This window comes from Lampetra fluviatilis, chromosome 8 (assembly GCF_964198595.1).
Source record: "Lampetra fluviatilis chromosome 8, kcLamFluv1.1, whole genome shotgun sequence".
Lineage (NCBI taxonomy): Eukaryota > Metazoa > Chordata > Hyperoartia > Petromyzontiformes > Petromyzontidae > Lampetra > Lampetra fluviatilis.
Genome location: NC_136282.1, coordinates 3,208,157 through 3,280,245, shown reverse-complemented (window position 1 = coordinate 3,280,245; position 72,089 = coordinate 3,208,157). Strand labels below are relative to the sequence as shown.

The 72,089-nt window shown below is 46.6% G+C and overlaps 1 protein-coding gene across 1 annotated transcript; it reads right to left on the bottom strand.

The window, feature by feature from the left end:
• Positions 1 to 34,269: 34,269 nt before the first annotated feature.
• RAB21 (RAB21, member RAS oncogene family) lies at positions 34,270 to 71,770 on the bottom strand. Its single transcript, XM_078858884.1, has 7 exons — positions 71,415 to 71,770; positions 54,073 to 54,132; positions 43,871 to 43,978; positions 42,277 to 42,340; positions 40,788 to 40,842; positions 38,951 to 39,039; positions 34,270 to 37,745 (listed from the first exon to the last, which is right to left on the bottom strand). Exons 1-7 carry the CDS (start codon positions 71,550 to 71,552, stop codon positions 37,609 to 37,611), a joined length of 651 nt encoding a protein of 216 aa, XP_078715010.1. The 5' UTR covers positions 71,553 to 71,770; the 3' UTR covers positions 34,270 to 37,608.
• Positions 71,771 to 72,089: the final 319 nt, after the last annotated feature.

Below are 72,089 nucleotides of genomic sequence, written 5' to 3'. Positions count from 1 at the left end.
ACGTGGCTCGAAACTGAAAAAGACTGATATTGCAATTGCACAGATAGCATAAGCCTAACTTGTGAATTCATGAAGACATAAACTCAGCATTGCCGAGCATAATGCACCAATTAGATATAACTTAGGACATTTGGATAACAGCTAGAGGAGATTTTGTGAATAAAACACGTCTGAACTTACTTCTTTGTGGGAAGGGTGTCACTATTATATGATCCTTATGGCGGTACCCCGGGGTGCCAAATAATACAAAATGGACGAGGCAATTAAATATTTTTTATCTGGAACATTTTTTTTCCAGGGGTGTACTTAACTCCGCGACTGGGTTACCAATCAATCCGAAATCAGTGCTACTCCACGATATCGAAACGCAGCGAGGACGATTGCGCTGAATGAAACCCTGATACGCTCGTATGCACCATAGTGCATCGTGTACAGCTTGTCGAGATGAGTTGATCGCCGTATCGCCGACCAACAACAGACTAAATATGACTGCACCACGGACATTATGCGAGAGCCTGGGTACTATGATACCCCGGGGAACCGCCATAAGGTTCATATGGTTAACGGTCTGTTGAGGATCATGACTAAGCGGAGTTGCTTGCCAGTGAATGACTACTTTCCATCTCGTAGCAAAGTAAACTGCAATGTTATCCCTGAGACGACTGTACATCTGATGTCGACCTCCAGTTTGGAGCAGCAACAAGAAAAAAGGAATGAAACCAATTGATAACCACACCATTTATCAAGCAACCATGTCGATCACCAACTAAAACACTCAACTCTACACACCAATCACTACAATCGATATGAAACTTTTTTTTTCGGATGTAAAAAACATGACGAACAGAAAAGGTACAAACGTGAGGACATTTAATCAATAAGCAATACTATTAACATTGGAAAATCTTAAAAATGGCCAATTGAGGTCTGATCGAGTACTGATCGAGCACCGATCGAGCACTGATCGAGCGATTACATTTTGAATACCTGTCTGTGTTCGAGCAGTAAGCAAGCAGTGATCGAGCTATGAAATTTGTAATACTTGTCGAGGGGATTGAGCCGTAATTGAGCTACATATCTTTCTTCTTCTTATATATTAAAGTCTCTGCGCGCTCGTGCTTGCGGGGGATTTGGCTCTCGGACGGTGGGCTATATGTAGAAAGCCCTAAACTTTAAAGTAGTTTAATTAACACGTTTGTACCGTTTTTATTATTATTTATTTACTTATTGCGCGACGTCGACCGTACCAACTGACGCCAATTGCGTGGGAGGGGGGCGGACCCTGCCAAGTGATGCGCGTTCGCTCGAGCTCACGGGGGACATTTCCTTTAACGCGTTTTACAGCCAACACATACACACATAACGCTGCGGATATTTCTTCACAGTGTCATGTCCTCTTCGCCCCCCCCCCCCCCCAACACGATGTGTCCAGTTTATAGTACAGACTCCATAGATAATAAGATTTCACTGCTTACATACCATTATTCTTGCATGGGTGGGGGATGCTGGGGGGGGTAGCGGCCCAGCCCCTAGCCTGGCAACGTGCCAACTCTGCCGCCTCGCCAATATAGGCAAGGAGGGGGGCTACGCATGGCACAAGGCCTCAACACGCCTATGGTAAGTACAAATTTCCAAGCTTCTTACACTAACAAATCAGGTCCAATGTTTTCTATTATTAAACACATTAGTTGACAAACATTACTATAATAATGTTTGTGTGCAGATAAGAACTCACGTTGATTGCTTACTTTTATCAAACAAATACGTTGGGAGACATTACAATAATAATGTTTGTGTGCCCAAAACTATATTTTTAGGTTGTTAAATTTTCCCTTTTTTTGCTGCGCTTTTATGACGCTGCGACGATCTGCCAGTCTGATGTGGCAATGTACGTCCATGTGTATGTGTATGTCAGTCCATATGTGTGTGTGTTAGTCTACATGTGTATGTAAGTCTATACATGTGTGTGTCACTCGATGTGTGTGTGTAAGTCAATGCGTTTGTGTGAGTCCATATGTGTGTGTTCAGCCATGTTTGTGTATCTCAAGTAGATGTCTGTGTGTCACATGTGAAGTATTGGAAAATGACGGCAGGAAACTCCTTGACGGGAACACACTTCTTTTATTAAATCTTGACTTGTAACAATACAACGCGTGGCCTCTCTTCTTCACAATGCGCTTCTCTTGACTCTGGATTCTGTGCTGCTGGCTCTCTGTGCCTCGTGTAGACTCCGCGCCTCGGCTACACTCCTCTCTCGCCTCGTGTAGACTCTGCGCCTCTGCTACACTCTCCACTCGCCTCGTGTAGACTTTGCATCTCTCTCTCTGGCTACACCGTATGCATACTCGGCTCGTGTAGACCTTCCTCTCTCTCTGGCTACACCGTATGCATACTCGGCTCGTGTAGACCGTTCTCTCTCGCTGGCTACACACTATACATCACTCAGCTCGTGTAGACCGTTCTCTCTCGCTGGCTACACACTATACATCACTCAGCTCGTGTAGACCGTTCTCTCTCGCTGGCTACACACTATACATTACTCAGCTCGTGTAGACCGTTCTCTCTCGCTGGCTACACACTATACATTACTCAGCTCGTGTAGACCGTTCTCTCTCGCTGGCTACACACTTATACCTTACTCTCCTCTACTCTCCATTACTCTCCTCTACTCTCCATTACTCTCCTCTACTCTCCATTACTCTCCTCTCCGGGCTCTATCTCTGCACCTTCGTCTTCATTCTTAGATGGTTCCACTTCTCCCCCTGCTCCTCTGTGCATCACCTTATATACCCCTTCTTCCCGGGAGACGGAGCGGATGCGGACCTCAACGTCGGCACCGCTCCTCAGTTACCCAATCCCCACGCGCTATCCCTACGATCCGGTTCCGCTCAGCGCGTGTTTCCACTCCCCGACCAATCACACCGCGCTGCTACCCGATCACTCCCTCTGGGCGCGTCACCGGCACACAGCCAATCAGCAGCACTACCCCCACCCGCGCACTGACGCCTGCTCCTCCCCGTCAGCGCGCGTCACCACACACACGCCCGTACATACGCGCTGGCACACGACATATACACCCAGCGCGTATCACCACTACATCACCCCCTCCCACATAGCTCGCAGCCGGCCCGGCTGCTAACAACAACCAACCGCGACGATAAAACGACAACCAACAAAAAAAAACCCCGTAGCCCCCCGAGTGTGCCCCGTAACATAACACAACAACAACAACAAGAATAACTATGTACAGATTGACAATGAACCCGAAAAGTCAACAATAACACGATACGAGCAAATTCGAAACGAACGCGCCCCACGTCCCTGCGACTACACGCAGTGACGAGGCGCTCCAACTGCCCCGACTCCTCACGAGGCAGGTCATGCAAAGTAGCACGACCTGGCGCGAGTCCGTCTGGCTGGTCCATCGTATGGGGCGGGACACTGACGACCGTCCGGCGGTTCCGGCTGCTCCAGACGGCGCGGAACGGGCCTGAAAGGGCCGGCCCCGCCGCGGAGATCCGGCCGCCGGTGATCGGCAGCTGTCAGTTCCGAGACACCTGGGAGCAGATCAGGCGAAAATACGTGTGGATCAGGCAGAGACATTTCCCCCTTTGGGTCGCCGGTCACGTCACACGCCCGGCCATCACGACACAAGGGGAGGTCATATGGAGGCGAGAACGGTTTCAGTCGGGAGGGGTGAACGTACCACCGGCGCTTTCCCCACTTTATCTGAACGCACTGGGGCCGTGCAACGCGCACGACCTCCACGGGTCCCCTCCACGGTCTCAACAATTTAGGCGACGTAGCCAAGGGTGCCTGAGGGCAATGCAGCCAGGCCCTGTCACCTGGTTTCCATTCGTGCATGGACACCTTCCGTGCCCGCAACCGTTCATTAGCAATTTGGCGAGCCCGCGAATTAAGCCGCGCGGCCTCCCTCGCCTCTGTCAGCTTGTGAATATTAAACTTAATATGTTCTGCCAAATTAGAATTAGTTCGTGGAGCGGACAGGCCAAGTTGCGTTTCTATTGGCGGGTCAGCTTCCCGACCGTACATCAAATAGAATGGGGAAAACCCCGTAGCTGCATGGGGGGCCATTCTATACGCGGCAAGGACTCCCGGGACCTGCAGGTCCCAATCTACATGTGCCTCGCACACCTGCTGGCACAGCATGGAAGTCAAGGTTTTGTGGAGTCTCTCCACCATCCCGTCAGTCTGCGGGTGGTACGGGGAGGTACGCACCTTCTTGGTACCCAACAGATCGCACACCTCTTGCAACAATTTACTCGAAAAATTTTTACCTTGGTCGGTCAGCAGGCGTTCGGGAGCCCCCTTGTCCAGGACATAGCCCTGGACGAAGGCATCCGTCACAGCCGCTGCCGACTGGTTAGCGAGAGGCCACGCCATAGGCCATCGGGTAAAGTATTCGACCCCCACTAACAAATATTTATTCCCTCTCGGCGTGACTGGGAAGGGCCCCAAAATATCGAGTGCAACGAGCTCGTTGGTACGCGAGACCTGAATAGATTGCAGCGGTGGATTAGCTGCCACGGCCGGTGGTTTACGCCTGGCGCACTCAACGCACCCCTTCAGAATATGCACCACATCACTTCCCATTCCCGGCCAGTAATAGTCACGCTGAAGCAGGGCAAGCGTCTTGTTAACTCCCAAGTGCAAGAGGCGTTCGTGTGCCGCCAAGACAACCCTCCCCCTCACAGCGGAAGGCACCACGAGTGCGTTCTGCCGGGACAAACTGTCCCATTTCAATAACACGCCCCGCTCAAGTACATAGGAGCCGGTACGCTCCTGGTCCCCCTCGGGACCCCCAACCTTGCGGCGCAATGCTAGCAGCGAGCTGTCCGCCATCTGGAGGCGGCCCCATTCGCTGAGCGACAGCGAGAGCAGCGAGTCCCGACCCTGAGAGGCAGTGGAATCATCCCCGATCGGTGCGCCCGCTGTCGCAGCCAGTGCCCCCATCTCCCCCGCAAGCGTCGGTTTACAGCGCGCCGATCCCGACAAACACGCGCATTCATCACAAGGCAACAACCGCGACAAGCAATCGGCATTCGTGTGTCGCAACCCCTTACGGTACGTAGTCGTAAACTGATAGTCCTGGAGGACTTCCAACCAACGCGACAACTGGCCCGAGGGCTGGGCGACCCTCAATGAATACTGTAGCGCCGCGTGGTCCGTTCGGACTGTAAAGTGACGACCATAAAGATATGGCCTAAACTGCTGCACAAAAAAAACAATGGCAAGCAGCTCGCGACGGGTGACACAGTAGCGCTGCTCCGCCGGAGACAACACCCTACTACCGTAGGCGACAACTCTTTCAACACCCCCAACGACTTGGGATAGCACCCCCCCAATGCCCGTGTTGCTAGCATCCGTGTCCAGCAAAAAGGGACTGGCAAAATCGGGATAACACAAGGGTGGGGCACCCACCAAGGCGTCCCGGAGGGAGCGAAACGCGGCCTCCTCCTCCGGTCCCCATTTGAACTTCACTCCCTTCGCCGTTAGAGCGTGCAAGGGTTTTGCAATAGTGGCGAAGTGCTCAACGAACCGCCGATAATAAGAAGCAAACCCGATGAAACTACGCACGTCGGAAACGGACGTAGGTGTCGGCCACGAACCGACACAATCCGTCTTCGCGGGATCGGTGGAGATCCCCGAAGAATCGACAATGTGACCCAAGTATCTAACGGACCTACGAAGGAGGTGACATTTGGCCGGTTTAAATTTCAACTTAGCCGATCGCATTCGCAAGAACACCCCTCTCAATCGCCGGAGGTGTTCCTCAAACGTTTTACTGAAAACAATGACATCGTCCATATAAATCAAGCATGTATCCCACTGCAAGCCCGACAAAACCAGCTCCATAAGTCGCTGAAACGTCGCTGGAGAGGAGTGAAGTCCCATGGGTAACCGGTTAAACTGGAACAGCCCCCCTGGAGTCCGAAATGCTGTCTTAGGTTTCGACTCTTCGTCGAGCGGCAACTGCCAAAACCCCGATAACAAATCAAGAGTCGAAAAATATCGCGCACCAGACAATGCATCGAGGGACTCATCCATCCTGGGGAGCGGATACGCGTCAGCCACAGAGATCTTATTCAGGCGACGGAAATCAACGCAGAATCGCAGGGACCCGTCCTGCTTCTTAACCAGCACAATAGGCGCTCCCCACGGGCTAGAGGAGGGCGAAATAATATCGGCTTCTAGCATATCGTTAACAGCCGACTGAACATGTTCCTTCTCCACGGGACTCAGTCGGAAGGGATTTAGCCTGACCGGCGCCGCATCGCCCGTTTCAATGTGATGGTGCAACAAATCCGTGCACCCAATGTCATACTTATGTTTACTGAATACATCAGAGAATTCAATGAGCAACTCGCGCAGCGCACCCAACTGCGCCGCCGACAAATCGTCCGAGGCGGCACATAACGAATGGACCCACTCAAGGTCTTCCCTTGGCTCAACGTTCCGCGCGGGGCTCGAGCCCACCTGCGCAACCAACCCATCATCCCCAGGGACCTGCGCCGCATGAGCCAGCACGGTGCCCTGCGGAATGACAGCTGGTCGCGACCCCGCGTTCAAAACCATCACAAACGGATCCCTGTCAGCCCGCACCAAAGTGTGAGCCACCGATAAATCAAGACCCCCGACAGCCTTGTTAGAAGGACCCAAAAGCATACTCTGTCCCGAAGCCTCCCTCACCCATGGTTTCCGCAACCGGAGGGGAATCAACATCTGTGAACCCGGGGGCACTTGCACTGTCTGCGTCGCCACCGCTTGTATCGTAGCGCACGCCGTCCGAATGTCAGTAGGGCCCGTCAAAAATGAAATCCGGCGACCCGATGGCAGTTCAATGCATCGTTGATCGATAAGAATTTTAATGGGCATTTTAGCCAAAAAGTCAGTGCCCAAAAGACACGGAACTGCCAAAGAAGACGAAACGAAAACGGGTCCCGACAATTTGATATCTCCAATGCAAATGGACGCCCTAACCTGACCGATAATGCCCAACGATCCCCCATTAGCGGCGTAAAATGGCACATCCACTGGAAGCAGCGGACGACATTGGACCGGAAGAATATTATAAATGAGGTCCGATATAATAGTTGCCGATGCCCCCGTGTCCACTAACACCCTAATCTCAACCCCATCAATAGATCCCGTAACAACGGACGAACCCGCCGAAGCAGCCACAATTCTATGCCCCAATTCCGCCCATTCAATGTCTCCCTGGTCCCGGCCGAACCCCCCTCGCCGAACCGAATCCCCGAACCTTAACCGGCCCTCCTCCGCCGCAACGCGGCGTCCCATGTGTGCCGAATAAACAGGCCGAGCGTGTGAGGTGCCGCGACTTGCCGGGGATTGTAGAGATGACTTGGGCTCTCGGTCGTCGTCCAGCCGAGCTCCCATGGCGCGCTGCCGCGGAACGCGGCACCCGGACGCCACGTGGCCCCGGAGGCCGCAGTTATAGCACGTGACGAGGGTCGGAGTAGATCTTGGTTGCTCCGACTTTCGGCCCGATCGCAGAGGCGACCGGGCCCCCGGCCTCCAGTCCCCTGGTCGTCCCGTGGCGAACGCCTCCTCTCGTGGGCTGACGACTTGGGGTTCGGCGACCACCAAACCCGGGGCTGCGACGACAGCAGCGTTGCAACCAACGCCTTGCTTCCGTTGTAGGGCCTCGTGCGCTTGAATACTCGTGGCGACTCTCAAAGAAGAAATATCAATCTCGTCAGCCGTGTTGATAGGGACCCCCAGGTCCTGCGCCAACTTGAGCAGCTGCTCCAAAACCATCGCGTCTTGGCCCTCCTCGTCCATCCGAGGGAACGCAGCATCAGCAAGAGCCAGCAACGCCGTGCGATAGGCCAGCGCGGTCTCCGTGGCCGCTTTCCGTCTTGCGTAGAACTGATGGCGGCACGTAGAGGGAGGCCCGTAGACCCTGGCCAACAAACCCAGCGCATCCTTCAGCGTGGAGCGGTCCGACTTCCGTGCAGCCCTGAAGGCCGCGAGCGCATCGTCGTCCAGCATGGCGGGCAATGCCCGCAGCGCCGTAGCATCGGACCACGCTGACATCTCTTGATGCGCCAAAAACCTTCGCTGAAATTGGCCCCAGTCTCCGCCTTCCGCCTTGAAGGCTGACAACGTGGGCAGGCGCTGCTGAAAAATGAAGTCATCCGCCTCGTGGTTCCTCTCCGCCTGTCCGTCGGTGTCTAAGATGGCGGCTCCAGCAGCAGACGTAAGATGGCGGACCCCCTCGCGCGCTGATGACGTCGATGCGCGCGCTTGGGAACCCACCACCACGTGGCGCTCGCCGTTCCCGCCAAAAGTAGGCCCAGGCGCAATGGCGGGAATCCCCCATTCGTTTTGGCGGGAATCTGCGGGGCGACCTTGTAAAATGTCCCCCACCGTCCCCGCTCCTCCCGACGAGCTGATCTCCGCCAAGATGGACGCGGCGGCGAGCAGCAGCTCCGCCAGTCGGGAGTGCGCCTCACGAAGCCCGGCGTCTGTCCCCGGTCGCTCGGCCGGCGCCGTCGACGGACCCTGCAGCGTGGGCAAGTCCTCTTCCTCACCCCCCGCCACCAGCGGCCCCGAGTCGTCCAGGTCTTCCTCGCGGTCAATCCCGTGGGTCCTATGGGTCTTCCTCGTCTCCATACTTGGAAGCCCGTTTCACTTCTGACGCCAGATGAAGTATTGGAAAATGACGGCAGGAAACTCCTTGACGGGAACACACTTCTTTTATTAAATCTTGACTTGTAACAATACAACGCGTGGCCTCTCTTCTTCACAATGCGCTTCTCTTGACTCTGGATTCTGTGCTGCTGGCTCTCTGTGCCTCGTGTAGACTCCGCGCCTCGGCTACACTCCTCTCTCGCCTCGTGTAGACTCTGCGCCTCTGCTACACTCTCCACTCGCCTCGTGTAGACTTTGCATCTCTCTCTCTGGCTACACCGTATGCATACTCGGCTCGTGTAGACCTTCCTCTCTCTCTGGCTACACCGTATGCATACTCGGCTCGTGTAGACCGTTCTCTCTCGCTGGCTACACACTATACATCACTCAGCTCGTGTAGACCGTTCTCTCTCGCTGGCTACACACTATACATCACTCAGCTCGTGTAGACCGTTCTCTCTCGCTGGCTACACACTATACATTACTCAGCTCGTGTAGACCGTTCTCTCTCGCTGGCTACACACTATACATTACTCAGCTCGTGTAGACCGTTCTCTCTCGCTGGCTACACACTTATACCTTACTCTCCTCTACTCTCCATTACTCTCCTCTACTCTCCATTACTCTCCTCTACTCTCCATTACTCTCCTCTCCGGGCTCTATCTCTGCACCTTCGTCTTCATTCTTAGATGGTTCCACTTCTCCCCCTGCTCCTCTGTGCATCACCTTATATACCCCTTCTTCCCGGGAGACGGAGCGGATGCGGACCTCAACGTCGGCACCGCTCCTCAGTTACCCAATCCCCACGCGCTATCCCTACGATCCGGTTCCGCTCAGCGCGTGTTTCCACTCTCCGACCAATCACACCGCGCTGCTACCCGATCACTCCCTCTGGGCGCGTCACCGGCACACAGCCAATCAGCAGCACTACCCCCACCCGCGCACTGACGCCTGCTCCTCCCCGTCAGCGCGCGTCACCACACACACGCCCGTACATACGCGCTGGCACACGACATATACACCCAGCGCGTATCACCACTACACATGTATATGTGGGTAGGGCTGTGTGTGTGTCAGTCTATGTGTGTCTAAGTCCATGTGTGTGTGTCTTACTCCATATGTGTGTGAGTAAGTACATATGTGTGTTTACGTCAATGTGTGTGTGAGTCCACGTATGTCTGTGTGTGAGTCGCTGTATGTGTGTACGTCCATATATGTGTTTGTAACTCCATGTGTGTATATCTCAAGTGGATGTCTATGTGTGACAGTCTGTATGTGTGTGTACGGCAATATGTGTGTCACTATGTATGTATGTGTGTGAGTCGCTGTATGTGTGCACGTCCATATGTGTGTGTAACGCCATGTGTGTGTATCTCAAGTGGATGTCTATGTGTGTGTCAATCCATATGTGTGTGTAAGTCGATGTGTTTGTGTGTGTCAGTCGATATGTGTGTGTGTCTCAGTCCATGTGCGTGTGTGTTCGTCGCTTGGTGTGCATACCTCCATGTTAGTCAGTGTAACTCCATTTCTTTGCGTGTCTGTAGGTCCATGTGTGCATCTTAGTCCATGCGTGTGCTTTATTGACCTACTCAAGGCCTATGATACCATCAGTAGGCCTGGCCTCTGGGTTGCTCTTCGTTCTTTCCGAGTCCCTGACCCACTCATCACCATCTTTAAGGACCTTCGTGATGGTGAGCGGCCCCGCGTCTAACTACGTGGGCGTGAGTCAGAGCCATTCCCTTTACACCTTGGGGTGCAACAGGGATGTCCTCTGGCTCCCACATTATTTTACATATATTTGGACCACGTGGTTCATCAAGCCTTCAATGCCTGTACCGGAAGAATTCCCATCTGCTACAGATACAATAGGAGGCTGATCGATGCCCGGGTGCGGTCAAGGGATGGCTCCCTATTGCTCAACCACGTTATGTATGCCGATGATCTGTAATTGCTGCTCACTCGGACGAGGAGTTCGAGGTGCTGCTGCTGAACCTGGAGCTTGCCACCAACAGGTGGGGCCTTACCATCAGCCCCACCAAAACTAAGCACCTGCCTGGCTAATTTGTACCATCGGACACTCCACCCCCACAACTCCCAATTGGTGATGGGGCAGTTGTGGAGACAGTGGAGAGTTTCCCATACCTTGCCAGTGTGCTAATAACCGGCTCCGGTTTAACAGCAAAAGTCTCACTCCGAATCAGTCGAGCTGCAGTATATTTTCATTGGCTGCGTAACGTTGTGTGGAAGCTACCTGGTTCATATTCTTAGGTTTTTTCGGTAAAGTCACGTAGGTAAAACATCAAAATTAATGAAAATAAAATAAAAATCACGACGTTTCGGATTTTTATTTTATTTTATTTTCATTAATTTTGATGTTTTACCTACGTGACTTTACCGAAAAAACCTAAGAATATGAATCCTTGCAGTCACGAAAGCTTCAAATCTAGAATTACGCTACCTGGTCTATCACTCTGTACGAAGCTTCAGGTCTTCTCGGCCACGGTCATTCCCTCCCTTCTCTACGTTTGCGAAACTTGGACCCCCCTAATGGAACATCTTCGTCGGTTAGAAACATTTAGGATGGCCTGCCTATGATCCATCCTGGGTTTAACCAGGCTGCATTGTGTGAGGAGCTCACAAATCCTTGAAAGATGTGGACAAAGTCCCATCGGTGACCTCCGGCAGGCAAGGCTGCGTTGCCTGAGTCATGTGGCCTGCATGGCCAGCCACTGCATGCCTAAACAGCTTTTGTTCAGCCAGATCGAGGGGGCTAAACGGGCGCGGCACAGGCTGGAGAAGACATGGAGTGATGTGGTACAGGAGGACTTGGAGCTGAGTCCACTTGCGGATGACTGGTACCAGCCGTGTCAAGATCGGCCTCTGTGGAGGAGGCTCCTGAAGGACGCTACTGGGCAGTTGGAGGCAGTCACCCTCCAACAACAACGGAGGGCGGAAGAGTGACGCTCACAACATCGAGTGGAGCGCCGGGTGGCTAAAGCACAGAAAGTTGCCACAGTAGGGGCCACGGGTGGTGCATCAGCCAGTCGTCTCAGTCAGTCGACCTGTGCCATCTGGGTTTGCCCCATGACCTCCTGCCAGCGGGCGTTCGACACTTCACGTGGCCTCAAGGTGCACATAGCCTGGCACAAAAGTTGTCGTGACATCACCGCCACTTAGTGGCAAATGGCGGTTGTTGTTGTTCAGTCTATGTATGTATGTATGTGTGAGTCCATTTGTGCGTGTAACTCTATGTGTGTGTGTCAGTCGATTTGCGTGTGTAACTACATGTGTGTCTGCCTTTTTCGCCCGGGAAAAGCCGGGTACTAACCGCTAGTCTAACCTATATAATTAATTTTTTGGCTGTCTGTCTGTCTGTCCGTCCGTGTACGCTCCCTTGTGGGGGATGTAGCTCTCGGACCGTGGGGTTCGGCGAGATGAAATTTTGCAGGTGGGCACGCCCCCGGCCCCGCGGTAAACTTAGGCATTTCCGATTTTTCGTCTCTAAACTTTAAATCGGACCGATTATCGATTTAGTGCGATTTCTCTTTATTTATTTATTTTTCTTTTTTTTACTATTGCCGACCGTCGCGGACCACGGCGGTTGCCCCTGGCAACGGGTAGCAATGCCTTCACTGCGGGGTGGACACCATTTTTAATTCCCGTTAAAAATATGCGCACGCATTAACACGCGACTCTGAGGTAAATTCATCAAAGTTTCACGTCCTCTTCACTCCCCCCCACCCCAATGTGTGCAATTACTATTATAGGGTCGGTAGATAATAAAATTATAGCGATTAGACAGTATTATTGTAGCGCGGGGGTGGCGGGGGGGTAACGGCCCCAGTACCCAGCCTCAGCCGGGTGGGCAATCTAGGCGAGGCCAGAGGCTCTGCACGGTACTAGGCCTCGACACCCCACACGTGTCAAGCGACGCCTTTGTGGTATAAACTCGATATACCCAGCGTTGCCCGGGGGGAAAATACATTTAAAATCTTCTGAAAACTTTAAAACATTACATACCAATGAAAATACAACTGTGTAATTACTTTTAAACCCGACGCGCCAAGAATCGATTCTCTGAATCGCGCAAAGGAATTGAAGGTTGTAGATTTCTTAAGAATCGGACGATTCCCGTTTACTATAAGTTGGTTATAGTCGATATAAACTGCTACGAACGGTAAATATCCGGCGTTGACCGGGGCAAAAATGTAATGAAAAACTCCTAAAAACATTAAAACATAACATACCAATGAAAATAAAACTCTGTCATTCAAAATGTAAACCCCCAACATGCCAGGAATCGATTCTTTGAATCGCGCAAAGGACTAATCGAAGGTTGTAGATTACTTTAGGATCGCCCTTAACATTTCCGACACACACATTCACACATTTAGCTTTTACATTTAACATACAAAACGTCAGTATGTACTGCTGTCATCATAGGCAAAATATATACACCTTCACCACTCTCCTTCACCACTCTCCCTCACTCACCATCACCACTCACCCTCACCACTCACTATCACTCACTATCACTCACCACTCACTATCACTGACCACTCACCACTCACACTCACCCTCACCAGTTACGCTCACAACTCACCCTCACCACTATTCCTCACTACTTACCCTCACCACTCTCCCTCACCAATCACCAATCACCCTCAAGCATACTTGGCGACACGTAAGTAAGTTTTTAAAACGGGAATAGGGTGAGTGGTGGTGGTGAGGGTGAGTGTTGAGGGTGAGTGGTGAGTGGTTAGGGTCAGTAGTGAGGGTGAGTGGTGAGCGTGAGTGGTGAGTGGTGAGCGTGACTGGTGAGGGAGAGTGGTGAGGGAGAGTGGTGAGGGTGAGTAGTGACGGGTGAGGGTGAGTGGTAAGTGGTGAGGGTGATTGGTGAGGGTGAGTGGGGAGGGTGAGTGGCGGTTGTTAGTGGTGATTAGTGAGGGTGAGCGTGAGTGGTGAGGGTGAGGTTGAGTGGTGAGCGGTGAGGGTGAGCAGTGAGGGTGAGTGGTGATTGGTGAGGGTGTGATTGGTGAGTATGAGTGGTGAGGGTGAGTAGTGAGGGTGAGTGGTTGTTGTGAGTGTGAGTGGTTGTTGTGAGGGTGAGTGGTAAGGGTGAGTGCTAAGAGTGAGTGGTGAGGGTGAGTGACGGTTGTGAGAGGTGATTAGTGAGTGGTGAGGGTGAGTGGTGAGGGTTAGTGGTGAGCATGAGTGGTGAGGGTGAGTGTTGAGCGTGAGTGGTGAGGGTGAGTGGTGATTGTTGAGGGTGTGATTGGTGAGGATGAGTGGTGAGGGTGAGTGGTGAGGGTGAGTGGTGAGGGTGAATGGCGGTTGTGAGTGGTGATTAGTGAGGGGTGAGTGGTGAGGGTGAGCGTGAGTGGTGAGGGTGAGTGGTGAGGGTGAGCAGTGAGGGTGAGCAGTGAGGGTGAGTGGTGATTGGTGATTGGTGAGGGTGTGATTGGTGAGGATGAGTGGTGAGTGGTCAGGGTGAGTGGTGAGGGTGAGTGGTGAGCGGTGAGGGTGAGTGGTGAGGGTGAGTGGTGAGTAGTGAGGGTGAGTGGTGAGCGTGACTGGTGAGTGGTGAGGGTGAGTGGTGAGGGTGAGTGGTGAGGGTGAGTGGTGATTGGTGAGGGTGAGTGGCGAGGGTGAGGGTGAGCAGTGAGGGTGAGCAGTGAGGGTGAGTGGTTGTTGTGAGGGTGAGTGGTGAGGGTGAGTGGTAAGAGTGAGTGGTGAGGGTGAGTGACGGTTGTGAGAGGTGATTAGTGAGTGGTGAGTGGTGAGGGTTAGTGGTGAGCATGAGTGGTGAGGGTGAGTGTTGAGCGTGAGTGGTGAGGGTGAGTGGTGATTGTTGAGTGGCTGATTGGTGAGGATGAGTGGTGAGGGTGAGTGGTGAGGGTGAGTGGCGGTTGTGAGTGGTGATTAGTGAGGGGTAAGTGGTGAGGGTGAGCGTGAGTGGTGAGGGTGAGTGGTGAGGGTGAGCAGTGAGGGTGAGTGGTTGTTGTGAGGGTGAGTGGTGAGGGTGAGTGGTAAGAGTGAGTGGTGAGGGTGAGTGACGGTTGTGAGAGGTGATTAGTGAGTGGTGAGGGAGAGTGGTGAGGGAGAGTGGTGACGGTGAGTAGTGAGTGGTGAGGGTGAGTGGTAAGTGGTGAGGGTGAGTGGTGATTGGTGAGGGTGAGTGGGGAGGGTGAGTGGCGGTTGTTAGTCGTGATTAGTGAGGGTGAGCGTGAGTGGTGAGGGTGAGGTTGAGTGGTGAGCGGTGAGGGTGAGCAGTGAGGGTGAGTGGTTGTTGTGAGGGTGAGTGGTTGTTGTGAGGGTGAGTGGTGAGGGTGAGTGGTAAGAGTGAGTGGTGAGGGTGAGTGACGGTTGTGAGAGGTGATTAGTGAGTGGTGAGGGTGAGTGGTGAGGGTTAGTGGTGAGCATGAGTGGTGAGGGTGAGTGTTGAGCGTGAGTGGTGAGGGTGAGTGGTGATTGTTGAGGGTGTGATTGGTGAGGATGAGTGGTGAAGGTGAGTGGTGAGGGTGAGTGGTGAGGGTGAGTGGCGGTTGTGAGTGGTGATTAGTGAGGGGTGAGTGGTGAGGGTGAGCGTGAGTGGTGAGGGTGAGCAGTGAGGGTGAGCAGTGAGAGTGAGTGGTGATTGGTGATTGGTGAGGGTGTGATTGGTGAGGATGAGTGGTGAGTGGTCAGGGTGAGTGGTGAGGGTGAGTGGTGAGCGGTGAGGGTGAGTGGTGAGGGTGAGTGGTGAGTAGTGAGGGTGAGTGGTGAGCGTGACTGGTGAGTGGTGAGGGTGAGTGGTGAGGGTGAGTGGTGAGTGGTGATTGGTGAGGGTGAGTGGCGAGGGTGAGGGTGAGCAGTGAGGGTGAGCAGTGAGGGTGAGTGGTTGTTGTGAGGGTGAGTGGTTGTTGTGAGGGTGAGTGGTGAGGGTGAGTGGTAAGAGTGAGTGGTGAGGGTGAGTGACGGTTGTGAGAGGTGATTAGTGAGTGGTGAGGGTTAGTGGTGAGCATGAGTGGTGAGGGTGAGTGTTGAGCGTGAGTGGTGAGGGTGAGTGGTGATTGTTGAGTGTGTGATTGGTGAGGATGAGTGGTGAGGGTGAGTGGTGAGGGTGAGTGGCGGTTGTGAGTGGTGATTAGTGAGGGGTAAGTGGTGAGGGTGAGCGTGAGTGGTGAGGGTGAGTGGTGAGGGTGAGCAGTGAGGGTGAGTGGTTGTTGTGAGGATGAGTGGTTGTTGTGAGGGTGAGTGGTGAGGGTGAGTGGTAAGAGTGAGTGGTGAGGGTGAGTGACGGTTGTGAGAGGTGATTAGTGAGTGGTGAGGGTGAGTGGTGAGGGTTAGTGGTGAGCATGAGTGGTGAGGGTGAGTGTTGAGCGTGAGTGGTGAGGGTGAGTGGTGATTGTTGAGGGTGTGATTGGTGAGGATGAGTGGTGAGTGGTGAGGGTGAGTGGTGAGCGGTGAGGGTGAGTGGTGAGGGAGAGTGGTGAGGGAGAGTGGTGAGGGAGAGTGGTGAGGGAGAGTGGTGAGGGTGAGTAGTGAGTGGTGAGGGTGAGTGGTGAGCGTGACTGGTGAGTGGTGAGGGTGAGTGGTGAGGGAGAGTGGTGAGGGAGAGTGGTGAGGGAGAGTGGTGAGGGTGAGTAGTGAGTGGTGAGGGTGAGTGGTGAGGGTGAGTGGTGATTGGTGAGGGTGAGTGGTGAGGGTGAGTGGGGAGGGTGAGTGGCAGTTGTGAGTGGTGATTAGTGAGGGGTGAGTGGTGAGGGTGAGCGTGAGTGGTGAGGGTGAGGTTGAGTGGTGAGCGGTGAGGGTGAGTGGTGATTAGTGAGGGTGTGATTGGTGAGGATGAGTGGTGAGGGTGAGTAGTGAGGGTCAGTGGTTGTTGTGAGGGTGAGTGGTGAGGGTGAGTGGTGAGTAGTGAGGGTGAGTGGTGAGCGTGACTGGTGAGTGGTGAGGGTGAGTGGTGAGGGTGAGTGGTGATTGGTGAGGGTGAGTGGCGAGGGTGAGTGGGGAGGGTGAGCAGTGAGGGTGAGCAGTGAGGGTGAGTGGTTGTTGTGAGGGTGAGTGGTTGTTGTGAGGGTGAGTGGTAAGAGTGAGTGGTGAGGGTGAGTGACGGTTGTGAGAGGTGATTAGTGAGTGGTGAGGGTGAGTGGTGAGGGTGAGTGGTGAGGGTTAGTGGTGAGCATGAGTGGTGAGGGTGAGTGTTGAGCGTGAGTGGTGAGGATGAGTGGTGATTGTTGAGGGTGTGATTGGTGAGGATGAGTGGTGAGTGGTCAGGGTGAGTGGTGAGGGTGAGTGGTGAGCGGTGAGGGTTAGTGTTGAGGGTGAGTGGTGAGTAGTGAGGGTGAGTGGTGAGCGTGACTGGTGAGTGGTGAGGGTGAGTGGTGAGGGAGAGTGGTGAGGGAGAGTGGTGAGGGAGAGTGGTGAGGGAAAGTGGTGAGGGTGAATGGTGAGGGTGAGTGGTGAGGGTGAGTAGTGAGTGGTGAGGGTGAGTGGTGAGGGTGAGTGGTGATTGGTGAGGGTGAGTGGTGAGGGTGAGTGGGGAGGGTGAGTGGTGAGGGTGAGTGACGGTTGTGAGAGGTGATTAGTGAGTGGTGAGGGTCAGTGGTGAGGGTTAGTGGTGAGCATGAGTGGTGAGGGTGAGTGTTGAGCGTGAGTGGTGAGGGTGAGTGGTGATTGTTGAGGGTGTGATTGGTGAGGATGAGTGGTGAGTAGTGAGGGTGAGTGGTGAGGGTGAGTGGCGGTTGTGAGTGGTGATTAGTGAGGGGTGAGTGGTGAGGGTGAGCGTGAGTGGTGAGTGGTGAGGGTGTGATTGGTGAGGATGAGTGGTGAGTGGTAAGGGTGAGTGGTGAGGGTAAGTGGTGAGTGGTGAGGGTGAGTGTTGAGGGTGAGTGGTGAGTAGTGAGGGTGAGTGGTGAGCGTGACTGGTGAGTGGTGAGGGAGAGTGGTGAGGGAGAGTGGTGAGGGTGAATGGTGAGGATGAGTGGTGAGGGTGAGTGGGGAGGGTGAGTGGCAGTTGTGAGTGGTGATTAGTGAGTGGTGAGGGTGAGGTTGAGTGGTGAGCGGTGAGGGTGAGCAGTGAGGGTGAGTGGTGATTGTTGAGGGTGTGATTGGTGAGGATGAGTGGTCAGGGTGAGTGGTGAGGGTGAGTGGTGAGCGGTGAGGGTGAGTGTTGAGGGTGAGTGGTGAGTAGTGAGGGTGAGTGGTGAGCGTGACTGGTGAGTGGTGAGGGTGAGTGGTGAGGGAGAGTGGTGAGGGAGAATGGTGAGGGAGAGTGGTGAGGGAGAGTGGTGAGGGTCAATGGTGAGGGTGAGTGGTGAGGGTGAATGGTGAGGGTGAGTGGTGAGGGTGAGTAGTGAGTGGTGAGGGTGAGTGGTGTGGGTGAGTGGTGATTGGTGAGGGTGAGTGGTGAGGGTGAGTGGGGAGGGTGAGTGGCAGTTGTGAGTGGTGATTAGTGAGGGGTGAGTGGTGAGGGTGAGCGTGAGTGGTGAGGGTGAGGTTGAGTGGTGAGGGTTAGTGGTGAGCATGAGTGGTGAGGGTGAGTGTTGAGCGTGAGTGGTGAGGGTGAGTGGTGATTGTTGAGGGTGTGTTTGGTGAGGATGAGTGGTGAGGGTGAGTGGTGAGGGTGTGTGGTGAGGGTGAGTGGCGGTTGTGAGTGGTGATTAGTGAGTGATGAGGGTGAGCGTGAGTGGTGAGGGTGAGTGGTGAGGGTGAGCAGTGAGGGTGAACAGTGAGGGTGAGTGGTTGTTGTGAGGGTGAGTGGTGAGGGTGAGTGACGGTTGTAAGAGGTGATTAGTGAGTGGTGAGGGTGAGTGGTGAGGGTTAGTGGTGAGCATGAGTGGTGAGGGTGAGTGTTGAGCGTGAATGGTGAGGGTGAGTGGTGATTGTTGAGGGTGTGATTGGTGAGGATGAGTGGTCAGGGTGAGTGGTGAGGGTGAGTGGTGAGCGGTGAGGGTGAGTGTTGAGGGTGAGTGGTGAGTAGTGAGGGTGAGTGGTGAGCGTGACTGGTGAGTGGTGAGGGTGAGTGGTGAGGGAGAGTGGTGAGGGAGAATGGTGAGGGAGAGTGGTGAGGGAGAGTGGTGAGGGTGAATGGTGAGGGTGAGTGGTGAGGGTGAATGGTGAGGGTGAGTAGTGAGTGGTGAGGGTGAGTGGTGAGGGTGAGTGGTGATTGGTGAGGGTGAGTGGTGAGGGTGAGTGGGGAGGGTGAGTGGCAGTTGTGAGTGGTGATTAGTGAGGGGTGAGTGGTGAGGGTGAGCGTGAGTGGTGAGGGTGAGGTTGAGTGGTGAGCGGTGAGGGTGAGCAGTGAGGGTGAGTGGTGATTGGTGAGGGTGTGATTGGTGAGGATGAGTGGTGAGGGTGAGTAGTGAGGGTCAGTGGTTGTTGTGAGGGTGAGTGGTGAGGGTGAGTGATGAGGGTGAGTGGTAAGAGTGAGTGGTGAGGGTGAGTGACGGTTGTGAGAGGTGATTAGTGAGTGGTGAGGGTTAGTGGTGAGGGTTAGTGGTGAGCATGAGTGGTGAGGGTGAGTGTTGAGCGTGAGTGGTGAGGGTGAGTGGTGATTGTTGAGGGTGTGATTGGTGAGGATGAGTGGTGAGTAGTGAGGGTGAGTGGTGAGGGTGAGTGGTGAGGGTGAGTGGCGGTTGTGAGTGGTGATTAGTGAGGGGTGAGTGGTGAGGGTGAGCGTGAGTGGTGAGTGGTGAGGGTGAGCAGTGAGGGTGAGCATTGAAGGTGAGTGGTGATTGGTGAGGGTGTGATTGGTGAGGATGAGTGGTGAGTGATCAGGGTGAGTGGTAAGGGTGAGTGGTGAGGGTAAGTGGTGAGCGGTGAGGGTGAGTGTTGAGGGTGAGTGGTGAGTAGTGAGGGTGAGTGGTGAGCGTGACTGGTGAGTAGTGAGGGAGAGTGGTGAGGGAGAGTGGTGAGGGTGAATGGTGAGGATGAGTGGTGAGTGGTGAGGGTGAGTGGGGAGGGTGAGTGGCAGTTGTGAGTGGTGATTAGTGAGGGGTGAGTGGTGAGGGTGAGCGTGAGTGGTGAGGGTGAGGTTGAGTGGTGAGTGGTGAGGGTGAGCAGTGAGGGTGAGTGGTGATTGTTGAGGGTGTGATTGGTGAGGATGAGTGGTCAGGGTGAGTGGTGAGGGTGAGTGGTGAGCGGTGAGGGTGAGTGTTGAGGGTGAGTGGTGAGTAGTGAGGGTGAGTGGTGAGCGTGACTGGTGAGTGGTGAGGGTGAGTGGTGAGGGAGAGTGGTGAGGGAGAGTGGTGAGGGAGAGTGGTGAGGGTGAATGGTGAGGGTGAATGGTGAGGGTGAGTGGTGAGGGTGAATGGTGAGGGTGAGTGGTGAGGGTGAGTAGTGAGTGGTGAGCGTGAGTGGTGTGGGTGAGTGTTGATTGGTGAGGGTGAGTGGTGAGGGTGAGTGGGGAGGGTGAGTGGCAGTTGTGAGTGGTGATTAGTGAGGGGTGAGTGGTGAGGGTGAGCGTGAGTGGTGAGGGTGAGGTTGAGTGGTGAGTGGTGAGGGTGAGCAGTGAGGGTGAGTGGTGATTGGTGAGGGTGTGATTGGTGAGGATGAGTGGTGAGGGTGAGTAGTGAGGGTCAGTGGTTGTTGTGAGGGTGAGTGGTGAGGGTGAGTGATGAGGGTGAGTGGTAAGAGTGAGTGGTGAGGGTGAGTGACGGTTGTGAGAGGTGATTAGTGAGTGGTGAGGGTTAGTGGTGAGCATGAGTGGTGAGGGTGAGTGTTGAGCGTGAGTGGTGAGGGTGAGTGGTGATTGTTGAGGGTGTGATTGGTGAGGATGAGTGGTGAGTAGTGAGGGTGAGTGGTGAGGGTGAGTGGTGAGGGTGAGTGGCGGTTGTGAGTGGTGATTAGTGAGGGGTGAGTGGTGAGGGTGAGCATGAGTGGTGAGGGTGAGTGGTGAGGGTGAGCAGTGAGGGTGAGCATTGAAGGTGAGTGGTGATTGGTGAGGGTGTGATTGGTGAGGATGAGTGGTGAGTGATCAGGGTGAGTGGTAAGGGTGAGTGGTGAGGGTAAGTGGTGAGCGGTGAGGGTGAGTGTTGAGGGTGAATGGTGAGTAGTGAGGGTGAGTGGTGAGCGTGACTGGTGAGTGGTGAGGGAGAGTGGTGAGGGAGAGTGGTGAGGGTGAATGGTGAGGATGAGTGGTGAGTGGTGAGGGTGAGTGGGGAGGGTGAGTGGCAGTTGTGAGTGGTGATTAGTGAGGGGTGAGTGGTGAGGGTGAGCGTGAGTGGTGAGGGTGAGGTTGAGTGATGAGCGGTGAGGGTGAGCAGTGAGGGTGAGTGGTGATTGGTGAGGGTGTGATTGGTGAGGATGAGTGGTGAGGGTGAGTAGTGAGGGTCAGTGGTTGTTGTGAGGGTGAGTGGTGAGAGTGAGTGGTGAGGGTGAGTGGTGAGGGTGAGTGGTGAGGGTGAGTGGCGGTTATGAGTGGTGATTAGTGAGGGGTAAGTGGTGAGGGTGAGCGTGAGTGGTGAGGGTGAGCAGTGCGGGTGAGTGGTGATTGGTGATTGGTGAGGGTGTGATTGGTGAGGATGAGTGGTGAGTGGTCAGGGTGAGTGGTGAGGGTGAGTGGTGAGCATTGAGGGTGAGTGGTTGTTGTGAGGGTGAGTGGTGAGGATGAGTGGTGAGGGTGAGTGGCGGTTGTGAGTGGTGATGGGTGCGTGGTGAGCGGTGAGGGGTGAGTGGTGAGCGTGAGTGGTGAGGGTGAGTGGTGAGGGTGAGTGGTGAGAGAGTGGTTAGTTTTGAGGGTGAGTGGTGAGGTTGAGTGGTGAGGGTTAGTGGAGAGTGGTGAGTGGTGATTGGTCAGTGGTGATTGGTGAGGATGAATGGTGAGTAGTGAGGGTGAGGTTGAGTGGTGAGGGTGAGTGGTGGTTGTGACGGTGAGTGGTGAGGGTGAGTGGTGAGGGTGAGTGGTGAGGCTGAATGGTGAGGGTGAATGGTGAGAGTGAGTGGTGAGGGAGAGTGGTGAGGGAGAGTGGTGAGGGTTAGTGGTGAGAGTTAGTGGTGAGAGTGAGTGGTGAGGGTGAGTGCTGATTGGTGAGTGGTGAGGGTGAGTGGTGAAGGTGAGTGGTGAGGGTGAGTGGTGAGGGAGATTGGTGAGGGAGATTGGTGAGTGGTGAGTTGTGAGGGTGAATGGTGAATAGTGAGTGGGAATGGTGAGTGGTGAGGATGAGTGGTAAGGGTGAGTGGTGAATGGTGAGGGTGAATGATGAGTACAGTCAATATGCACTGTTGTAATCATAGCAGGTACCACCACCACAGTATGTACTGCTCTCATCAGAGCAGGTACCACCACCACCACAGTATGTACTGCTGCATCATAGCAGGTACCACCACAGTATGTACTGCTGTCGTCATAGCAGGTGCCACCACACTCGGTATGTACTGCTGTTATACCAGGTACCACCACCACAATATGTACTCCTCTCATCATAGCAGATACCACCACAGCAGTATGCACTGCTGTAATCATAGCAGGTTCCACCACAATATGCACTGCTGTCATCATAACAGGTACCAACACAGCAGTATGCACTGCTGTAATCATAGCAGGTACCACCAGTCACTATGCACTGCCATAATCATAGCAGGTACCACCAGTCAGTATGCACTGCTGTAGTGATAGCAGGTACGACCTCAGTCGGTATACACTGCTGTAGTGATAGTAGATACTGCTATCGAGTTGGTAGATACCGCTATAGTAAATACTAAAACAGTCAGTATATACCACTACAGTCAGTCAATACTGCTACAGTCAGTATATACTACTATACAGTCAGTACATACTACCACGGTGAGTAGCTACTAGAGTCAGTAGATACTATTATAGAGTGAGTAGATACTGCTATAGATTTTGTAGTTACTACTATAGTCAGTGGATACAACTATAGAGTCAGCAGATACTATACAGTTAGTCGTTACGAATATATAGTCGGTAGATACTACTGTAGGCCCAGTAAATACTACTATGGTCAGTAGTTATTACAGTCACTAAATACTACTACACAGTCAGTAGCTACTACTGGCTCAGTAGATACTACGGTACAGTCAGTAGATACTACTACAGAGTCAATAGATACCACTTCCTCTGTTGTATGTAAGGTGTTGTTAGTATATATACCTACGAGGGGTAAAGATATTTTTTGAGGGGGGGGGGGAGACCACAATTTTCGGAAACCTTTTGACATCAACTATTTACCCCACACTTTCTACAACTTTTTGGACTTGTGAAAACCTCTTATATATTTGTTGGTGGAGAAATGTACAAACAGCCAACCGGGCTTTGACAACACCTTAGTATCTGTGTATATATATGCAAGGTTTTTAAGAAATATATTTTTCACCCGGGCAAAGCCGGGTACTTCCGCTAGTTTATATATAAAAGTCTCCGCGCGCTCGTGCTTGAGGGGGATTTGGCTCTCGGACGGTGGGCTATATGTATAAAAAAATTTGCCGGGCGACACGCCCTAAGCCCCGCAGTAGGAATAGGCTATTTCATTTTCCCATCCCTAAACTTTAAAGTAGTTTAATTAACACATTTGTGCCGTTTCTATTATTATTTATTTACTTATTGCGCGACGTCGACCGTACCAACTGACGCCAATTGCGTGGGGGGGGGGCGGACCCTGCCAAGTGATGCGCATTCGCTCGAGCTCACGGGGGACATTTCCTTTGACGCGTTTTACAGCCAACACATACACACATAACGCTGCGGATATTTGTTCACAGTGTCAAGTCCTCTTCGCCCACCCCCCCCAACACGATGTGTCAAGTTTAAAGTACAGACTCCCTAGATAATACAATTTCACTACTTACATACCATTATTCTTGCACGGGCGGGGGATGCTGGGGGGGGGGGTAGCGGCCCAGCCCCTAGCCTGGCAACGTGCCAACTCTGCCGCCTCGCCAATGTAGGCAAGGAGGGGGGCTACGCATGGCACAAGGCCTCAACACGCCTATGGTAAGTACAAATTTCCAAGCTTCTTACACTAACAAATCAGGTCCAATGTTTTCTATTATTAAACACATTAGTTGACAAACATTACTATAATAATGTTTGTGTGCAGATAAGAACTCACGTTGATTGCTTACTTTTATCAAACAAATACGTTGGGAGACATTACAATAATAATGTTTGTGTGCCCAAAACTATATTTTTAGTTTGTTAAATTTTCCCTTTCTTTGCTGCGCTTTTATGACGCAGCGACGATCTGCCAGTCTGATGTGGCCATGTACGTCCATGTGTATGTGTATGTCAGTCCATATGTGTGTGTGTTAGTCTACATGTGTATGTAAGTCTATACATGTGTGTGTCACTCGATGTGTGTGTGTAAGTCAATGCGTTTGTGTGAGTCCATATGTGTTTGTTCATCCATGTCTGTGTATCTCAAGTAGATGTCTGTGTGTCACATGTGTATGTGTGTAGGGCTGTATGTGTGTCAGTCTATGTGTGTCTAAGTCCATGTGTGTGTGTCTTACTCCATATGTGTGTGAGTAAGTACATATGTGTGTTTACGTCAATGTGTGTGTGAGTCCACGTATGTCTGTATGTATGTGTGTGAGTCGCTGTATGTGTGTACGTCCATATGTGTGTGTAACTCCATGTGTGTGTATCTCAAGTGGATGTCTATGTGTGTGTCAATCCATATGTGTGTGTAAGTCGATGTGTTTGTGTATGTCAGTCGATATGTGTGTGTGTCTCAGTCCATGTGCGTTTGTGTTCGTCACTTGGTGTGCATACCTCCATGTTAGTCAGTGTAACTCCATTTCTTTGCGTGTCTGTAGGTCCATGTATGCATCTTAGTCCATGCGTGTACTTTATTGACCTACTCAAGGCCCATGATACCATCAGTAGGCCTGGCCTCTGGGTTGCTCTTCATCCTTTCCGAGTCCCTGACCCACTCATCACCATCTTTAAGGACCTTCGTGATGGTGAGCGGCCCCGCATCTAACTACGTGGCCGTGAGTCAGAGCCATTCCCTTTACACCTTGGGGTGCAACAGGGATGTCCTCTGGCTCCCACATTATTTTACATATATTTGAACCACGTGGTTCATCAAGCCTTCAATGCCTGTACCGGAAGAATTCCCATCTGCTACAGATACAATGGGAGGCTGATCGATGCCCGGGTGCGGTCAAGGGATGGCTCCCTATTGCTCAACCACGTTATGTATGCCGATGATCTGTTAATTGCTGCTCACTCGGACGAGGAGTTCGAGGTGCTGCTGCTGAACCTGGAGCTTGCCACCAACAGGTGGGGCCTTACCATCAGCCCCACCAAAACTAAGCACCTGCCTGGCTAATTTGTACCATCGGACACTCCACCCCCACAACTCCCAATTGGTGATGGGGCAGTTGTGGAGACAGTGGAGAGTTTCCCATACCTTGCCAGTGTGCTAATGACCGGCTCCGGTTTAACAGCAAAAGTCTCACTCCGAATCAGTCGAGCTGCAGTATATTTTCATGGGCTGCGTAACGTTGTGTGGAAGCTACCTGGTCTATCACTCTGTACGAAGCTTCAGGCCTTCTCGGCCACGGTAATTCCCTCCCTTATCTACGTTTGCGAAACTTGGACCCCCCTAATGGAACATCTTCGCCGGTTAGAAACATTTAGGTTGGCCTGCCTATGATCCATCCTGGGTTTAACCAGGCTGCATTGTGTGAGGAGCTCACAAATCCTTGAAAGATGTGGACAAAGTCCCATCGGTGACCTCCGGCAGGCAAGGCTGCGTTGCCTGAGTCATGTGGCCCGCATGGCCAGCCACCGCATGGCTAAACAGCTTTTGTTCGGCCGGATTGAGGGGACTAAACGGGCGCGGCACGGGCTGGAGAAGACATGGAGTGATGTGGTACAGGAGGACTTGGAGCTGAAGTCCACTTGCGGATGACTGGTACCAGCCGTGTCAAGATCGGCCTCTGTGGAGGAGGCTCCTGAAGAACGCTACTGGGCAGTTGGAGGCAGTCACCCTCCAACAACAATGGAGAGCGGAAGAGTGACGCTCACAACATCGAGCGGAGCGCCGGGTGGCTAAAGCACAGAAAGTTGCCACAGTAGGGGCCACGGGTGGTGCATCAGCCAGTCGTCTCAGTCAGTCGACCTGTGCCATCTGGGTTTGCCCCGTGACCTCCTGCCAGCGGGCGTTCGACACTTCACGTGGCCTCAAGGTGCACATAGCCTGGCACAAAAGTTGTCGTGACATCACTGCCACTTAGTGGCGAATGGCGGTTGTTGTTGTTCAGTCTATGTATGTATGTGTGAGTCCATTTGTGCGTGTAACTCTATGTGTGTGTGTCAGTCGATTTGCGTGTGTAACTACATGTGTCTCTGCCTTTTTCGCCCGGGCAACGCCGGGTACTAACCGCTAGTTCTTAATACGTGTCTGCGTTCGAGCATGGATTGAGCTATGACATTTTTAATGTGTTTTGAGCAGTTATCAAGATGTGACATTTTTTATATAGTACTCTCGATTATCCGCGTGCAGTTTATCCAATTTGCAGATTAACCACGCACCTGAGATTACCATGCATTAAAAACTCAAGGATTTTCCTTTAAGCCCAAATTAATAATCTAAAAACAGTTGTACATTGTTATTCTTGGAAATGTTTATTACAAGTCACGTGCTTAAACCGAACAAATATGTGCTCCGGTTAATCCGAAATCAACGTGATCGCCGCTACAGTACAGTAGTTGCATATCTTTACAAGAGTGGGTGGAGTTTGATTTTGATTGCCGTGGCTCTGCTGTATACTTATACATACATTGGAAGACGGCAGTTCAATAAAACATCTTGCTGCAAGTTAAAGCATTTGTGAAACAACTGTCAACATAAAAAGTTACAAGGAGAATATCATTAACTTTTAAGTGGTTTTTGGCATGAGGAGACATGGGTGAGAGGAGGGAATGAGAGAGGGTACCGTGGGGAGAAGAGGGCACGTCTGAGGAGTGACGGGGGAGAGAGAGCTGCAGATAAAGGAGGGAGCTTTGTGTGTGTAGTAGAGTTACCCACTCGATATTCACAAACTCGGAGAGCAAATCGTTAACAAGGTTTTCCCGCTCAAACTAACGGTCAGGGTCTCACAAGCTGTGAGAGCTGACCGTAAACAAGGTTTTCCCGCGTGAACAAACGGTCAGGGTCAGATAGGGTGAATTGGGATCGAAAAGCATATTGGGAACGACCAATCACAGGGTTCCACAAGGTGGCCGGGGATTGGACAACCCGGCCACGAACAAGTATAAAGCCAGAGCGCTGAGAGCTCTCGGGGAGTTGGACTACACGAAGACCCAAGACGGCGGAAGAAGCCTAGGACCCTGGACCAAGCCCTCCAGCCCTTATCAGGGCTAGGGTTCAGAGTAACCAGTGGTCGGGAGACATCTCCCTAGGTCCAGTCAGAGGACACTGAAAGAGCGGGATATTAAGTAGCCTGTAGGGTACGGGGGCTTGTACATTCTGAGTGTAACGGGTGAGGGGACCGTATACCCCTCAGTGCATAGGGACTGTGTTAATAAGACGAATAAAAGTGTGTGCTACAAAAGACGTTGAAGAGTCCGTCTGTACAACACTACATGTGTAATAATAAAAGCACTGGAACCCTTACCTGCCTTCGCGTGTTTATGAGGAGTGTCTGTGTTGCACTTCCTAACTGTACAGCATCTATAACCAGTTCAGTAATTTAGAATGAGTTTTTAAATTAACTCGATGGTGGACATTCACACAACAATGGACGTGAAGACTTCTCCAGGGTAGATTGGCTTTCATTCTCCATCTCCAACTCGAAATCTGTACATAGGGGAATGCCACGCTCAGCTCTCAGCGCACATGTTACAGCACATGCGCCAAAACACTTGTCCATTTTACAGCCCCCTATTTACCTACTATATACTGTAAAGTAGAATAAGAATATTAACCAATATTAACATCCTTCACTGTTAACATAACCACCTTAAAACTACACTCTTGAACATTAACTAACGATTGTCATCAGATACAGTACCATAAATCGTTCTACAACCACATTAAAACTTGTGTACTGTGCTGTTGACTCGTTAATTAATATATATACAAGGGAAATTTGTGAATGTGTCTGTTCAAAATGTTTAGCGTACTTCCCGACATGCAACAAACTTGAAATTTGCCATGTGGGTACTTTTCAGACTGTACACCATGCAAAAGTTATAAAAATAGACTTTTGTATTTCTTTTGGGGGGGGGGCGCAATAATGAATATATTTTGCACGCAAGTGAGTGGTAACGTGACATCTTTGTCATGTCACCCTCATGTGGCAGCGTGACGCGGTGTGCCTGCTGACGTCACGCAACCCCCCGCCTCCACCCTCCGCGTCGGCCGTGTATTAATCCAAGACAAGAATCCAAGTTTCGATTTAATCCTGCATAATGCACGGACATAAGTAGTACTAATCACATACCTGCATTTCCCATAAATATGCTAAATTCCTCTTGATATGCAAATTATTTTGTCAAGGCGCCCTTTCCCCCCCCCTTCCAACCCAGCTTATATATATGCTCCAAGCACGTGTGCTGTTTCATTCAGACGCTGTCGCCTCGACAGACCTGGTTTCACCTGAAGACGGCTGCTTGCGTTGTGGCCGAAACGTCGTGAGAATTATTTTATTATGTTTTATTTTTATTATTTTATTACTTCCCTTCTACGTAACTTTACCGAAAGAACCAAGAAGAAGAAGACTCCAAGTCTCTGGCGAAGCCGGGTAGTAAATCGAATTATTAACATAAACAGCACATCCATTATATTCATCCAAATAAACCATTCAGAACTCGTTTATGGGCCTGGTCACAGCTACTTATGAGATATTTTATACTGGTAGGAACCTCTTGGTTACACCAGCCCACAGGGGATTATTGTGTTCGTCCGTCTGGGAGGGGCTGGTCACCCCGTGGTGCCCTTATAAAACTCAACATTTAACCTACTCACGCTGGCTTGTGCCCGCCCTCACAGTCGGCCATATTTGCGGAATACACCACGCCACCGTTGACCCTGGCCATTGACCGAGCAACCCAACGTTCCTACCAGCTCCCTCCACAGGAATGTGTTATAGTTACTGTGTCCCTGTGAAACACTGTCTTTACTGTAAGAATGTTAAGCGTTAACGGCACATATCAACCATCACGTTTATTACAGTGTGTCTATCTATCTTGTGTATTGCTGACCATAGCCATACTCACAAACGAGTCTTGAGAATAATCTAAGCTTTGTAGCCATGTTACTTTGAATTCTAAAAATATACATATGAAATGCGTAACATGGCGTCATCTGGTCCAACACCAATGGAGACTAGGCTCTAAGAAAAACTGTCTCGGGTGTGGACCAATCAACTTCAAGGACAGTGCATATCATTATCAGAGTTGTTTCTTTTTGTTTGCATTTTGACTGCTTGTGTTGTGGTTATTGCAAACATGATGCCTTGTATAAAGGTGTCAGTTTTGTACCAGTTGAAAGGGTAAAAACCTATTACTATGCTTTTAAAGACTCTGTAACTTTACGGACGCCATCTTGCTTTCAGCATGTTCAGACGCCTGTAAACGTCCGCAGCAAATAACTCCCTCAATAAGAGATTATAACATTCCCACTGGTCTCTACACCCTAGCTATAGTGGCGACACTTGATGTACATATACCCCTTTCGGTGACTCAAGCACACGCACCTGTACATAGGAGAATGCCACGGTCGACGCTCACTCCACGTGTCGAGCACGTGCTGGGCCGCCATCACTCCCTCCCCGACACCGACGATGGCTTCACGTCAGCACAGGCGTGGGGCTCGGGATTACCCATGCGTGTAGGGGGGCTGAGCCTGAGTATTAATTATAATAATTAAAATGAATAATGTACATTTCATCCTAGGATGCCCAGTGTGCAATGCATGAAAAGCAGTAAACAGAACCAAGGCAACCGACCACACTAAAGAGGGAAGGACACTTTAAAGAGATGCTTTTTCAAAGGAGACTTGAATATATCTACTGACTCCGATTTCCCGATTTCAAGTGGAAAGGCGTTTGTTCCATAGTTTGGGTGCCACACTAAAGCCCGATTACATTAACGATACAAGTCAAATACTTGAGTCGTGACCAAGCCATCTTATCTAAGGATGCAATTTCTTGCATCTTGATGTGACTTTTTAATGGGGTGGCAGTAGAAGGGGGCTTATATTAGACCCTGCGCCACATCTACGACAATAGAATCAGTCAGGGTGATTGGTGGTCCAACACTCGCTTACTCTAGCCACTCAACGGTGGTGGTCAATCCCCTCTTTATTACTCTTTGATCAAACTTGATTTGGCGCTTTTGTGACTGCAGTAGTTACTCTTTGGTTCTTTCGGTAAAGTCACGTAGAAAGAGAAAATAATAAATTAAATAATAGCATACGTTTCGATTGCAACACAAGCAATCGTCGTCAGGTAAGAATGAATGCGAAAACAAACCTAGTAAACTTAGAAATATAATGCAATACAACACAGTCGGCTAGCATAACAGTCAACACCCTACCTGGTTGATTACGTTCTTCAAAAGATTGCTACATTTAAGAGAGAGATAAAACAGAACCGGAGACACATAGACAGACAAGCAGAGAGAGATAACACAGAGACACAGAGAGAAACACACACATAGGCACACAGAGAAACAACGCTTCTGTATCGAGGCCTTTGATCACTATTACCATGGTTACAGCTCCTGTGAAATTCACTCGTTGTTCCTCTAGCCATGTTGAGGACTCGGTGTTACCGGACTGACCATTTCTTCGGACCCACACTGTTCAACCACCAACACTGCAAGTTACAAAACTTCAGATATTTCTTCTCTCACACTGCTTCACTTTCGAATAGCCTCCCATCATCCCATTTCGCAAGCACTTGATCACCTTTCTCAAGAAACATGTTATCTCTTTAATATTATACAGCCTTGTTAGTGCTGTTTATTGCTGGCCGCTTGACGTGTTGGACCTTAGAGCATCTTCACAGCAACTTTAAGAAAATGTGTATATCTATGTTATGTATCTGGACTGCCCCATCGGTGACCTCATTCGGCAGACGTGGCTGCCTTGGCTAGGTCATGAAACCCGCATGCTCAGCCACCGCGTGCCCAAACAACTTCTGTTTGCCGGATAGAGGGAGCTAAACGGGTGCGGCACGGGCTGGAGAAGAAATTAGTTGATGCGGTATAGGAGGATGTGGAGTTGAGTGGACTTGCCTATCACCAGTACCCGGTACCAAGTGTCAGGATCGGCCTCTGTGGAAGAAGCAACGAGCGGGGCGTCAGGTGATTAAAATGCAGCAAGTTGGCAGTGGTAAGAAAAGGTGGTGCGCATGTGTCCGTCGTCTCGGTCAGTTAACCCAAAACACCTGGGTGTCCCATGACCTCCTGTCAGCGAACCTTTAACACTTGACATTGCCTCAGTACACCTAGCCTGAAACAAAAGCTGTGGTGACATCATTGCCACTTAGTGGCGAATAGTGGCCGTTGTTGCGTCTGTCTTTGTGTCACTTGGCTTCTACGTGTCTGTGTCGCTGCGTCTCTCGTTTGAAGTTCATGAGCTCCCCTCTTGATAGGCAATACATTTCTGCAAGGAGCAGCATTGTTACTCGTACACGGCTTTGCCTCCACATAGTACCTGTAAATTAACTGTTATTTATTCATCAGCCCTTCATTATTTTACTCTGTCGGTCATGGGGATTTTCTGACCATACTTCACCATGCTGGTCAATAATGGGTTGAAGGACAGGAGAGAAGCAGCTTCCAGCACTGGTAAATATATAATTTGCCACTGATGTCAGCCGTGGTTTTAAATTGAACTGTGGTGGTTAGGTAGGGCTCTAAGCACGATGCTCAAACAAGAATTTAGTGCTACCGATTCACCCCGTTATAATATACTAGCGGTTAGTACCCGGCGAAAAAGGCAGACACACATGTAGTTAAACACGCAAATCGACTGACACACACACATAGAGTTACACGCACAAATGGACTCACACCTACATACATACATAGACTGAACAACAACAACCGCCATTCGCCACTAAGTGGCGGTGATGTCACGACAACTTTTGTGCCAGGCTATGTGCACCTTGAGGCCACGTGAAGTGTCGAATGCCCGCTGGCAGGAGGTCACGGGGCAAACCCAGATGGCACAGGTCGACTGACTGAGACGACTGGCTGATGCACCACCCATGGCCCCTACTGTGGCAACTTTCTGTGCTTTAGCCACCCGGCGCTCCGCTCGATGTTGTGAGCGTCACTCTTCCGCCCTCCGTTGTTGTTGGAGGGTGACTGCCTCCAACTGCCCAGTAGCGTCCTTCAGGAGCCTCCTCCACAGAGGCCGATCTTGACATGGCTGGTACCAGTCATCCGCAAGTGGACTCAGCTCCAAGTCCTCCTGTACCACATCACTCCATGTCTTCTCCAGCCTGTGCCGCGCCCGTTTAGCCCCCTTGATCCGGCCGAAAAAAAAGCCGTTTAGGCATGCGGTGGCTGGCCATGCGGGCCACATGACTCAGGCAACGCAGCCTTGCCTGCCGGAGGTCACCGATGGGACTTTGTCCACATCTTTCAAGGATTTGTGAGCTCCTCACACAATGCAGCCTGGTTAAACCCAGGATGGATCATAGGCAGGCCATCCTAAATGTTTCTAACCGGCGAAGATGTTCCATTAGGGGGGTCCAAGTTTCGCAAACGTAGATAAGGGAGGGAATTACCGTGGCCGAGAAGGCCTGAAGCTTCGTACAGAGTGATAGACCAGGTAGCTTCCACACGTTACGCAGCCCATGAAAATATACTGCAGCTCGACTGATTCGGAGTGAGACTTTTGCTGTTAAACCGGAGCCGGTCATTAGCACACTGGCAAGGTATGGGAAACTCTCCACTGTCTCCACAACTGCCCCATCACCAATTGGGAGTTGTGGGGGTGGAGTGTCCGATGGTACAAATTAGCCAGGCAGGTGCTTAGTTTTGGTGGGGCTGATGGTAAGGCCCCACCTGTTGGTGGCAAGCTCCAGGTTCAGCAGCAGCACCTCGAACTCCTCGTCCGAGTGAGCAATTAACAGATCATCGGCATACATAATGTGGTTGAGCAATAGGGAGCCATCCGTTGACCGCACCCGGGCATCGATCAGCCTCCCATTGTATCTGTAGCAGATGGGAATTCTTCCGGTACAGGCATTGAAGGCTTGATGAACCACGTGGTCCAAATATATGTAAAATAATGTGGGAGCCAGAGGACATCCCTGTTGCACCCCAAGGTGTAAAGGGAATGGCTCTGACTCACGGCCACGTAGTTAGACGCGGGGCCGCTCACCATCACGAAGGTCCTTAAAGATGGTGATGAGTGGGTCAGGGACTCGGAAAGGACGAAGAGCAACCCAGAGGCCAGGCCTACTGATGGTATCATGGGCCTTGAGTAGGTCAATAAAGTACACGCATGGACTAAGATGCATACATGGACCTACAGACACGCAAAGAAATGGAGTTACACTGACTAACATGGAGGTATGCACACCAAGCGACGAACACACACGCACATGGACTGAGACACACACACATATCGACTGACACACACAAACACATCGACTTACACACACATATGGATTGACACACACATAGACATCCACTTGAGATATACACACATGGAGTTACAAACACATATATGGACGTACACACATACAGCGACTCGCACACATTGACGTAAACACACATATGTACTTACACACATATGGAGTAAGACACACACAAATGGACTTAAGACACACATAGACTGACACACACACAGCCCTGGACTGACATACACATGGACGTACATGGCCACATCAGACTGGCAGATCGTCGCAGCGTCATAAAAGCGCAGCAAAAAAAGGGAAAATTTAACAACCTAAAAATATAGTTTTGGGCACACAAACATTATTATTGTAATGTCTCCCAACGTATTTGTTTGATAAAAGCAATCAACGTGAGTTCTTATCTGCACACAAACATTATTATAGTAATGTTTGTCAACTAATGTGTTTAATAATAGAAAACATTGGACCTGATTTGTTAGTGTAAGAAGCTTGGAAATTTGTACTTACCATAGGCATGTTGAGGCCTTGTGCCATGCGTAGCCCCCCTCCTTGCCTATATTGGCGAGGCGGCAGAGTTGGCACGTTGCCAGGCTAGGGGCTGGGCCGCTACCCCCCCCCCCAGCATCCCCCACCCGTGCAAGAATAATGGTATGTAAGCAGTGAAATTTTATTATCTAGGGAGTCTGTACTATAAATTGGACACATCGTGTTGGGGGGGGGGGCGAAGAGGACATGACACTGTGAAGCAATATCCGCAGCGTTATGTGTTGGCTGGATGGGAAAATGAAATAGCCTCTTCCTACCGCGGGGCTTAGGGCGTGTCGCCCGGCAAATTTTCTTCTACATATAGCCCACCGTCCGAGAGCCAAATCCCCCGCAAGCACGAGCGCGCGGACTTTTATATATAAAAATAAAAGAAAAAGATTCTGGTCAAATAAAAAAGTACCACAAGATTGTAGTGTTCCTATCCTGTGATTAAAATCACACAGCCGTAAAACTTCAGAATTATACACACAATAACGATGCAAATATTGTAAGTGAAACATGAGTAAAATACTTTATATGCTGTATTTTAAATAATACTTTTACAAGTGTCAATTACAGTCTGCACAAATCGAGAATACCCAACAGCAGCATGCACAACATGCATGTAGCGTGCGTTCTTTTTAACTGTGGAGAAACGGCAGCCTGCAGAGCCATGTACATGTCTTACTGGGGAAGGGACCTTCCCTGCTGGAAGCATGCCTGATCCAAGCCTGTGTCCAGTGACTGGCGTGTCACCTGGATGAACCGTCCTTCAAAAGGCCTTGTGGGAATCTTATAGATTTAAGGAAAATAATTTTCCCATTTTTATTTAACCTATACACGTTTTTTTAAAATAATTATACAGTAGTGTTACAATTAAGCATCAAATGCCAGTTAAAATGTGGATTTAATTAAATAATTCCCTTCTCAATGTCAGGGTTTTAAGTGACGAGACGGGAGAATGCACTCAATGGTTTTTTGAACGTCAAGTTAGTCGGGCACCCAAGGCAACTGAAATATTAACACCCTCCTAAAAAAAATACTTCCCCTGAAATAAACTAATTTGGATCTAGCCTTCAGAATAATAATTTAAAACCTTTTGAATCTTGAGGGGGCGGTTTTGCCAGAAGCTTTAGAAAAAGTTGACACGAGCATGGCAGATCAAATGGCACTTTTAAATACCAAATACTCCCATCGTGCCGAACTCCGCATCACATGCTGGCAGCTCGGCAAAATGCATACTTTATCTGAGAAACCGACAACAAAAATTACCATTTTCTGGTGTGTATTGAAAAACCTTTACTGTATGGTCAAACATTCCAGCTGCCACAAACTGCAAGAAAGTGTCAATTAACATAGTTTAGCACTGAGAATTAAATTTAAAAAGCAAATGGATAAACGGTGCAATAGGTATTTTTTTGTGGCAAGACGTGAGAGTTTGCATTTGCCTTATATCTTTCAAGGGATTCTGGACACAACGAATAGAGATAACGTGTGAAAAAAAGTACAACAATGTATCCTGTCATTAGGCAAGCCACAGTTATCAACATTCAAGTTGAAGGTCGGCATTCCGCTTCCTACTCACCATCTATCTGAAGAAACCCCTGTATGCATACCCAGATATCACCATCACAAATACAAAATGTGCCGTATACATTTTCAATGCCGAATTAAAAACTACACTATTGAGTTTTACAATTTTAGTTGATGTTTCAAATTCCTAATGTGCGTTCCACACCAAAATGCTAGGGGCTTGAATGTTGGCTGTCCATTACAAATAAGACGCCAACATTTTTACAGGATAGTGCCGATGTCTACTAGTGTCATCGCTCGACAATTTCCAAAAACAGCTGTCTGCTGTAGCCTTCCCAGTGCTGCATCTTAACACACTACTTGCACCGCTCCTCCAGCGAGGGATCTTGTCCTTCAAAAGTCACTTTAAAGTTGCAGCTTTATTAACAACCACATATCGCAACATCTTTTTCATATAGAGAAAATGTCGTTTTCAACTAAATAAACTTTAACACAGCAGTAATTAAGTCATACAATCGATATTTAACAACAGGACTTCGAACGACACCAAAAGGGGGCATACCAGCATGTAACAATATTCTATTCCATTGGCCAGGAAACTTCTAATCAAGCCAATGCATGCCAAATCCACGTCTAATTTTAGCAACACTGACATGTCCAAGATCTCAGCGTTATGGGTCAGAGGCACCTGGAAATGACTTTTCAATTCTTCCAAATGGCTAAACACTGCATGCATAAATTCCTAGGGTGTTTCGTGAAATGTCTCATTACTCAAGCTGAATTGATATCAATTTATGATTAGTATGTATATGCTTCTTTACTCATATATAAAACCCGAATGTGAATTTTTTTAATTTGTAGCATTAATGCTCTTAATAATTGAAGAAAATACATTGTTGACCCAGAACACAGCACGGATGTAGCAATGCTAAACACGCAAGACATTATTTGGAAAAACAGAAGTGCGTTCGTTGTACGCGGAAAACACCTGAAGGGGGTTGGGAGGGGGGGGCAAATGTATTGAGTGGAGAAACACAAGAGATGCAAGAGATATGCAGGCTTGAGGGTGGAAAATCCAGACTTAGGCCAGCTTCAACAATGAACGGAGTAGTGACATAGTAGGGACACCAAATGTGTTCCATCCAAACAAAAGGCACATCACAAGTGGTGTGCAACTTGGGCATGAGAAAACATCAACACATGATAAAATTATAATCGCAAAACGTAAATTACAGTATTTAACGAGGAAAACCTTAAATTAACTCAATTCTTTATTTCAGGAGGACCTTAATTAGAACGTTTGGTCATTTTCTTACGAATATTGTTTTGCAAATGTAAAAGTTTAAAATGAAACTATATTGGGGTCCTTGGTGCATGTGAAACAGATTACAACTTCCCTGTTATTCATCCTAAGCACAAATTCATGCCAAGTGATGGAGAAAATGCCGTGCATTTTTTAACAAATTTAATTCGCCAATCCTCTTAATATGCAACATGTCATGTGTCCAGGTACAACCATGGTTTGTGTCTGAATTGTCAGTAAAGATAGCAGTTGTCCAACATTTTGAAAGGAAAACACAGAAGGGATACTTTGTTAGACACCCCTTACAAATGCCTACGAAGCACACAAAAAGTTGGTGGTCTGTTAATCCGGAAGGGTTGTACATCTTCTATCGTTGTGGGAGAACACTAGTGCGAATTACAGGTGTCAAAAGTTATAAAATGACTTCTTTCAGCAACATGGCACTCCAATAATTAAAGGGTGTCATGTTCATCATAAATTTGCTATTTTAATCGCCCTTTTTACAACAGGTCTTAATGCAATTAAATCGCCAAATCTTAAGTAAGAGTCCGAGGCGCCCCACGTTAGGATGTTTACAGAAAGATAAACACGCGGTGCTTGCTCTCCGCCTCAATTTATTATTATATTTTGACATACATTTTTCAGTAAATTTCATTGGCAAAACTTTTTAATTTAGATTGTAAATATTGTTTCATGTTCAAATGTCAACACGTATAATGTTGATGTATAAGCTGTTCCGCAAAGCGATGAGGCAGCTGCACTGTACGCACTGCTTACAAATTTCTTACGTCTATGCCCATCAAGATTCTCAAGCCAGATTCTCAGGCAACCGACTAAGCCAGATCAGCATCACCCCCCACACTTGAGATTCACGTCGGATAAACGACGGATGAGCATTCATGATTGCTTTCCAAGCACTGTCGGTGAACATGCATGGAGCGACTTCCAAGCTGTTGTAAAAAGGGCCCAATGGTGGAGGTGGTTGCTGAGGAAGGAGGAGGAGTGTGGGACGGAGCTCAGGAGGAGCAGCAGCCTCCGGAGCCTTGCTGCTGGGGCTCGTCGTCTACGATCTGCACCCCGCGCCGCGTGCTGCCGCCACGGGACGCGCCGTTCCCTTTCCCGCTCTCCTCTGACTGCGCCGTCTCCAGCATTCCTTAAACACACACCATTGTTATCATCATCGTAGTCATTGTCGTCATTTGAATCCCAATCACTGATGTCCCTACTTTAAAAGGATTCCGCGGTGGCGAGGTGTTAACTATCTCACCTGGTATACAGAAAGTCGTGGGTTCGATCCCGACCCTGATGATTGTTGTATATTTGGAGCTTGCGTGTCTATCTCCCCATGATTCATGTGGATTTATCTTCGGGGCCTCCGTTTTTTCCCTCCACATTTATAAACATGCATTTCGAGGATTTGGCTGTTATACATTTACACGTGATAAGCCTCATCGTTGAGCTATCGTTTGAAGCCAGGTTGCTTCTGAAAAAGAGCTATATAGCTCAGTGGACCTTACCTGGTAAAATAAAAAAAGTTTATATAGACTTTAAAAATATTTTGATACCATTACAATATGGTCACATAAATATAACCGTTCAGCCAAAGGTCTTAGTGTGTTGATATTTGGATTACATTTGAGCCGTTCACGATTTGGCATTCTCTCGTCTAACACTGGTGAGACAAGGCTATAAAGGAGGCCAATCAATTTCAAAGACAATGCATATATTATATAAGCACATTTGGTGCATGTTTTAGCACATGCATGTGTGGTTCATGCAGATGCTTTGCAATAGGTGTCAAATTTGTGTTTGAACCTCTTAACACCTCTTGTATTATTTCCAGAAAGGGTAAAGTCAATTATTTGTTCAATCAGAGTTCAGAGTTAAAATTCTGATACGTATGGCTAACTTATTTCGCACCGCACATAGCCAACCATGCTAATCAAAGGTGCGGAAATCAGTTTCAACTCGGTCTATTGTCCTCTTTAGGTTAATAAAACAAACACTACTTTGTGGGAAATTGACAGTGGGTAACCTATGGAGAGACTGGCCCCTGTTTTTAGGAAAGTAAACTTTTAGCAGTGGACAAAGAGTCACCCAATCCTCATTTGACCATGCAGGCACTTTGACTTCAACATGAGACAGTGGGAATCTCTTGAGAGGATTTACATATCAAATGGCACAATAGGTTCAGGATCTATTGCCAACATCACACTGGAGGGCTCATAATGATAATAAAAAATAATATATATTCATCATTAAGGGAACAATATACAATGGTATAGGTTTTGATCAGCACTTGTATTCTCAAACAAGCTGCAGAACATGCATGAATATTTTTTGGAATAGCTACTGTACTTTTGCAAAGGTCCAGAAAGAGCTCTTCGATGCCCTTGTTTTGTTTGGCGGATGTATGAAAGTGCTTGGCTCCTACTGACGTTGCGTACCTATGAACACAGGCAAACACACAAACAGACATGAGGTCATAGCTTGGGAAAAATGCTCGAGTAATTGCTGTAAGCACTCGTATTCAATGGCCAATAACGCAAGTGTGTTGGAGTAAGCACCAGGCCCAGATGGCGTAGCATTCTCAGCGCTGGTTTGGCACACTGCACCAGGTCCTCAAGTGGGACACAGGGGGGCGAGGCACATGCTAAATACAGTGAGATATAAATATCCTCTTATGTTCAGGCGCATTCATACCTCATTTAAGCTTCTGAATCAAATTAACTTGAATGTAGTCAGTGCTATTTAGTGTGGAATCTTAATTAATGGAAATACTGTTCCAGGTATTGCTCGATTTACAAACGTTTAGTTTATGGAATTTGCATTAATGCGATTGACAAATAATAAACTTTTCGATTAATAAAATGGAATTTCCGCATAAACAAAATTTCACACTGCACCCAGAATGCCACGAAATCCATCCACGACAGCATCATAGTATCCCGACAGTGGAACAGGAACATCTCCACATCACCTTTTCAGTCATTACGACATGCGGACATTTTGGCGATTTCTCCGAAATGGTTGGGATTATCAACTCCCTATACACACCACCATGGAAATATCCAAATATGGGAATTACATTTGCACACAGTAACCATCCAAATGCTGAGACGGGGGGGGGGTCTCAACCTTTTGGGGGTCTTCAGCTATGCAAGGAACACCGCTCTATGCTATATTAAGGTGGCAATGGTCCATTTCTCCAATATTGACAGTATGAGCTGTGTTTAAGGTGACACAGAAAGGTACAACAGGTGAGGGGGGTCACTGCGAGGTGACCACAATCTCACCCAAAATATGGAACACAAAAGCAAACCACCGTCGTCTATGCTCATTCAACGGAGGAATATCAAAACTACACTAAATCAGCCCTCTCATCATGGCTAGTAGACCCCGATGATTGGCATTTAGCTCCTGAAACATATTGCGATGATATGAATGAAAATAAAAACATCGTGTCAAAACTGACTAAAGTGTGGGAGTGGTTCAAGTTGCTGCATTCTTGCACTTTGATGAGGAGTCCATTGAACCTCAGAAATGTTGTTGAAGAAGTACATGTGGAGATGTACAGAGCCCTTATGTCAATGGACTGCTGGCTGTAGATCCCGTCACACCTGAGTGGATCATAGGGGCTATTTGACTGCTCGCAGAGTGCAAAGTGATAGAAATGTAAACTTCTTTTCAAGGGGAGGATGACAACTAGACAAGCGAGTACTTTAAGATTTGATGTAAGATGTGACATCACACTCCGAGGTATAGAAACTTCCTCCAGTCGGCATTAGATAGAAAGCTGTCAACGCAAGCCTGATCTCACCTGAAAATAAATGCCCCCAGCAAGAGAAGAGTGGAATGAGGAATATCACCAGAGCATTCGTGGCATTTCCATGGCTTATTATTTTTGCGTATAATTCGTAACGTGTCATGCAAGTGTATTGGACCCCTTGATTATGTAGAACTAGTGAGCATAAGCTATAGAAAAACAATAACGCTCCTATGCATTCGACAATTTTGTCTGAAAATCTTCTGCCGTAAGTGATTAACAGCAAAAATCATATCATTGGCTGTTCTCCAACGATAACAGGATTTAGAGCGAAAAGGGACGTTTACAAATAAGAGTAAAAATGTATCTTTAAAGTAGAGAAAGCACAGATATCTCCACGCATTAAATATTGTTTATTTAAGTACTCACTCCTCAGCTTCCTCCACGGACACATGCCTGTCTTTCTCAAGGTCTACCTTGTTACCTGTGCACAAAACAAACATTGTACATTTACAAAATGAATGCAGCAAGCTCAAACACGATTTTATACAGGTCACAGGAATGTGCTTTCATGATTTACTAGGCAAATGACACATTTGACTTGCCATGCATCATTCTAAAAATTATTCCTCTGTTCGTATTTCTTTGCTTAATATTGTAAAAGGGCTTTTCCCTTTGTTATGAATGTATCAGCAGCGTTTTGGAGCACTCAAATCTGCATACTTAATGGTCAGTCCTGTACCAAAAGTTTGTGGGCCGAGTTGGAGATAGCTATGTATAAACTATTTGCATTTTAAAACCTGTATTCTTGCAGGACAGGATAAGCTAGTATTGTTTACATCGTTTTGATAAAAATAATAAAATAAGTAACTATCAATGTATGAGAGGGAAATGAATGTAAGAACATTTTATAAATATTTTAATCCTGTTTACATACATTGAGGGCTTGTATATTGTGGAGGTATCCACGTTCACAGCTACTGAATTGAGGTGCGGCTTAACACAGCAAAGGGTTCATATCATGTATCATAACAAAGGCTTCTCCATCAGCGTGGCATTTCCTATTACACTCGGTTTCAACCAATGGAAAACTGTTCATTCGTCAATTCAATAAGCGTCTATTTGTAATTGTATTTTTAAATGCCCTAGTTTTCTCTAGACCACTCAGTGAAAAGTACTATCACCATCTCAATAGTTAGTCACTTTTCACGATTAAGAAGTGCCAATGCACAACATGTCAACCCATTACCCATTTTTTCTGCTGTAAGGCAAGTGCTACTGGTGACAGTGATTAGTTATATGTACGTATGTTGAACTTCTTTGCACCGTACGTCGCTAACTGTGCTAATTGGGGTATTTTTGCATATATACTGAAGCTCACAAGCAAATAATAATGAATATGGGCCTTGTTGCTAAAAGCTTCCCACATACCTTAACATCGTATTGGTTAAATGCAGTATGCAAAGGCTAAAGACTGTCACGTATTGCTCTTCTTTTAGCGTGCAGATATCTACTGAGCTGCAATCAACTTAAACATTTGGAATATTTTTAGCCCCAATTTGTGTGCATAGCTGATATCGCATTGTTTGAAAAATCCGAGTTTAATTTGAGCCTCCACTAGCATAAACTTCAAACATATATTTTGTAAACATTCTTGTGAGCTCCTGTTTCATTTGACATTCTGCATAATTAAGCACACATACAGTATTACCCTGCTTACTTAATTATTACATCAACAGGAAGGTGCAATAAATGTCTCATTTTAAGTTAAGATGAAATACATCAGCAGAACTTTGCAAGGGCTTTTATACAATACTTACCACACTCTACCCTACTTTACAATCATTCACGGAAACAAGCATGCACACAAACATGTTTTGTATGAGTGTCTGAAATGTATGTTGGAACAATGACATACCTACTATACATAAACAGATGTCGTTTCCAAGCATTTTCCTTAATTCTTTTACCCAGTTTTTGACCTGCAAAAAAAGATAGAAGCACAAACACACATGGCAAATGTAATTTGTAATACATCACACTATCCAATTCAAAAGCATTGTGCTGCAATTCATTTGTACAACGATTGTAATGGATAGACTCTAAATGAAAACAGAGGTGGTGCATTGGTCAGCCTTACTGTGCTAGGAACCCATAAATCCAAGTGAAATTATTGGATATAGCAATAATAATAATAATATCTATTTTTGATAGAGTGCCCTTTATGCCAAGTGTCTTAAAGAGTCATTCACACGTGACAAGTGATTCATATCTTACGTCAAAAATATGATAGGGCAATTAATAAGTAAGGGAACAAGTAAAACAGCAGAAATCTCTAATATATTTATGCATGCAAGTTTAACTTATTTCGCACCGTACGTAGCCAAGTGTACTAATGGGACAACTTTCCACAAACCACATACTGGATAATAAATAATAGTTAATTCTGGACAAACATATAAAATAAGTCAATTAAGTTCATGAGACACAAATATAGTAATTGCATTGTCCTATTTAAATATACTTATTTGTGATGGGTCACTGTGCGAGCATATGGTCTTTGTGCGAGTCAACGGGTCTCTGTGCAAGTGCATGGGTCTGTGTAAACTCGTTCTCAAAGAGCGTTCTCAGAGGACAGGAGTGGTTTCACAATTGCTGTAACTGGAAGCCGACAGAAGATTTACAACCTAGACATTAATTTATAGCTGCTACTCAATCTATAGCCATACGAAAGAAGAATATACTGTCTATATGTCACTGTATGAAGAGGGTAAGTGTGCTAATTTCCAAAATACTTTCAATTTCTAAAATAATCCCTAATAGGAATGCGTGAAATTATAATGAATGAAAATAGGGTAATTGTACCCATTATGCTTATTTCTTTCAAAATACAGTTGTGCTAAACATAACTTGAATTCCAATTAAAATGTAAACGTTATGGTCTTAATTTTATTGAATTAGGAAAACTAGTTCTAGTCAACATGTTTGGAATAAAATACTTTATTCAAGTCAGTTGTTAAGCATGTAAACATAGCAGAGATTACATTTTTTGCATTTTATTAAGAGGTTATGACCCCAATATACATCCATGTCATGCACACATGTTAAATAAAAAAAAAGATAGTTTCAACATGACAAAACCCAGCACCAACAACATGGGTAAGTCGACCTGGATGTGACAATTCTGTAATCAGATGACGACACTTACCTGATAAACTGTTCAGTGTGTATTTGGCAGACTCCACAATGATTTAAAAATATAAATGGATGTAGAGCCTTAAATTGCGGTATCATTTAGTGACATCACATTACCTAAAGTAACAAATTATGAAGATTCAATTATTAGTTAATATTGACTTGAACAAGACAACACTGGGATCACGGAGACAGGTAGGATTAATTTTGGAACTGGTCTAGTTGAAACAGGTCCACAAGGTTCCATAACCAGAATTAAAACGCGTGAATGTAAAACAGGAAAAATGGCGGTTTACAGCTGGTGCGGTAAACGATACCTTCTGAAAGGAGTCCTCATCCGTGATGTCATACACGAGAATGGCTCCGTTGGAGTCACGGTAATAGATAGGCCCAAGTGCGTGGAAGCGTTCCTGGCCTGCTGTGTCCTGCACACACCAGGTACAGGAAGACGCGCTTACAATCCAGTCACTGCCCATGCGCCCTGTCACTCAATTATAACACTTGGCACATTCACCGATCAATTACTTAAATATGTTGGTAGAAGTAGTTGAAAACTTTTCATGAAGAACTTTCCAAGAAGGATTTCCCTGGATCCATTCATATATTTGTAAGAATGTTTACAGGATAGGGAGAGCCGAGAATGGCGGAGTGAGATGAAAAGTTTGGCTGCTTGGCAAGGAGTCTGCAATGTTGGCGTGGTTCAGTTTAAACATTTGTTGCAGTGCTAGTCCCACCCAAATGTATTTATATACAAGCACAGACACTGCCACATTACACTACCTACTTAGATTGTGAAAAAAAATCCAACACAAAAGGAAACAAATTCATAGAAAATGTGTTAATTAATGTATTCCAAAAGGAGACACTGGAGGGATCATGAACTAAACAACTGAGATACCTGCAACAGCTATGAAAAGCTGGCTTCCTGGCTTCCGATTAAAAACATTTCACAAGATCGATGTGGGGCATGAGCATGACTTCACGATCCCGTACAAACCACACTGCATCATGACCCAGTCAGTGGGGGAAATCCCAGAGAGTGAACACAGCCGCACACCCTGGCATTTAGAACATAGCTGAGAGGATCCGTAATGTGGCAGTGCCAGTGCGTCAGTAAAACAAAAGTGGAGCGGTGACTAGCACATCATAAATGTTATACTACACAAAGACACTACCGCAATAGAATAACATACAGATACTGATGTAATGGTATGTATTAATATAATTGTTTTTATTCAAACCATAATTCAGTGATGCTAAAGTTACAGCTGCCACCATGAATAACAATTACATTCACCAAACAGAAGAGCTCTGCAGTGTGGAAATAAAAAAAATCGTACATAGATTTCCTTCAGCCGTGCAGCAAAAAGACAAGCGAAAATAAATAATAATAACACTACTACATGTGCTATATGGAGGACAGAAGAAATGTGTAGTACTCACAGATAGGAAAAAAAAGCAGACCATAACATGGCATGGTAATCAAGGGACCTAGGAGTAATAGGCATGCGTCACGCGCTGGACTCACGCAATTGTTTTAGGAGGAAGCCAGTTCTCAGTGTGTGACCAAGCACTGCCCTCCTGCAGTGTGTTTTAGGAAATAGATTGAGGTTTTTTTTTCTCTGATATGTATTTATCTTGTCTAATGGGCTACCACGGTCTGAAATAGCGAGGCCAAAGTGCGTTGGGTTTACGACTGCGTCGGTTGTTTTCGCGGTTCAGTTGTGTAGTGCTCTTGTACGGCGTTGGGTGGCATGATTTGTACCCAGATTAAAAAAGCTCCACCATGAATAAACATTAATATTCAGAGATAATTATAGGTACACCATGCAAATACTGCATTGCATGTGCCCGGTTAATTGGTCACAACTCATACGTGACTGTTGGATGTTATAATGTGAAGTGATGGCCGTTTGCACAATCGTTAACACCTTGTTTGATTTTTTGTCGTATTATAAAAGTTTGCTGGCTTGGATAATCCCTTCCAACAATTCAAAACAAAATTATGCACCCCATTCAATCAAGCTAGGGGAATCTGCACTTTCATGGAATGTGGCAACAATATTGTTCAATATATTCCTCTCCGAGACCAATTTCGAGAAAAATTCAAAGTGTTTGCAGATTATAGCCCTTTTCCTTTACAAAATCAAGTCTGGCGAATAACAGCAAAGCACCTGTAATTTCCCACCCTTCCTGGCAAAGGCGACAGCCACCACTAGCAGGGCATCCTTCCAGGTGTAGAGGAGTAGTATGGGGACGTGACTTCATACGCGCTGTAAGGTGCGATGATGTCATGTAACCTGGGGGTACTTAAGGGGAGCCCCATGATGAAAGCGGGGTCGTTGTGGGAGCCCGGGATGGAGAGCGGTTGAAGAGACAGCCAGGGGTAGAGCTCAGGGAGTCTGGAGAGAAGCCGGCTGTAGTCATAGAAGGTGCTGCTCTCCTCGGTCGGTCGGTGTTGGCTGAACCCCCGATCCGAACTCGAGTGAGAGAGCCCAAGAGATAGCCGAGGCTAGGGACAGACAGAGCTGAGGGTCCACGTGAAGGACCAAATGTCTGGCAGTCGCGTGTTGTCCCGCGGAGCAGCGGTATTGTGTGACCCAGAGGGATCTGCTGGCCATTGTGGTTTTTTTGCAGCTGTATAGGCCTTATTTGTTTGGCAGGCAGTTTACAGTTCGAACTGACCATGCGGCCCTGCAATATTCCCTGCGGATACATCAGCCCTCGGGTCAGCTGTCCCGCTGGCTTGAGGTGCTGCAGAAATATTCCTTCAATGTCATCTACCGGAAGGGGACACAGCATGGGAACGCGGATGGCCTGTCCAGATTGCCTACGGAGGGCGGGTTCGCGTGTACCCTGGGTTCGTCGCTGCAGAACCCCGGTTCACACCGCGGCCCAGTTGGTTGCAATGGTCGAAGCGGCCCCACCTCCGGGCGTGGCATTGCTTATGGAATTTGGCCTGGGTCTCTCCCGAGAGGTGTGGTTCAACTTGCAAATGGTTACGATGCTGTGTTGGGCTACACGCCCGGGGCTCAGCTCCACCGGCGGGCCCGGTTGTCGCTGTGCATGACGGCCTCCTCATGCATTGGGATGCCGAATTGGAGCGCTATTGTGTGGTTGTACCCACTGGCCTGTGAGGAAAATTGACTCGTGCCATTCCCGAGAAACTTATGCACCTGGGTTATCATAAGACCATGTTGACCCTTAAACGGGACTACTACTGACCAGGTGTAGAGAGTGATGTGGCACTGTTTTTGAAAGGTTGCCACGATTGTGCACGGTGGAAGGCCCCGGTTGGCCATGATCGGGCCCTGCTGCAGTCCTTCTGGGTTGCTCGTGAAAATGAGCTTGTGGCACTTGACATTTTGGGGCCCTTTCCGACGTCCCAACGGGGACACAAATATATCTTAGTTGGGGTCGAGTACCTCACGCGCTGGCCTATGACGTGGCCATTGCCAGACCAGTCGGCCTTGTCCTTGTGCAGGGTTATGTGTAGGACAAGGGTGCGCCATAATAACTATTAACGGACCAGGTCAAAAAACTTTCTTCACGACTGCTTAAGGAGGTCTGTGACCTCCTTGGCAGCAAGAAAAATCACACATCGCCCTATCATCCTCAGTCCCATGGCATGGTTGAATGGTTAAACCGCACCCTCACATCTATGCTGTGCCACCAGGTGAGCACATCCCAGTCGAACTGGGACCTGTTCGTCCCGGGGGTCCTGGCCGCATACAGGCTAGCCCCTCATGTCTCAGCAGGGTTCTCACCCTTCTATCTAATGTATTGCCGAGATCCGGAATATCCCCATTCAGGTGCAAATGGACCTGGGATCCTCGATAAAGGGGTCCGCAGTGGCCGCTCCGATGAAGGTCGTGCTCGACCAGCTGCGCGAGGCACGGCAGGCGGCTGTGGAAAATTTGGCCAGCCGGCAGGCGGCTAACGAGCGCCTGCCGAAACATCAGGCCTCCGGCCTTCCATGGGAAAAGGGGCAAAAGGCGTGGCTCCACTGCCCCCAAGTACCTGTTGGCACGTCCCCTAAAATGCACCGCCCTTGGCAGGGCCTGCTGAGGTCGTGGAGGTCCGGCGCCCACAATGTGTTCGCATTCGCTTCGGCCGCCGGCACTGGATCGTACACCTGTCGCGGCTGAAAAGATATGTACCACCTAGCCTCGTGGATTCATCCCCACTTTCCGAGCGGCCGGTAATTGATGCGTCCGACACGCCGGCTCACACGGGTCTTGATGGTGGGCACGATGTCCGCCCTGTGTGTGTGCCTAGAGCCCCCACCAGCAGCTCCGGAGGCGACGCCTCTTCCTTTGGAGTCCCCAATGTCGAGCCGCTTGCCACCTGGCGTGTCGTCTGTCCCACTGACCGACGCAGCACGTGGGAGCGGGCCTGCGGCTCACATGCGTTCAAGGGGCGTTCGGTTCCGATGACGGCCAGTGGGACCCGTTGTCATCGGCCTCCAGCCATTGTCGTCAAAATTGCCGCGTTGTTCAGTGTGATGAGGGCCTTCCTTATTGCCGTGCTGCCCTAATGTTCATGTTCGGGTTCTTGCAGGCAGCTCCGCCTTCACACGCGCTTCACATAGTTCCTGTTGTTGTTATCCATTGTTGTCTCCTCTTCGGGTTAATGGGGCTCCGCTTTCGTTATGTTCACACCCGGGTCGGTAGTATGGGGACGCGACATCATACGCGCTTGTGAGGTGCGATGACGTCATGTAACCTGGGGGTACTTAAGGGGAGCCCCGTGACGAAAGCGGGGTCGTTGTGGGAGCCCGGGATGGAGAGCGGTTGAAGAGATAGCCAGGGGTAGAGCTCAGGGAGTCTGGAGAGAAGCCGGCTGTAGTCGTAGAAGGTGCTGCTCTCCTCGTTCGGTCGGTGTTGGCTGAACCCCCGATCCGACTCGAGTGAGAGAGCCCAAGAGATCGCCGAGGCTAGGGACAGAGCTGAGGGTCCACGTGAAGGACCGAGTGTAGGGCACCTACCACTGGTGGAAGTTGTCACCAGTCACCAACCCTTGTTAATAAACCGGCGCAAGCGCTTACTTGAAGACCTGCCTCAGCGTTGTAATTTAATACACAACATAGGCAATGCACTTCAGGCAAGGCACAAACTCAAATTGGAGGTATTTGCATCCGTTATATATTTTCCCCCCGAATAATAATACAAATACTCAACTAGACTCGTATGAGACCACTTCTCCTCCAACTCTCAGGCCTGTGAAGTTTTGTTCAGTTCTGTAAAAACTAAAAGATAGCCCGCACCATCCTCATATATTTCACAGACTAAATAAAAATAAAACATTATTAATGTGAAACCCTAACTTTATAATATCCTAAATATATGAAAGATTACATTGAAACCAATCTGTAAACGCACTACTCAAAATGAAACAAAAATGAGTGAAGTGACGAAGGAGCACAATGCTACTACCCATGGCAAGTTTAAGAGCACAGTTGTAACAGCACAGAACCAATAAAAAGTAAGATAATACATGCAACAGGGCACGTAGCCAACATTAGAAGGGCCGAGCATTATTTGAATTGGTCATGGACGTGAGGTATCGGTCTAGTCTGACCTCGCGGGCTTTGGTGATCATCACCCAACAAGCGTCCATCCTAAAGCTGCCTCCGTGTGGAGATCCGATCCTTGCACATTCATCCATCACGAACACACTTATCTTCACTCAATGGTCCACATACATTAAAGGCAACAATGCACACATGAGCGGTTGACAGCTACATAGACACTACAACTCCTCGGTGTCGATTTTTTTTCCCTTTCAATAAACCATAAAAAAACTGCATCGCACACATCCCCAGCACATAAAGAGAGCATAATAAAACACCTTGAAGCAAGACTAATTGGAGGGATATCCTTCCGGTGATGGAAACGGTCTGACACCCTGCAACTAATTAAACAATGCACTATGAAAGATAAATTATACAGACAGAATGTATGGGATGGCAGTCTCTACCAGGCGATTTAAATGCTGTGCATATTAAAACAAATCCCCGATTTAAAATGCTGAGCAGTTGCAAACAATTTACTCGAAAAATATTTTCATATGCATGGAAAAACAGGGAGATTTATTTGAATAATGCCCCAATAAAAATTAGGCTTCAGCTATTCTTCCAAAGTAGGGACTTAACACCGTGTTAAATTAAAGATCTGCAATCTGTAACAAAGCACAATGAGCTTAACATACACAACACCTTCATGAAAGGCTGTATTACAGACTTATTACATATCATGTACAATCTGTTAAACTCATATTTTTGGGAGTGGGGAATCTAATCCAACTTCCCTTTATCAGCTTCCACCCTCTTTGTTTATTGTAGCAAACTAAACCGATGTAGTACATTTAAGTCTCGAGAATGTGTCCGTGCTTTCACTCGCCTCTTCCAAATGAACCGATCTGCATTGAACTGATCTGCATTAATTTATGGCTATTGCTGCCACACTTTTGACTGTCGTCAGTAAAGCTCTTTGTGACTGGAACTTGAGAATGTTAATGCAAAATGGGAATTGTAATGGTAATTCTTACTGCAATAAATGCTATGTTAAATGCTATATGCGAGTTCCTCTCAGAAGTTTCATGCATGTTAATTTGGACTACTTACTAGATTTCCATTGTATATAGTTATGGTTGTTTATTTAACCATGTTTATACAATTTCCCTCCTTTTGTTCTATTCAGCCCCTATAAATCGTCCCCAGCCATGTAATGTACTGGCAATATCACATCAGTCGTGTTGGCCAGGTCACCATTGAAAAATATATTCTTAGCTCAATGGGCCTTAGCCAATATAAACTTACTGACTGACCTGCTAAGTTCGTGTTATTCTTCTTTTCAGATTGGTGCTGTGTAGAAGTCGCAAGTGTAGTGGTAGATTTTCCAATTCACGGAGGTAACTGTATTGTTTCAATGTGCCTTTCATCAGGCTGTATATTGTTCTTGTAAAAAAAGGAAGCTTCAGATAACGTTGCAAATGCTCCCGCTGCTGCAAATGCGTTTATTGTTGTGCCAATTCTGAAAGTGGTACGGTGTGTGTTCCAGACTTCAAGCAGTGTGCCATTTAAAATAAACATTCCCTTATGCGTGCATACACAAATATTACTATCTTGTGCACCGCTTGGTATATTTCTTGGTCTCTAAACTTTTGGCCACGACTGCTATGTCCGGTGGGTGATACCCAGCAGTGGTCACATCCGCTACATTGTTTGAAGGCAAATATCTGTTGCAATAATGAGCTTGCCACCGTCACGGATTTCTGTTTGCATGAGGCACCAATATTATCCACAAAGTAAACGTTGTTTGTGCGGTAACTACATGTTAAGCCAATTAACACTTTACGCATGATGGCTGGACGGACAACCACCTTTGCAATGGAATGGGATTTATAAGACACGTGAATAGCTGTACATCTCTAGGCACATGTGCACACAGTTCGTTTCACCCCTGTATCACCAGGCCTCTTGCAACCAAACATCCAGCACATGGATAGATGGATGAAATCAAATCAATATTAAACTGTTTTATGTCATTACAGAAAAAGATGTTACGTGTGATACTGCCAAGTATTGTAAAATAATAATCATGAAAAATCTATGTGGAGAAAGTCCATTACAAAATAACTAATGCCCCCTGTCGATATCGTTTTTTTATTTCACATAAACAAATAAATGTAAACTAAAAACAAAACTATAAACTATTGTTATTTTACCAAGTAAGGCCGACTCAGCTATATAGCTCAAAGGGCCTTACTGAGCTATAATGTGTAATCAGTCGCACAAATGATAGCTTAACGAAGTGGCTTATCAAGTGGAAATGTATAACAGCCAGATAATATAAATGCATGTTTCTAAATGTGGAGGGAAAATCCAGAGAACCCGGATAAAAATCCATGTGATCACGAGGAGAACATGCAAACTCCTAAAATACAGGCGTCAGGGTTGGGATAGAAGCCCCAAACTCTTGTATACCAGGCGAGGTAGTTAACATCTTGCCACCGCATTGGCCAGATGCCCTTCTGGGAGGGCATCTTAACAGAAGCAATGGTTCAATGCAAGTAAGATCTGAACAGATTTCAACAATTAAGAGTCTTATCAGCTGCTAGAATCAGAGTCTGTATTTAGGCTGGTGGAATCCGATGAGCTATGAAGCTCTTTGACCAGTAGGGGTGGGTCAGCGAGTTAATAAACAAATAGTACAAAAAACTGACATAAGAGCAAAAATGATTTTTTAAAGTAAGCAAGTCACTAAAAATAAGTAAATAAAGAGTACAAGCACAAATTATAGAAGTACATATGTAGTGACTGAATCGGAGACACTAACAGTTGGAGGCACTCTGTTTATTAACACGCACCAACAGGTTAACTTCCAAATAATCCGTCTATAGTCGACTATGGTTCCCAGTCAGGACAGCTGGTAGACTGCCTGACTGGCGACACCGAGATGGTGAAGACGGACACGACGGTGAAGACTCCAGCAGCATGATGGGGATCCCACTCCAAACGACAGCCCCGAGGTCCCCCCTCGGGGCCCCTCTTATACTGTCAGCGTGGCCTGGCTCCGCCCCCGGCCATGCCCCCTTTCTAGAACCTGCCCGAGAGTTCCTGGTGTGTCCCTTCCGTGACCTTTCCCCTAGATCCCCCTCTGGTGTATTACCTTGCCTGCTGCTGTCAAAGCTGCTGTAAGCTGCAGATCCCCTTCCCCGCCAGCAGCAGCACTATGCTGCTACACAGCTAATTCTATGTCACAACACATACATTCCTGCTAATTAGTCAACACCAAATTCTAGCTTGGGCAAGGCAGCAAAACAACAACAGTCACAGACCACACCAAGTCAGGCTTACATGAAGCAATGCTAGTGAGCTGACAAATGTTAATTGGCAAGGAACCTTTGAATTAGACATGGGTCCTAGCCAGTCTGACGCAGAACTTTCTAATACAATCCACAAAATAATCATGCTGCTTGTAAGATGCACTCCCAGAAATCAGTTTGGTGGATGGGCTGTATAAAACAATACTTTCTTTTTGTATGTGGAGATAGATATGGAAACAAAAAGTTAGTTTTATATATTAAATGACGTAATTAGCATAAGTTAATCAACACACCAAGTTGAAGAGAAGGTATGTGGATGAAAATTATTGCCTGCTTGAGGTTTATAAAACAGTAACATTTTAATATGTTCTTCAGGGGACTGGAAAACCTGAACGTTTGTATTTGAGAAAACTTTAGATCAGAGAATGCTATTTTCTGCCATGAAAATCAAGTGACAGAAGCATAAATACCATGCGGAGATGTATAGTGACAAAAGCAGATGAACAACTGGTCCAGATGTGTGTAGATTGAGATAATCACAGAGCATGAGAGGGGGTATTGTGTGAGAGAGAAGCTTAGAGAGAGATAAACAGCACAAGAAAGACAGGGGAGAAATGAGCAGAGTAGGAGGAAGTGACAGCTTGAATTCCATGCTCATGTCTCCTGTGCCATCTCCATCTCTGCTTCTCGCTCCACCCCTCTGCCGCCTCTCACTCCACATATTTCGCTTCGCATTAACCCAAAGCTCACTTATGACAACACGTCACAGGGGACAAGTAATTTTAGAGCGCCAGGCCACATTAAAGGAAGTGGAAACAGACAAGGAGCAGGGAAGTGAAAAACTAAATATCATGCAATGTTTCGTGAAAAACGCTAGAACTACATTTGTTTTTATTTTGACAATGGTGGCAGCAAACAATTAGTCACTTATTGCAGTGCTTTCCTTGAGAATCAAAATTATAGCACAACTTTATTACATAAGTTAATCCAGAAATTAAACACAAATGTTAAGGACTATAAATGAACACCTTTATAAAAGATAAGTACCTCAAATTGGCGGTGCCAGACTACTTTTCTGAGGCACTGGACCAGTCTACAGTTTTGCTTTAAGAAAACTTGAAAGTACCACAATATAACATAATCGACAACCAACTGCGTGGCAATCAAACAACAAATTAACTCCAAAGCAGTAGCTTCATCAGCCAGTGTGAAATTCTGGCAGTGCATTCTAATTAATCTGCAGCACGTGTTGTGCTCAACTGGAATATGTGGCGTTAACAGTGCTTGGCAGGAGCCATGCATAAACTATGCCCTGCCACTACCACACAAGACGTAGCGGTGGGACCATGGCATAAAATCTCAACATCTTGCTTTTATTGTATTTTGAAGAATACATATCGTCGATAACACTGCCTTCAAAGGGAACGTATGCAGTAGGTGACGTTTTGAGCTATGGTCCTTCTTCACAGAGGTCAACCTCTCTAACCTCTCCGGCCTCTCTATGTGCTGTGAACGGGACCTTGCCCGAACATGTCACCTTCTACATACTTTTACTTTCAAGGGAGATTGATGGATGAATGCAGTGTTATTGATAAAGGCGTCATATTTTTGTTATGTGTTTATGGACTACTTACAATGCAGCATCACCAAACAACTCACTGTGCAATGTCTCAAATGCAATTATTCTCACCCAAATGGCCAGATTTACTCTTTTCCCAGCGATATTCAGTTTCTTGGTCAAGAAGGATGCCTGCAGGAGAAAAAATACACACATAATAAAACATGAGAATGACCAAACATGTAAACTGTTATACAACGCAAAGCATTGAGTATCACTCTGCGCATGACAAACACCAGATAAATGCATTACGTTTGCAGTAAACCGTAGAATGTGGGAGAACATTTTAATGTATCACCCATTATTTAAGATGCATATCGAGCCTCATTTGTGGATAATTGTCAATGTAAGCTGATAACTGTTAAGGAAAAGAAATGGGTTAATCTCTACACAGGAAATACAGCAGAACTTCCATAATCCATGCTGACATGGGGGAAACATTGCATATCCTTTAATCTGTGGTCAACCGTGGTAGCTACACCCAATACCAAGGAGAAAGAGACTCATGGATTAATTGCAGAAAAATGTAATTAGTGTTTGGCATGTTAAATGACATCAGCAACAATGTTCAATTGGTACGTGGGTTCCACAAAATACAGCAAACCCTCTCCACCCACGGACTAGCCAACTGCGGAATTCATGTATTCACGGTTTATTATCTGTATACCAATTGACCAAATGCGGCCTAGAAATTTTGAGTATCCCCGGGTAAGCAGACGTCTGCAACAAGCATTTATAAATTTTCCGGGGTCCCATTCTCCTCCGTGCCACCCCTAGCGCTGCGTAGCTTATCAGCTGTCCAGAGAGAAAGACAAGTGATGGGTTTGAGGAGTAAAGTGCAAGTGTTATTTAGGCTTGTATATAGTGAGAGTGTTGTGTCTGTGGGGCGATTCTTTGGGGTTAATGAGTCTATCATTCTAACCATTAAAAAAAAAAGTGATGTTATTCGGGATAGTGTTGCTGGTGGTGTTCCTTGTCCATTCCTGCCTCTGTGCCTGCCTCCCCTCGTCTGCCCACTCATTGTTCACTGATGAACCGGAGGAAGAACGGGAGGGTGGGCTGAGCCCCTCCTCCTTCCTCCAACCCTTCCCCATTATCTCATTGTCCTCGTCATAATCATGGACTTATACCCTCAATATTAAAGGTATATCGAGTTAATGTAATCTTTATTTATGTTTCACTATGTTATTATATAATTCACTGCATTTTATTCGTGTCTAGTGAAGAAACAGGCAATTTAATTAAGCCATGACAAGTCTGACCGCAGCCTCGAACCTCCTATTTTCCATAACCCTGTACTTTACCAACCACGGATTTGCCTACGGCGGTATTTTCCAGAAACGTAATCCCCTCGGTTTTCGAAGGATTGCTGCACATCCTTTCTGTCAACACCCCATTTCCACATCGACAATAGGAGCCGAGCCGTAACTCTAGCTCTTAACTACAATGATAACCCTGAACCCTGAAGAGCAATGCTTTAATTTAGTCTCATATGACAAAAAGTCATGAATGAGGGCATTAACAGCAGTGGCCATAAATACACGTAGAGAAAGAAAATATTATCACTATATTCCATATTCCATCAGGGTTTTCAGTTCAAACGACAATGAACTAAAGTTCAACATTTTTACTCAACTTAACACTATAATATAATATACCATGTACTGTACACAAGTGGAGTTGCGAATTACAAATATATGAATGTGAGTAAACCAATTATCTGCGTGCTTGTGCAGGAAAACATAACAAAATCCATTAAAGGGAAATCTAGTCAAATTAGTTCATCGCTGTTAAGTCAGGCAAAACATAATTCCACTCGTATTAATGCTTATATGCATAGTTTGATAAATACCACATTAAAGTAACATTTCAACAACAAAAAGCCTTTCAGAAAATGGTATGAACCGTAATATAATTTCACCAAATTCAGAAAAAAATGCCCTTAAATAGTGCTCGTCATGGCTCAATCAGATCAGGTGATTCATTCCTTGTTACCTCAATAGCTCTCTTGCATATACAGTCATGAACTCTGCTTCACTGTATTTTGCCAGGTAAGTACACTGCTAGAGTGAGAGCTATCACTTCATAATGCCCATCAAAAAATAACCATTAACACAAAATAATCATTATAATCGTTATGGAAGATATTACGAACAAAGTAAATATGCACAAATTATACCTCGTAATTTGGTTACTTTTCTCGACAGGCACTCATTATTAGTTTGTCTTCATGTACTATGTAGATTTGCATTGAACTAGGACCCATATCTAACAGAAGGTCGTTGCCTATAAACATCTGACAGTTCACCAGCATTGGTTCAAGCAAGCCTGACTGGTGAGACGATGAATGTCAAAAAGCCTTTCCTGCGTTTCTTCGTGTTGAGACTGTGTGGCTAATTTAATGCATAAAATCATAGATTTTTTTACATGTGGAGGGAGAGGTATGTAACATAGTATTATCTGCCTAATTGTCGACTCAAATTGAAGCTTGAGAAATCAATACTGAAAGGTGTGAATGATATCTCAGTGCATTCTCTCACGGAGGTAAGAAAATATAAGAACCACCTTGTGCAAAGTTAATTGTAGTAATCACATGAATCTGCTGGTTGCTGCCATTGGAATGTGGAATTTCCACCACTGGCACAGGTTGAACACCACCCAAACTTTGGTTTGCAATTGTAGAGGCTGATTTTGAAATGAATCACTCCAGTGTAGGGATTTATCAATGTTTCTGCAGAACCCTCGGGAAATCCTACACCCCTCCAAAGTGTCCAGTGTTGTTGTTCAATGCGATCAATGCCACAGTTATGTAACACAACAACAATGACTAAACAGTTATTTGTCACAAGTCATGGCACCTCCAGCCGAGCACCAGCAAGTCTTCAGTGTGTTCCACCTACACCATCGCAGAGAGCTGAATATCTACCTGAATGGTTAAAGGGTGAGGCACGAAGCACAACCCCCGTCTACTTGGGTGTGATGATGCTAGACTTTTGGAAACATCTGAAGACGATGGCAGTAACGGTCAAGATGCTTGGTAACCTCCTTTACACGCTGGCTATTTCAACATGGCATGCAAATGCTTCAACTTTAAGGATGTCACGCTCTCGCTATCTCGTACTCAGCAGCATAGTACTGCGCACCAAAGAAGTTATTAATTGGGGATCGTGCAGTAAGTCTGTCCAACTAGCTTCAACCTGCCAAGCCGTCAGTGGGCCTTGCAGGTTCCGGAGGGGGCAAGGTCTTTGTGCAGCCAACCTCCATCGTTTGGGTCTTAATTCCAACCCAAACTGCAGCTGTGGCATTGTACAGCTGTGGCATTGTACTGTACAATGTTACACGCTGTTGATGAGTGTCGACTAAGTTCAGCGGAGATCTACGAAAAACTATGCGTGGCCACCCAGGACGCTATCGCATGGCTCGGCGCTTTTGCACACGCTGCAAGAATGAACCACACAAGTACAAGTGTGTAGACAAAGAAATTAGACGTATTAATTGATTCCACAACCCCCTCGTACAAACATCTTTAATCATAAGTTTTTTGGGTTAAATCGAAGAAATATGTGTCGCTAAACCCGCAACTATCCAACGCAGCCAATTAGTAAGGTGCGTCATGTAAACAAAACATGTCAATTAATTACTAGTTCAGCACACCGATGTTCTGGTGGCAGGTTTAACGACATTTATATTTACACAATCTAACTCAAAAAACCTTTATTATGGATATTGGTCCGCAAGCCGACGTGCTAACAAACACCTTTACGGTTCACCCACACCCGAATGCTTGCCTCTATGGATCCCTTGTCTGTTTAAGGCCTGATGTCTGTTAACCCTTGGTCGTAGACATTGAATAAACTCAAGGAACCTATTCCTATAAATCACATCGCTATGGCTGGGATTTCCTGTTGTGTTCATGCTTTCTGACTACGATGGAAATCGTTAATGCAAAAGCAGTCTGTCTGCAATGAGAGCAAGAAAACTCAGGAAGAATGATGCAACATGAACAAAACTTTTGTATTAAGTATTACGGACTTGCCCAACAATAAACTGGTGAAATTCATCAAAGGGTTGCTTAAAACCTGAAAGGTCCAAACAAGACCTAAAGGGACTTGACTCGGCGTTCCACTCCAGGGCGAGGTATACCTTTCCCTGGCAGAGTCACGATCCAAAAACCTTATTCATAAAACATTTTTGGGTCAGCCCGTGTAGGCATATCACTAGCCAAAAGAGCCAATCAAATCAAGTTGTCACGTGGGCAAATATGCCAAATTATTTTGTTAATGGACAATACTGGAATCTTGATTTGAAGCTTTCGTGACTGCAGGAATCCATACTCTCTGGTTATTTCGGTAAAGTCACGTAGGTAGAAAAAAAACCGACGTTTCGATCGCAACACAAGCATCCATCTTCAGGTGAGAAAAAATTATCTGCTATTATGGCTTTATATAGGCACGGGAGGGGAAAGGGAAGGGAAGGAGTTCACAGGGGTGAGGGGGAAGGTTTGTGGCGTGCAGGGACAGGTGGGGGCTGGCACCGGGGGGAGAGGTGGGTCTGAGACCAGGTTCGCGAACACAAAGCAGATTTGAAACACGGCAGAACCAACTCCTCGGCGGTGGCGGATCATTGTTTCAACACTGTGGGCACACATGACATTGTTTTCTTCGAGACCAACTTGCTCTGCAAACCCTCGGGCCACCTTCAGAGATTTGGTCATGAAGCATTCCAGAAATACAAACAGACAAAACTTTAATCGAGAAGATGGATAAAGATTGAGCAATCATTGGAAGGATGTGATAAACCACGTCAAGTTTAACTGCTTTGATTTTCACTCACCCACCCGGTTGTCGTCGTCCGATTACTACTTGTACTACAAGTCCATTTACTTGCTAATTTCTCTAACACCACCCGCCCATGCACGCCACAAACCCTCTCCCCTGTGAACTCCTACAGCCAAACTCCCCCCCTTCCCTCCCCCCTCCCGTGCCTATAAAAAGCCACAACAACAGATAATTTTTTCTCACGTGAAAACGGACGCTTGTGTTGCGACTGAAACGTCATGTTTTTTTTATCTACGTGACTTTACCGAAAGAACCAGAGCGTATCAATACTAGAATGTTGCAAAGTAAGCAACATTAAAAAAAAGTTTAAAACGATCTACGAAATTAAATCCAGCATTATCAGGTGTCAAAAAAATGTCAGCTCTCACGTGTAAGAGTTTCCTGATAAGGGTCCTTAAGTCGGTGCTTATCCATGGTTACATCTACAGTGAAGGACTTCTCTTCCCAATGGGTTTTTTTGCAAAATGCAGGTCTATCACAAATGGTCAATCCATCTTCGATGCATGCCATGCTGTACGCATCTTTATGATGTATTCAATATACAGTAATCGTACGGCAATACCTCTGGGACCCCGGTGCAACATTAAAAACACATTAGCTTTGTGACATTCTCTTAACATAAAAACAGCACTCACATGTGCTGATCATGCACAAAGACCCAGATTATAATTATCCAGGATTATGACACGGGACCTGCAGTGGTTCATGGTTCGAATCCTGCATTCGCCTCGATTCATAAAAATACGTTCTCTCTTTCACAGTGGATGTTAAAGATCCCGTGACATAATTCTCAAGAGTGGGGCAGTGTGCCTGCGTTATGGTAAACTATTTGGCCAAATAATATTCGCTAAATAACTCAATTGGAATTCATAATAAACGTTTTTGGGTTAGATCGCGTTATTTATAAATGTGTCGTAACCCTCCACCACCCGACACGGCCAATCAGCAAAAAAGTGTCACATTGACAAAAGACAAATAGTTCACTACTTTAGCCCACCGGTGTGTTAAAGAGTGATTCCACAACATTTTCAATTTTTGAGTACGAAGTTTCGCTGGTAATTACATCCAGCATCATCGGGCAATTTGCCAGAATAGTGAAGCCCTCACTTGCTCCTGGTCTTAAATAGAGCAGCAGGGTGACGTCATCATTTAACTCATTCAGGTGCAGTGATTTGAGGCGGAGGGGGGGTATTGTAATCATATAATAGATTAGTAATCAGTCAATTGTTACGATTATGAGTTGTAGATTAGTAATTAGTTGTAATGTGTATTCTTTAATAACTGAACCCAATTACTATAACCACTCAAGTGCAGAAATTAAAGGTGAGGGGGGGTTATATAGTAGATTAGTAATAAGTTAATTATTACAATTAGTAATAAGTTGTAGATTAGTAATTATCTGTAATGTGTTATTGTAATTATATACTACATTAGTAATCAGTTAATTAGTATGTGTTTCCCCGATAAGGAATTGAAATATGTATTATTTAATAATACGCTTCCAGGCCGCACCAAGCCTGGAGCTGTCAGAGCAATTAAAGTTATTTCCACGTCTCTCAATTTCAATGGATTCTCTAATTAGTCTTAGCCAGTAATAATTATCTTCTTGGTTCTTTCGGTAAAGTCACGTAGAAGGGAAGTAATAAAATAATAAAAATAAAACATAATAAAATAATTCTCACGACGTTTCGGCCACAGCGCAAGCAGCCATCCTCAGGTGAAGAACAGGTCTGTCAGAAAGACAGCATCTGAATGAACACCACCAGGCATGGCAGCGTAAATTTAAGCTGGGTTGGAAGGGGAAGAGCGCCCCGACAAAGGAATTCGCATATCAAGAGGAATCTAGCATACCCATGGGAAATGCAGGTATGCGACCAGTGCCACTTATGCCCGTGCATTATGCAGGAATAGCAGCATCAAAGGGAGGGGATATGGGAAAACCAGGTATGTGATTAATTTAATGTTGGGTTTGTCTATGGCAGTATATAGTACGGTGTAGACTCGTGTGATGTAAGAGAATCAATTTTAGATGGAAGCATATTATATTTTTTACGACGTAGAATTGTAATGTATTACTTACTGTTAGTAACTCAGCTTATTGTAGAGTATATTTAGTATACTGATGATACTATGTAGTTTATACTTTAGTTGTTTACGTGGTGGTTTTAGTTACTGCAGCTACATACTATTAACACTCCTTCCCTTTATTAATGCTACCCCTATCCCCTCCCTTTGATGCTGCTAATCCTGCATAATGTACGGGCATAAGTAGTACTAATCACATACCTGCATTTCCCATATCCCCTCCCTTTGATGCTGATATTCCTGCATAATGCACGGGCATAAGTGGCACTGGTCGCATACCTGCATTTCCCATGGGTATGCTAGATTCCTCTTGATATGCAAATTCCTTTGTCGGGGCGCTCTTCCCCTTCCAACCCAGCTTAAATATACGCTGCTAAGCCTGGTGGTGTTCATTCAGACGCTGTCTTTCTGACAGACCTGTTCTTCACCTGAGGACGGCTGCTTGCGTTGTGGCCGAAACGTCGTGAGAATTATTTTATTATGTTTTATTTTTATTATTTTATTACTTCCCTTCTACGTGACTTTACCGAAAGAACCAAGAAGATGAATCCCTGCAGTCACGAAAGCTTTAAATCAGTAATAATTCGTTTTACACAACACTTCAACATTATCAAAATCAATTTGAGTGTCCTTGTTGGCAAGCATGTTCTGCCACTGCCGACAGTTGCGTTTGAGATAATTTAATATTTCTTTGGTGTTCTTTTAGTCTTGCGCCGATGTTACGTCCCGTCTGTCTAATATAGCATCTGCCACAAACAATTAATCCAATATACACCTTCTGTTAATAATTTAGGTAATTCGTCATTAGTGCAAGATACTAGTTTTTGAATTCCGTGTACTGTACCAAATCTTACTTTAATGTTTTGCTTTTGCAGTTACTCCTGAGATATGGTATTTTAATTGTTTTAACGATCTGATCGCTTTCAGCAGTGTTGCTTTGCGATTGTGATTTGGCATTCAGTGCTCTGTTAATTTGAGCATTATTGTAGCCATTCTGTCGTCGTGCTTATTTAACATGTTTAATCTCTCTCACTAGACTTTCATCATCAGACACTGTTTTAGCCCGGTGTATGAGCATCGTGGTAAGAGAGGATTTCTGAGCTGGGTGATGATGTGAATCTGCATTCAGATAGGCATCAGTGTGCGTTCGCTTTCTGTAAACGCGGTGTTATTTTACCATTTAGACCATGTCCAAGCAAAATATCAAGAAACGGGAGTGTGTTATTCAACCCCATTACCATAGTGAACTGGATGGCCAGGTTTTGTGCATTGAAATGATTTAGAAAATCATTAAGTGTATCTTTACCATGTGGCCAGACAACCAAAGTGTCATCCACATATCTAAACCAAAAAGATGGTTTTAATGTACTCGAGGCAAGTGATCTTGTTTCAAAGTTTTCCATGTACAGATTTGCTATAGCAGGAGATAAAGGAGAGCCCATTGCTGCTCCTGCCTTTTGTTTAAAGAAATCACCTCTCCTTAAAAAGTAAGTGTTATTTTAACAATGGTCAGCGAGTTTCGGATATATTTTGTCAAACCTGTATTCTTTACGAGTGTATCAAATAATTTAAGCGACTCATTCACTGGAACCTTTTATCAGAAGTGAACCTTAGTGAGAAATCACATCAAAACTCACCAGAATATCATTAGGGTTAAGTTTAATATATTTAATAACATTCACAAGATGTTCTGAATTTCTTATGAATGAAGATGTCCTACGCTTGTCAGGGCACTTCTGAAAAACAGTAATGAGACTCAGTGAGGCTTTCTTGGTAAAAAGGCATAATAAATAAAACTAGCAGTTCTACCTTATTAGGAAGGTACACAAATGTTCTAATTTCAAACAGAGAAAGTTTGTCCATACGCATTTTGTTTAGGTAAAATTTCGAGTGATTTTTTAAAACATATTTTTCAAATATGCAAGAGTCCACCCAGTAAGAGCGGTACAGTTGAATAGACCATAGTGTATCTTGCAGCAGTATGTATTCACCGATAATGCAATACATAAGCACCATTGATGGTAGTGACACTTTAAATGTGCATCAATATAGAAAGGTGCAGACAAGACAGGATTTGCACATGCAGTAACCCCGATGTCACTCGTGTCAGCTGTTAAACGTGTTTCCACTCATGACCTTTACAACAGGTACACGTGACTGGAGACAATGATTTGGAGAGAGGTGGCGAGGTGGCTCAGGTTAACTATGTGTTTAAGCACTGAGTCAATACCAATGAGATCCTGGATTTCAAACTAAACTATATATTTTTTATTTTACCAAGTAGGGCCCACTGAGCTATATAGCTCTTTTTTCAGAAGTGACCTGGCCACAAATTATAGCTCAACAAAGTGAATGATCAAAGTGGATATTTATAGCAGCCAAACACTCTTAACACATGTTTCTCAATATAGAGGGAAAAACCTCAGAACCCAGAGAAAAATCCACACGACCACGGAGAGAACATGCAAACTCCAAAAAATAAACAGGCGTCAGGGTCGAACCCACGACCTCCTGTACACCAAGCGAGGGAGTTAAAATTTCCCCGCCATGGCAGCTTAAACCCGGTCTTGAGCAGTAGCAAATTGATGGTTTTAGTCAAGCTACCAATGACTGCACAACAAATGATCCTATTACATTTGCATTTTCACTGGTCTTTTTCTATTTCATTGACATGCAATTAACAATTTTGGGTGGTGTATGGGACATGTGCCCCTGGGTGTGGATGAAGGCATATTGAAGTGACTTAATAAGTAGTTCTAGATCATCATCCTGGGACTGCTGAGACACGGCAGTGCATTACTGGCGACGAGTTTCTAATTAAAATGTATTTTTCTCTCCAGCAACATTAGGATGATTTACTGGGAATAAAAAGGAATACAAATTACTTGGCGAACACGACTATACTTTACTGTGACATGCATCCCCTCATGACTGCTTGTCCCTTGCCAGTACAGTACCAATGTTCCTTTCTGGTGGCACTCGCCCCAATCCACACAGCGTGGTCAAAGTAATGTCACATGCAAAGTTGACCTAAGATTATACAGTACAATGGTCCCTACGTTTACGATGCCATTAACGATATTTCGATTAGGGATCTGCCTACCATAGGGTCCCATTGCTTCTATTAACAATACATTATCGATAAACGATAGGTTTACAATATCACGCGACTGCCAATTTCGGACAATCCAAATGCTCTTAAGTGGACTCGGCAGACCTCAGCCAATCATCGACGCCCTTCTATGAGTGTTTTGAGAGCCTTAGGTAAGAATTTTAATTTTATGCTCTATTTATTCATTATTTATCGATGTTTCTCTTAATAGTAATGCTTTATTATGTTCTTATGTTTAAATATTATAAACTAAGTTTTTAGGGTCAAAAGGTAAACTTTTGACCATCTTACAAAAAATTCAGCTTTTAATATGTATTTCCTGTACGGTATTTCCTATACGACAATTTCAATTAACGACAGTTTTCGTGGAACCAATTAATATTGTTAACCGAGGAAGCACTGTATCTGTTCAATTCACATACAGTTTCCATCTAAGCTGCATAATACACTGTGGGAATGCCTTTAACCCAATTTCACTTCAATGTTACAAGAATTTTTTTTTCTTGTGGTCTCTAATACATTACTAATCTGCATTAGGCTCCATATCTCAAAACATCAGACAGGACTATAAAAGTATACTATATCAGATGTCATCATGGGGGCTTAAACATAAAACAATCATAAACTTTGTAAAATTCCTACCAGTAAATGCACACGTTTGCCTCGAGGTTATGGGTTAGAGTTCCACTCATATTCCCCTTCTGTAATACAGTACAGTATATGAATGAGCCTCCTGATTCACTTGCCAATTACATCGATTACAAAATTCATATTTCTTTAAGTAGGAATTTAACGTTGCTATCTTTCAGTGCTGCACAATTCAATGGTTAATCCCTTTACAATATTGCATATTAATCTTGTACATGTTTTCCTGGCATTAAACCAATTTGCTTTAAAATGTTCTGCCTTTCAAGGTAAACCATAATCACACTAATCCCATAGTGTCCAAGCAGGCCACATGAAATAATAGCCTCTGGAGGTTTCAAATCATACTAAATTAGAAGTTTTCTGGTCAGATAACCTGAGTGGATTCCTGTCCGTCTGGGTGCTACTCTCCCAAGTGCGTGTGTGCGGTGGTGACGTCTTCGCACATATCTGCGTGGAGACTTCACCTGCATTCCACAGTGCTTAACCGGTTCATGAGCGCTAAATATCCCACATCGGCACGGTGGGAGGAGGCCCTTCATCCAACAGGTGATTGATGTATTGCTGTAAATAATATGAAAGATGAAAATGAAATAAAAGAACTGTTTTATTTTTACTTACCTTGAATCCTGATGCTAGCTTGCTTGTCGGAAGGTGAGTTTCTAAGAGGCGACTCATTACATTTCGTGGAAGATTACTCCTCCGAGAAAAATAGTTTCGCGGTTCAGTTCAGAAGTGCGACCGAACGTTTGCAAGTCGGATGGTTATGGCGGTTCGTTCCTAAATGCGGATATTCGTAAGTCTGATGCTTGTATCTCAAGGACTGCCTGTATTTGAAAACAGTTTTTCCACCTGGCTTTCTGGAGCAGGGAAGGAGGGTCACATCCAAAGAATATGGGGGCTGCTAGTAATGTGTAGTGCCGTAGATGGGCCGCACTTACCGGCAGTGGTAGACAGGGCCCATCTGCAGGTGGTACCTCGTACCGCCAGGGGAGGGGCTGCAGTAAAAGCCAAAGAGGGGAGAGGCTGCTGGGGGCTCAGGATCCCAGACAGCTAAGCCCCTCGGCACTACCAACGGGGGGGGGGAGGCTGTGGGGGATCTAGGATCCCAAGCAACCCCACCCCTCGATCGGCAAGGGGCATAAAAGGGCACCTCCCCAGCCGATCGGGACCAGTTGAAGCCCAAAGCCGAAGACCAGCTAGATAGGACCTTGAGACCCCGAGCCCCGCGGTCCTTATCAGGGCCGGGACCCTGTGCGGCTCAGTGGTGAGACCCTGGGAACCCCTGGCCCGACCTCCTTGTAAGGGCCGGGTCCAGTGGGTCAGTGGTCGGAACTCGCACCCTGGCTAGGGAGAGTTAGAATAGCCTCCCCCTAGGCACCCATAGCCGGAGGACCCTGAGTATAGTCCTGTGTTAGGGCAAGTTAGCCAGGAGGCAGTACCTCCCCAGACAGTGGTACAGTAGGACAATAACCCTGAGTGTTCTGGGACTGTACTGCCGAGCGAGGTGGTTTAATAAAGAGTGTTGCCTCCAGGAACCGTCTCCGACATTTCCTGAATCCCACAACACTACAAATGTATAAATATAATGCACCTCTACCATGCATTCAGAGGAAATGTGTGCCCCCATTCTCAAAAAAGATAATTGGGTGATGCTCCATTCCATTGACAGCCAGCGATGGAAGTTCCGCATTCCAATGTCAATAAGCTATATATAGATAGGATAAGTCCTATTGACTTCCCACAAAGTGCTTCTAATTTTTAATGACCCCTTGAAGAATGATGCGGAACCATATTCTCAATCGAGAACAGAGCAGAAAAAGCCATTTACAGTAGAACCTCTGGTCACGAACGCTTCTGACCACGACCAAATCGGGTTAAGACCAAAAAATTAACAAATTTTTTTATTTGGTCACGAACACAAACTCGGGTGACGATCAAACACGACCGCGGCCGATTTCCCCCTCCGCACCATTATTTTTTGTAAGCGCCAAATTTCCTGTTGTTTGGTTACAACAAACAACACAAAGCGTAACAGTTATATATATATAACTTTTGTTATATAAAATTCCTAGTAAGATATAAATTTTGTGAGTGTAGTCAAACCCCTCCCCTCTCATTCATGCCATACTTTAGAGAGCGAAAGCGCTGAGTACGTACATCGCTAACATAAGAACCCGTTAATCTCTTCTCGCATCATTTATATGATGATGCGGTGAAGTAAACGTTCATACGATATTACGGCGAATGCTTCCAAAAACAATACTGTACCCAAATATTACTGTTAACTTACTTTCAATAAAAACATGAATTGCTCGTACGAAAATTCTCTCTCTCTCTCTCAGAATCGACCGACTGATGTAGCAAACGAAACAATCATCTTGTTGAACGATTCTAAACCTTCACGCAGCAATGTTAGTTTTCTCTGTTGTTCAAGGTTTTCCCAGTGTTATTCAATGTTTTTATATTTAGTTTACTATTACACTGTGAATTCTATGGCATAATTAACTATTTTTGTGCTTAAAAATCTTTAAAAAACAATATTTATATACAGTTCGTAGGAGTCTGGAACGGATTAATCGTATTTACATACAATCCAATGGGGAAATTAGGTTCGAGTCACGATGGAACGAATTATGGTAGTGACCAGAGGATCTACTACTGTACTCCCTGGCTTCACCAATATACAATGACCAGCATGGTTAAGTATGGTCAAATAACCCACATGACCCACACATTGTAGGGAGACCTTCATCCAGCAATGGCCTGACCAAAGTGCTGAATGCGTCCAAGAATAATTATGGGTTTGTCCATCTACCGAATGAAATTTGAACTCATGTTCATGGGCACTCTGCCACAGCATAAACAGACCAAATGCAATGCACTCTTGAAGCTATGACTAATATTTACTTTAGGGGTTTGGATGCTGTTTATTATATCAGCTGAACACAAAAAAGCACAACATATAACCAATAACAGATAAAAGCAAATGGTACACAGGAAACATCTAAAAGGTGACTTCAAAAAGACCTTAGTATAAACCACATAAAAAAAGCAAATAACCCTCTCACAAAATATAATCCAGGGATCTGAGCATAGATCAATAACCAAAATATTTTCACAAGCACTGGACAATAATCATTCCCATTTCCAACCAAAACCAGTGTGAAAAAAATCACAAATTCCTACGGTGGTGCCTATACAGCTCGGCGATTCCCACGATTCCTAACTTCAAATCAAGATTCGATCTTAGGGAGTCAAATACGATTCCTAAGCAAGTACACGAGATGGAATGGCCAATGTGGAAGATTGCACAGAGCTAGGTGTGGCATTCAAGCAAGGAGAGGGGGTCTTGTCCATGGCACCTGGCCAGCCTCGCGGTGGCTTAGGCTACACACAGCAACAAAGTGTACAGCGTAGCATACATACAGGTAGCTTTGTGCTTATTGCTAGGCATAAACATGGGCCACTTGTGTCCACGTATATTAGTAAAACATGTATGGTTCTTGGAGTAATTGCCCCGCTCTAGTGGTCACTGTTATGATGCATAACCTAAAAAAATATCTACGTACAATATACATGCGTGCAAATTTACATAAGTTGACGAACATTTATGCAATTGGTTCATATGGCTCCTGATTTTACTGGAACCACAAAATGCACAATGAAAAAAAAATGATGCTTGAATTGATGCGAAATCCTAACTCCATGACAATTATTTGAATCACGCGGATTACACAATTAGTGGAGACATAGCTCCAAAGGAGAGCTCACTGTATGCGCAGAAGAAAAAAAAATCTAGCAGTTTCCTGTTGAAATGAGCACGAGATGGTAGTCATCTGCTGTTTACAGCCCTCATCCAGTGGTATACATTCCACATCCCTATGGTGTGGATGAGTACCAATAAGTCAACTACGAGTGACCTCTCCACAAAACAATACACATTTGTATCAACCGTTGTAAGAAGATAGGCTTGGGTGAACCCCCATCCAGGTTTTGAATTCGCGTATTTTCAAATTGTGAGCAACCTGCTAACCGCTTCACCACCCAACCAGTGTGCACACTGTAGTGAACAATAATTCTGGAAAGGAATCACCAGTTACTAAAAGAACATTTCTCAATAATTATATATTATCCATTAGGAAATTTCCCACACTGTCACAAATGTTACCACATTTGAGCAAATTGCAAAAACGTGTCAACTGTGATCCACAATCTGCTGAACGGACAAGTCACGTCCCATGACCCAATATTCATTATTGGCAATGGATTTAGAAATTGGCAGGTACCTGGCAAGTGGAGAAAGGAATCGCTGCAGCAAAGACGCAAATTCAGCAAAAGTCGTTGGGAAATGCACAGTAAGCATTCTGCCTACAAGTAAGTGCATGTACAGCATTGAGTTTAGATTAACAAATACCACTGAAACGAGCACTCATTCTCCAACTCATATTTCAGTGGGTTGAGATCTCATCCATATCAATTACACATCAATCCACACAATGGGGAAATTAATTAAGCTGATTTCACATGTGTTCTGTAAGGCATCATTAAAGGATGAGACACATTTCCATCCATGGCTGAGCTTACATTAACTTGGCACAAGATGGCACTCTCAAACTAAAAAAGGCACTCTTAAAAATTCACACAATTAAGCTTAGTGACGACTCCGCATATAATGGACAATACTCAGTTATTTTACTAAATAGAGAAAAAGCAAGTTTTATGGGGCATGCCATAAACCCATCACAGCATGGGCACATGCATTAAGTCAATGCAGTGTCGTCTGCACAAAAAGCGGCACATTATGACACTGCTTGGCACAAGTCTAAGGGACACCGTAGTTTGGTAGGTACTGGAAAAATTAAAATAATTTAACAGTACTTAATAATCTACCCGACTGGCAGTACACGTTCCCCATCACAATCACGAGTGTGATAATGAAGATGCACCAAAAAGAGGCAGCATGTATCCAATATTCTTTATGCAAAGAAAATTAAGTACCGGCAAAGTCACATAAAGTACATCGCCATACGCTACAAAAAAAACACATGCAAGGCATGTGGACTCATTATAGAAAGGCTCAGCATTAGCACTTTCTGTAAAACTACAAACCCTTTGGACACCATTCAAATTACAGCGCGCGCACTCACATCACGGGGTCACGCAATCTTGTAAGATTAACATGTGCTTCAACCGTTGAACCTTGCTACAACAACCCCTAGTCGTTAGACCCTCGTCCAGAAACATGATAAAAAAAAATACGTGACAAACGCTAGTGTAGTTGTAATAACAGAACATGTTGATGTGAGGAATATGCGGATGTTAAAATGGGAAGAGTGATGAAGGAATTAGGTGGCACTGGTTACTTCTGCCTTTAGAAAAACGTTGTAACTGGCAAAGCGATGTTTACCTGTGAGGTGGTTACTCCCCCACTGCTCTGAAATGGTATTCTCCTTGGACTGTTTTACTTGTGATCCTTTCTTGAAGTCTAAAGGCCCTTTTCCCACCTCAATCCAACATACTTTCAACGAAATCAATATTACAAAAAAAACTTACAGCCATGTCAAGTCACAATTGGATTAAGGCCTCCCATACGCAGTTGCTCATTTGACCATGCTGTTCAGTTCCCAATGATGAAGTGGGAAGGCCAGAACACATTCAGATATAACTTGCCACTCCTTTGAGCCATGGCCAGGATTGAAACGTTGGTTGCGGGGTTCATAGGAGTGCGCAAACTACTCAAACTATGTCAGTGACAAATGCTGTAACCCAGTGACCTGATGACAACGGCACACACACCCATAGACCACAAAAAAAAGTGATAAACACCGTGCCACAAACATTAACTAAGACCCATATTTTGATTTAAAGCTTTCGTAAATGCAGGTTCTTTCGGTAAAATCACCCACATTGTAACCCAGTGACAACCACAGTACGCAAAAGACAGTGATACAACCCGAAGCAAACACCCAGAGCTTAAGATTCATGTTCAATTGTATTTTGGTGCGGTGTGTAAACATTTGTCACGAGGGAGCCAAAGGCGGCCAGGGCGTGGTGCTGCCTCCCTCGTGCGCCGTGCCGGCCTTCAAAGGTGCTCGCTAACAGCACTTGGCCCAAAAGTCTGTTAAGGCTACATGGGGGATATTTGTATTTGCAACCAATGACGCACTTGCACACACACGCATCAGTGACACATACATTAACCCAAAAACTAGTGTCACGAGTGACACACTCGATAACCCTCAATAAGAGACACACGCAGTAACCTACCGAGCGATACAGAGAAGCCTAAGGACAATGACGGCGGCGAATCCAAAGGCACACGAACAGTGCCACGAATATTTCAGCTACACAGTGATCCAAATACACGCGGGCAATCGTCTCCCCACGTGTAGACCCGTCGGGGCAGATGCTGTTGGCGAGCACCTATTAAGGCCGTATCCCCTGCCGCCACGTTGTACACACCGCGCCAGGCACGGTGCTGTACTGCATTCGTTTAAGGCCAATCCCTTGGGCAGATATTCTGCCACGGATGGTCACCGTTGAGGGAGAATCGATCCCGGGTCACCGGGTTGGTAGCTATCCCATGCGAGCCGTGTTATATCCCCCCTAAATCCACAAGAACATCAACAACATCCGCCTCTCGCGATTAAAAAACAAACAAGTGACGTCACCGCGCCGCTCGGTGCCAGGCTAGGTGCACGTGGAGACACACGCACGCTCACGCTGGGCACCTGTAGCGTTGTGATGTGCTTGTCATTGAACTTGTTCTCGCAGTAGCGCAGCACCAGAGACGTCTTCCCCACGCAGCCCTCGCCCAGCAACACCGCCTTGAACGAGTGCGCCCTGCCGCCCCCCGCAGGGCCTGCCATGCCGCATCCAGCGACCGTCGCTTTTGTATCGGGACGCCCTTCCTCCTCCTCGATCGGCGATAATAAAGCCGCCTTCTCGACTCTCGTCTCCCACTGCCTCTTTTCCGCGTCTACCGCTGTCTCACCGCAAACCGAGAGCGCCGTCTGCGCCGACAGGGGAGCGAATATGGCGAGTTCCTTGTTGTGGATTTACATGAAGCCTTGGGCTTGCGTTGGGCGTGACAACTCAACCGACGTGTTAAACTGACCGCCATCTTACATAGGGTAAACCCCGAATGTGTTCCTACGGCGCGCGGCGCGTTTTTGATGATGTTGCACTAACGTTCTTCGGAGCGGATCCTCCCCCCTCCCCTCCAGTCTCGAGGCGTTAACCCCCTAGTAAGATGGCCGCCCTTGCCTTTGCAACAACATTGCCAAAGTAAGGCGGGGGGAGGCGTGGCCTTCGCGAGGGGCGTGACGTGCCCGCGCGTGATTGCAGCGTGACGGCGGTGAGGCGAAGTCTCGCGAGAAGTCGCCGCGCGATGACTCTACAAAAAA

Coding starts and splice junctions, on each gene's coding strand:
- RAB21 (XM_078858884.1), bottom strand. CDS start 71,552: ATGGCAGGCCCTGCGGGGGGCGGCAGGGCGCACTCGTTCAAGGCGGTG. Junction 54,133..71,414: donor AGCACATCACAACGCTACAG/GTGCCCAGCGTG, acceptor TTTCTCCTGCAG/GCATCCTTCTTGACCAAGAA. Junction 42,341..43,870: donor ATGAGGACTCCTTTCAGAAG/GTATCGTTTACC, acceptor CTTTTTTTGCAG/GTCAAAAACTGGGTAAAAGA.